This window comes from Temnothorax americanus, unplaced genomic scaffold (genome assembly GCF_048541705.1).
Source record: "Temnothorax americanus isolate GAGA-0224 unplaced genomic scaffold, ASM4854170v1 Scaffold120, whole genome shotgun sequence".
NCBI classification, from domain to species: Eukaryota; Metazoa; Arthropoda; class Insecta; order Hymenoptera; family Formicidae; genus Temnothorax; species Temnothorax americanus.
Window position 1 is genome coordinate 118,526 of NW_027509254.1, and position 72,089 is coordinate 190,614.

Here is a 72,089-nt window from a genome sequence, read left to right on the forward strand (position 1 = left end):
TTATCTATTCTGGGAATAGGATAAGAATCTTTTTCTGTAATAACATTGAGCTTCCTGAAATCGATACAGAATCTAATCGTTCCATCTTTCTTTTTTACTAAAACAGCTGGAAAAACCCAGGCGCTATGAGATTCTTTGATGACACCACGTTGTTTCATTTCGTTTAAAATTTTTTCCACCTTTTCTCGCATATGCAGTAGAATTCGCCTAGGAGCCTGTTTAATCGGAGAAGAATTTTTCACCCTAATAACATGCTCAACGACGGAGCAATTTCCTGCAACCACATCTTCCGAAAAGACATCTTGAAACTCGATCACCAATTCAGCAAACTGCTCCTTTTGAGAAGCGTTGAGAGTTTCAGAATTTTTCTCAAAAAATTCCTTAAGAAAAAAAGGAATCTTTCTATCAAAACTACAAATTCGGGAACACAAAAAGTTTTCTTGACTCTCTGACACCGTTTCCTAAAAAACCGAAGAGAAAACGCTTCCTACCCCTATTTTTGAAAGAAAGTCCGCTCCTAGAATACACTCGTCTTTTATGGCCGCTATGATTACCGGAAAATCCAAAGAAAATTTTCTTATTTCGATTCCAACCACCACTCTATGTTTTACAGAAACCGTTTCTCCCGTTGGATAGGTCAAGAAATATCTCTCTACAGGAGTGGGTGATTGCAAAGAACCTAACAAATCTTCCCTAAGTACCGACACATCGGAGCCTGTATCTATTCTAAAGACGCAAGTCCGGCCATTAACTCGGCCGCGAAAACAAAAATCACTTGACCCGCTACTTATCCTACTTAATTTCGCAGGGCATTTGCACCCCTGAGCCAAACATGCTACGCTGAGCTCGGCTATTCCGAGTTTTCCTTCTCTTCGGTAGTTAGAGAAGGGCACTCCGACCGAAAGTGCCCTTTGGCACCGCACTGCCAGCACTTCTTTTCCTCACGCCCGAATCTCGTCCTGAAACCCGAATTCTTCTTAAAATTTGCAGAACTCTTTCCATCTTTCTCATTCCCCGCCGATTTAATGTCGTTCCCAGTTCTGCCTTTTCCGAGATCTCTACCTTCAAATTTCCGCGAAAAACTATTTGCTTGGATGACTTTTATTGCCATGGCCCTCTCTATGGCGGCTCTCAAGGAAGTTAATCCCTCTAACTGAAGAGTTCGTTTTACGAAACCGTCAGAAAGCGCCGCAACGAACTGGGCGCACGCAATCTTATCCCGCACCTCGGCCAAGCATTCCTAATAGGCTAAACGCGCTAAACGTTCTAAATCCGCTCCCAAAACGGGCAGATTTTTTCCGGGTTTTTGTCTCCGATTAGTGAACTGGGTGTAAAACGTTTGAGACATATGCGCTTCGCCAAAACGCAATTCTAACCTAGCCTCTAATTCAGAATAGCGAAGGTTCTCTAATTCGGTTACCCCATCCAATACGGCACGCGCTTTCCCTCTTAAGCTCGAGGCTAAAGCAATTAAATTGAACTGTGCTAAATATTCGCGCAGAGGAACAGTCCCGTCGAACGTGTCGGGCTTTAATTTATAACCGAGCGCCATCTCAGTCGAACCTCCACACGCGGCGCGCCCTGCACACGCGCCCTCACCTGCGCCTATTTCACGCGTCGCCTCATTCGAAATTCCGCCGCAAAAAACATTATTGGAGGGACTTAGCTGATGTACGGCGAGTTGCTCCTGAAAACGTGTTTACCGCAGCATCGCGTTCCTTCAGGCGAGCCTCCAACTCGCTGCGGAAAAGCTGTTGCTCCTGCTGCTCCAGCCGCCGCTCCTGGCGCAGCTTTTGAAGCTCCAAGTAGACAGCTTCGAAAGCACCCGCCTCTGCCTCCGTCGCCCCCGCATCTTGCGGATGTGTCGCGCCCGCCTCCGTTGTTGCCGACGCCGCGGCCTGCGAAAGGGTCCTCGGCGGGGTGTGCGTGGTCGTTATCCTGTTCGGGATACTGCGTTCGTCGCCTCGTATCCCGGACGAGCCCCCAAAATGTTACGCTCGTCGAGTAAACTCGCTGCCGTAACACTATCGCGCACTCCACACTCGTGCACGTATTTTGCGAAACTCGCAAAAGGAAAGAGAACTCGAAAAAACTTAAGAAATGCGTTTATTCCAAGCTCGTAAAACAGAACGCATGCGGATTCCAAAAATCCGCCAGACAGAAAATCAATAAATCCATAAACAAACTCCCGTTGTCAAGGAGCGCGCTTCACAGCTTTCCCCGACTTCTCTACTCAGTGTCCAGCACGGGCGTAACAGTATAAACAAAATATGTCTAACGATAATTATACGAACGCATAGCATCCATTGTCGCCAGGATGATTATGGATCCACATCTTGTGGATCAGTCTTCGGCTAGTTTTCGCGACGCGAACGTTCATATTCGAGGGTGAAGTTTTTTGTGTCAACTATTCAATACAAAATAATATTTTTCACAATAAAGGAGATGGCAATAATTTCGATATGGATGTAGGCGAGGATCGCGCGTTATCGGACGACAGTGATTATTTCAGTGATGAAGACGACAATCATGAAGAAGTCATCAATAGAATAGTGCTAAATTTACGTACGAGACATTGCGCAATATATTTTTATTATTTAACGGAACTATGTGTTCCGTGCATGGTTGCTTTATCGGACCTTGATTTCGGCATGTACGCTCGCCTAAAACACTATGTTGAGATGAGACGCGGAATGACACATAGCCGATATTGTTCAAGATGTCGTGAAGCATTGTATATGATATTTCCGTGTAATATGTGCCCGATTTGCACACGATAAGAAAAAAACATTATCGTGGCTCTTAAAAGTTCATTCTCGGGGCTGAAGCTTTGTGTCAAATGGGCGTATAAAGAAAACATTTTTTTCAAAAACAGTGAACAAAAATAGAGATGGACAATAATTTCGAGGCAATAATGGATGCAGATTCATCCGACGAGGATCGTCCGTTGTCGCCAGACAGCACTTATAACAGCGATGAAGATGATAACCGTAGAGAAATTATGATAAAAATAGTGTCGCGTCCCGAATTTTTAGCATTAGATGGACGTACGAAGTGTTGCGCAATTTATTTTTATTTCAGATACGGTTCAGATAACCTGTGTTATTCGTGTATGATTGCTGCACCAGACACCGGTGAGCATATACGTGAATGTCGAAAACATGTAACCAAACCGTACGAGGTAATGAACGTTCAATTTTGCACTGATTGTCATAATACTCCATTGTTCCAAATATATCCATGCAACATGTGCCCGATTTGCATGAAGTGATAAAAAAAAAACATTATCGCGAGTGGGACATTATATAACGTGCGCAACATGGAACGGATAATTGAAAAAAATGAATTGAAAAGAAAAAGTGATTTTAACGAGTATATAACCTCTTTAGGCTATGATCACTATTTAATAAACGATATCGCCGATGCTTTGAAGAATAATGTGCGAGACAAAAGACTGAGGGATGTGCGACGAATATCGCCGGTACAGTTTCTTCGCGATCGCGAACTAGGTATACGCGGAACCAGTGAACGCTTCGCTAGACAAGGAATCGTTATCGAAACCGAGTCTCCTTATGACTGGAACGTGAGACAAAAAGTGTATCAACGGCTGCTGGACGAGTGCGTTAGCGAGGAAGAAAGATGTGCTGACGTGCCATATTACTTTAAACCGCGTTATTGGGACTATCACATTTGGGCGATTGAAATTTTTCGGAAAATCGAGGATGGTGGTTGTGAAGCACTGTACATTAAGATTCATACAGGTATTGGGAAGTACGTTGAATTATTGGTGATGAACAATTCGGCACATATGTATATGTACCATGACCTCAATAATTTTAATCATCTATTGATGCTTCAAAGAACCTTCGAACGTGACCGTGATGATATTGATAATTGGGAGCTTAATCATTTTAATACTCCCTACTTCTTTCCTTATCCGTTTATGTCTGCGCACTATGTCGTTCAATATTGCAAACGATATTGTTCAGCGTGCAATCGAGTCACGTGCAAGTGCTCCATCGAAAAATGTGACGTGATTTAAAAAAAAGACAGTATTAAAAAAAAAAACATGGAACATCTCGATAAAACGGAACGCGACCTGGTGGAAGGATCCAACCAAATCGCTACCTTGGACGAATATCTCGCATGGGAACAGCGATGCGAGAAGTTTATTGAGCAGCTCGAAGAAGACTGCCGTTCCAAACGTCCGCGGGTCTCAGACGGCTCTCAGACTGTCGGAAACAGGTCATTTTTAGTGGCAAGAATCGCGCGACTCGATGGTGCGAAGACTCTATTACAGAGACGGTTCGTACATATCGGTGGTGAGCACGCGGCGGGCAGTAGTAGCGGTAACGAAAACGCGGAAAGACTCGTTTGGCGAGAGATCGATGCCGCGTTCGAATGGCGTGTATTGACCGGTGCGGTGATAAATATCAATTACATCGAACCGCGTAAATTTCTCGAAGACGCCGAAGTCATCGTGCTCGATCGTGTGCGGAACGTCATGCAAAGACACGCAAGTGTAAAAATAAACACTGTGTTCAACGGCGAGTTTGTGACGGGTGAAAAACGTGCGAACAAAAGTGTCAGCACGGGAAGCCGTGAACTCTTTCATGCGTCCGATCTGCGCGAGTGGTACGAGCGACACGTTATCGAGCCTACTTTATCACGTCTCGAAGAGTTTCAGGAACGCGACAGCGGGTGGGCGTTGTCGCGTATACATAATTTGACTGTGAACGTGAACAAATACAATCCTTTGCACGCGGGATGTTACATCAATTTACCGCAAAAAATCAAATCGAAAAAAGCGGTGATCAACGTGCAATCGATGGACAATGCATGCTTCACGTGGTCAGTGGTAGCTGCTTTACATTCAACCAAAAGACATTCAGAACGGGAATCCTCGTACTGACATTACACAACAGTATTAAATTTACAAGGCATTGAGTTTCCAATGACTTTGAAACAGATTAAAAAGTTCGAACGACTTAACGATATATCCATCAATGTGTATTGCCATCGAGGGAGAGAAGACGCCGAACGTTCTCTCGATATGGCTCACCGACCTGAAGAGAGAAAAGCGGAGTTTCGATGGGTCGAAGACGTTTCGAATTTCGAGTTTAGCGCGATCGCTTCGCATTCGGTCACGGGTGATAATCTTGAGGTCAATCTAGAGTATCCACAGAATATACACGACGCGCACGCTGACCTACCGTTCTGTCCGACGCGCGATAAACCGCCCGGCAAATAGCAGGACAAACTTCTCGCCACGCTGTACGATAAGAAGCGTTACGTCATCCATTATCGCAATCTACAGCAGTGCACGCGACACGGCTATTCGCGTCTCAAAGATACATCGCGTATTGCAATTCGCTCAATCTACGTGGCTCCGCACTTACATCGAGCTCAATACGAAATTTAGAACACTGGCCCAAAACGATTTTGAGAAAAATGTATTTAAATTTATGAATAACGCGGTTTTTTAGAAAACAATGGAGAACGTTCGAAGTCACGTTGATGTAAAATTAGTGACAAAGTGGGAGGATAGATACGGCGCGGAGGCACTGATCTCGAAACCAAATTTTCACAGCAGGAGCGTTTTTTCAGAAAATCTGATAGCCGTCGAACTGCAAAAACTCGAGGTTAAATTTGACAAACCTATTTACGTCGGCATGTGCATTCTCGACGTATCGAAAGTCTGTTTGTACGAATTTCATCACGAGTACATGTCTCCCCTGTATGGCGACATGTGTAGAATTATGTATACCGATACGGACAGTCTGAGATATACCACATCGAGTGCGAGGATGTGTACAAGAACGTGAAACGCGATATCGCTAGATTCGACACGAGCGATTACGCGATCGACAACGCGTACGGTATAACGCTCAAGAACAAAAAAGTGCCGGGCTTGATGAAGATGAAGGACGAGAATAACCGTGCGATCATGACCGAATTCGTCGGACTCAGGGCGAAAATGTACGCGTTGAAGGTGGATGGTAAGAAAGATTGTAAAAAAGCGAAAGGTGTCAAGAGCAACGTCGTAGCGCGTACTATAACGTTCGACGATTACACGAGATGTCTGCGAGACGAAATTGAAATGACGCGACAGCAGTCCTGTATACGATCAAAGTTGCACGAGTTGTACACCGTGTCCGAAATAAAAATTGCTCTAAGTCCGTACGACGATAAGCGATACGTTATACCCGATTCGACCGATACGTTACCGTGGGGACATTACCGAATACCTTTGTAACGTATGCATGTATGTATGCATGTATGTAATAGTATAACGTATGCAGTATAGTATATGTATGTAACGTAATATATAATGTAGTAGTAGTAGTAGTAGTAGTAGTAGTAGTATAACGTATGTATGTCGTATAACGTATGAATGTACGAATGTATGAATGTAGTATAACGTAACGTATTGTGAGTATTATATTACAGTATTGGAAAAAATATTAATAAAGATATTACACATGTGTATTTCATATTTTTTTTTACGTACTTTATATGTGTTTCATATTTCAAACATTTTACATGTATTACATATTAGATATTGCATTTTTTTATGTTAAAAATAAAAATACAGTTTACACGAATTAAATAACATTGTCCTTGTGTATCCATGAATTGTGCGATCCATCGAATCCCAGCCATTTAACGTAAACTTCATCACCCCTTTTGCGCAGTACTTTCTCCACGAGATACATGTCCGGATAAGTCGCGCGATGCAACTCGTGCTCGTAGAACGCCCCAGCGACGGATTTTCCACGATAGTCCTCGAGTAGATAAGTTACGGGATTGGTACGCTGCACTTTAGCGATCTTAAACACCTCGGTGGTCCAATTCGGTGTGTAGCCCTTCTCGAAAATTGTTTTGTATTCGCTAACGCGCACCGAGTCACCCACTTTAAATTTTGCCGGACCCGCGATCTTTATCGCGCTGTACACCGTAGCCAAGAGTCTTGCGGCTTTCGCGGGGGTAACGTCGACGGGTCGCATGCCGATGGTTCGATGCTTGCGCGCGTTGTAATCCGACACGAGTCGCGGCAACGCGTCGACCCACTTGTAATTTCCAATGGGCGTAAACCGACGCATTCAATACCTAATACGTGGAATTATGATTAATGTCGAGTTTTCTCACGAGACGTTGCACGTCGGTGTTGTAAAATTCCTTCCCCATGTCGGTTTGTAGATTACTAGGGCACCTCCCGCTGCGTCGAATTATCTCAGCGATAGCGTCGGCTGTCTCGCTGCCGCCTTTACCCTTGAGCGGCACGGCCCACGCGTACTTGCTCAACACATCGATGACGGTGAGTATGTAGTGGTAGCCTCCGTTAAAACGCGAGTGCGGACGCATCTCGACGATGTCAGCCTGCCACAGGTCGTCGTACCTTCGCACTATGACGTGTCTGCGGGGAAAATTTCTTCTCGCCGGTGCGTGAAATTCGTCCACCAACCGTCGCTTTTCGATATTTTTATCCGCATTGGTCGATTTTAACGGTCTCATGTTTCGTTGTCGCCGTTTCTGCTTCTAGTGCATCGTTCGTGCAGTTTCCGAACAGTTCGTAACCGCTTCTGAACAGTTTGTAACCGCTTCTGACCCATTCGTAACCGCTTCTGAACCATTTGTGAATCGTTCGTTGTCGCTCGTCTTCGTCAGTTAACTGCTTCTTACCACTCATCGTCGTCGTCGTTGACGTTCTTTAGCCGTTTGTAGCCTTTCCTGTCTCCGCGTAGTTCGCAGCTGTTTTTAAACCGCTCGTAATCGTTTTTATGCTGTTTTTGAACCGCTTGACAACCGTCCGACAATCGTTCTCGAACCGCTAGACAGCCGTCCGACAACCGTTCTCGAATCGTTCGTTGCCGTTCCTCGCCGTCGTTAATAAACCGTTGCTTCTCTTCACTCGTCGCCTTTTGATAGTCGTTTCTGCTAAACCGTTTGTCCATTCTTGTTCGTTGTCGCGTCTGATTCAACGATATTTGCACGTCGAAGCGCGTTTATCGCAGTTCGTAACGCTTGCAGATCTTTCTCGAACGCAGTCAGCTTCTCGTCTAATTCTTTTCGTTGATTGTTCAATATTTTAAAGAATTGATCAACGTACAGTTTGTTAACCGCGTCACCGTCAGTCTCAGGTTGCGCTACGCGACGAATCTTGCCCGACTTTGCGTCAAAGTCCGTGGCATCGCGACACAGAGCGTTATTGCGCACAAAATTTCTCATTAATCCGCTCCATCGGCATTTTGACGCTGATTAAACGGATCGCCGTCGCACCGTTTAATTTATGATAAGCCCGGCTTCGCGAAGTTCCTCGATGATCGACATGATCTCGTTGTCGTGGGCATTGTTGCCAGTTTGACGCAAAGCGTCGAGCAATTGCAGACGATCCACCAGCTCGTTGGGGTCGTCCCAGTGCACGTAGTCGGTCTTATTGTCGGTTAGCGTCATCGCGCGAGGCATGGATAATCCCTTTCCGGATTTTTTCTTCTTGGATTCGGTAGACATCAACGGTGAGATTACAAATCGATACTTGAATCCCACGTTGCCCTTTAGTCGCCCGAAAGAATAATGCTTGTATTTATGAGCACTCGTTGCCAACAGTATGCTCCTGTACTTAATCTTATCGTCTTCCGTGTAGATCGTGTCATCGGGTATTTTCTTGAAGATCAACTCGTAAATACCGGGTGTGCCGGTGTATCGCACGCCGTCGATATAAATGTTATCCGCTTTGTCCATGTCAAAACTTTTATTACCGAGCATCAATTGATTATTGCCGAGATAAACGCCGTACGCTATGTCTATTGTTGGATAGGCGCCCAAAACATCTGCGATGTAAATTCGGCTCAATGGACCCAAGTGATCTTCCAACGATTCTATAAGCCATTTTCGACCTTCCGACGTTTGCAGCCGATTATGAACGGTCGTCCTGATCGAGTCGTCCGTGGTTTCGAAAACATTCGCGGTTTCAAGAAATTCGGGACTTGTACGTTGCACGGTTCGCGTCGGTGTAGAGGTTATCGGTGTAGAGGTTATCGGTTGTTTCGATTGATCAGATTTACACGGTGTCGATGACAGATCCGGCCAGGAGTCTAATCGTTTCTTCTTTCTCTTTGGTGTAGCATCCTCCTCCACCTCCCCGCGCTGTTGAACGGATAGCGGTTCGATTTTCGCGTCAGCGTCGCTCTCCGTAAATAGAAAACTGTTATTCGAGAACGTAAAGTAGCCAATCTCTTCTATCGGTGTTAGTATATTCTCCAAATATCGATATTTTGGTTGTTGCAGCGATTTCGAGTACTCGTACACGTTTTCGAAATGTACACCGTGCGGACTTTCCAGCAAGCTAATCAGAGCGTTGGTTTTACCGCAATTCAAAGGGCCGCAAATGATCGCGCGTATAGTAGTCGGTAACATCGTACCGTACTTGCGTTTCTCTACGTTGCCCCCCATCGACCGTGATCTCTCGTCGCAATTCGTCACGCAAATCGCCAACGGTTGTCGCACGAATCTCATTTCTTTCCACACTGCCGACTTTCTGGCTGACTCGAACGCCTATTTATAGGCGAGCGGAACCGCGAATCGCTCAGTAGCAAAAATGTTCGTCCTATTGTCGAGATCGTCCAATATTCGCGACTTAAGCGCCGAACAGCTGCAATTTGTGCCGAAAGCCATTCTGCTGCAAACGTGCGGCGATCACGTCCACTACGTGTGGGACAAGTTTCCAGAACATATAAAGGCGGATTTGGAGGTTCAGACATATTGTCGCTGTTACGAACATTATAATCGACCGTGGCAGCAAACGCACATCGACAGTCCCGCGCCAATAATAAAGGATTGCGGCGAATGTCAACGAAAAAAAATGGTGGAGGCCTGTTAAATCGCGCAAAAAACGCACTTCCGTTCAAATTACACATTCCCAGCTATCAATTTTGCGGTCCGGGAACTCGTTTACAAGAACGATTGGCGAGAGGCGATCAAGATATTAATCCATTGGACGCGGCGTGTCGCGAGCACGACGTAGCCTATTCGCGTAACCGCGATCTCACCGAAAGACACGCGGCGGACGAGATACTCGCTGCGAAAACGCATTACCGCGAGAGATTCGACTCTCGGAGAGAGAGCTGCCGCTACAGCCGTCTGGGCGACCATGAAGGCTAAGATGAAGCTCGGAAAGGGTTTGAAAACAAAAAAATCGAAAACGGTAAAGAAAAAAATCTAATGAAAAAACGGATACTTTCGACAGCGAAACGAAGCAACGTATTGCCGATTCTACCGTTGTTGGGAGTTCTCGGTTCTCTGGCCGGCGGAGCGGCGGGAGTCGTAAAAGCCGTGAACGATAACAAAACCACGCGGCGTCAGCTGGAAGAAATGCAACGTCACAATCGCGCCGCGGAAGGTCGCGGACTTTATCTCGCTCCGTACAAATATGGACGAGAGCTGTATCTTGGCCCGCACAAAAGCGGGCAAAGAATAACGTCAAAAATAAAAATAAAAAACGTCAAAAAAAACGATAAATATGCCCGCGGGTATTACGATTAACGTATACAATTGAATCGACTGGCAAGGCGTATGCGCGTACCGTTTTTCAGATGTGTCTTCATGCGTGATTTGTTACCGATTGGCGGTGTACGTCGAAACGAGAGTGGTATCGTGAATTTGGACGACGCAGCGGGTCCCGGTACTCATTGGGTAGCGTACGCGAAGAGGGAAGATCAAGTCGTATATTTCGACAGTTTCGGCAATTTTCGACCGCCGAAAGATTTTGTGCGATATTTCGGGCAGAGCGTGACGAAGATTGAGTACAATTGCACGTCTTATCAGTGATACAATCAGAACATCTGTCGACAATTGTGCCTGCGATTTTTCCGGACAATTGACGCTAATTTAAAGTCTGACGGTGCGCCGTGGTGACTCAGTATTCGTTAACGATTTCCGCCGACATGTCTATAACGTTCACGTTGACCGGGAAGAGCAGCATCCTCGCGGAGCACTATTTTCCCGCCGTGGATCTAAGCGACGGTGACTACGAGCTCGGCCTAACGTGCTTTGAGACTTATCACACGATTCAAACGTGAATTCTTCAAACAATAAATTTTATTTCGACGAGGATGACACGGAAATTACGATTCCCGAGGGATCGTACGAGATACGAGCCATACATGAGTTTTTAAAACGCGAAATTTCACAAAAACGCCCGCCACGCGTAAATCGTTCCAACGATGATCGTACGTCGGTCGCGAATATCGTGCGAGAGGCGACCGCTCGCGCGAACGGCTACGAAGACGAGGTCGCGGAATATCCGATAGTGCTCCGCGCAAATTACAATACGATGAAGAGTGAGATCAAGTGCGCTGTCAGAGTGAACTTTGACAAACCGAACAACGTTGGATCGCTGCTGGGATTCTCGTCGAAGCGTATATTGCAGCCGGGACAGTGGCACGAATCGGACGCGTCGATTAATATTATCAACGTAAACATTATCCGCGTGGAGTGTAACGTAACCGCGGGTGCGTACAGCAACGGCAAACGTGTTCACACGATACACGAATTTTCACCGAGCGTACCACCGGGATATAAGATATCGGAAACGCCGGCGCAGATCATTTATCTGCCGATCATCGCGCGAAGCGTTACGGATCTAACGATACGCGTCACGGATCAAGACGGACGATTGCTTGATTTTCGAGGAGAAGAGATCACCGTCAGATTGCACGTACGACGGCAACAGCGATAACGCACGACGTGCAACATGCTCGTGTTGAACGACTCGGAGCACGCGACAAATAATAATATCTTTACGACTGCGACGATCGACGATATCATCAAATCGACATTCGGTGCCGTTAAAACAGAGACGAGAAAGAAGTTCAACGCATCAAACGTTAAATTTTTACAATCTCTGGGATTCGCGGTACAAAACATCTGAACGATGACTGAAATTCTTAACATCGGAGGCGAGCCGGTCTTTGACGATCGCATCGTCAAGATCGAGACTCACACGTACAACCCGTACGCCAACACAACGTTCGAGTATAGCGACGAGATACTAATACCCATCCCAAGCAGCAAAATAGGGCGAAATTACGTTTATTCGACCTTCTGATAGGTTCAAAAGTCTGTTCGACCAAGCCCAACTTACGTCGAATCGACGTCGAAAGAAGGTAAGTGGGGAATAAAGTTGAAGTAATTTTACGGTTGAAATTAGGTAATGCAAGGCATTTCGCCTTATAAGTCATAGTCTGATTCGGTGAAATGGACCTATCAGAAGGTCGAATATCGGTAATATTTTGGTAATTTTGACCAATTTGTGCCCTCTCTTCGACCTAACTTTTGTCTTTGAGACATCTAGTAGATGGCAGCGCTGCACATCACGAAAAAATATATATTCCATATTAGTTCTACCAAGACGGGTCTATGCTACAGTCATAGCATATGGTTCAAACCAGCCATGGAAACTCGGAGTAAAATATTAATAGAGTCCACCACTACGTCGGTTTTGAAACTGAATATCGTGTGACATGTAACAGAAATATAAGTGCAAAAGAAAATTTTCTGTACAGAATTTTATTTTACTTCGTTAAAAGCAACGCGATGTCGAAAATAAATAATTTAAGCAATTATTAATTAATCGTTAATTATTTAGCAATAATATTTTTTGCATTTAGCACAATAAAAATATTTTAATCTTGCACCTAACGTGAAAAGTATCGCAAAATAGATTTTTTTTTCAATTCTTAGTTACTCTGAGAGATATAATATAATTTATTTTATAATGCCTATAATTTTAGAAAGCGTTTTGATGTATCATGGCAGACATACTGGTTCTCATAATAATGGCTGATTTAACGTTTTCGTCTGAATTTCGACCTGTAAGTCGAATTTCCCTACTGTGAAAACCAAATACTAAATTTTGAGGGCAGATTTCCTTAATTAGGGCATTTTTACTTCAAAGTCGTTGACTTTAAAATCGTCTTGTCGATCAATAAGGCATTTTGACTAATAAGTCTGATTTCCCTATTTATAAGTTAAATTGACTTCAAAGATCGACTTCGAGATACGGCGTGCTTCGAGATCTGTGGATCGATATATCGAGAAATGCCGGTCGGCTGTGCCGCGAACGTAAACATTGATCATGAGTTCACCGTGTGACGCGGTCGAGTGCGAACGTGTTTTGTTCTGTAACGACTCTTTCTCGCAAATTCGCTGTTGCTCGCGCGAATCGTCTCGATTATTCTATTTATTACAGTATAGAGAGTTTCTTCTGTACTTCGTAACTTCTTGAAAAATCTCATCCCCCCCGGGTGACGAGCGCCGAATTAATTCCCGTGTGTTTGTGTTTCCTAGCATAACGATCGCAAGCCTTGTACAATGAGAAAAATTCAGTAGGAAGATATTAGTGTGTGTCGGGCGTTAACCTCGATTTATTCATTTATCGATGAGGAACAATTTTATTTTCTTCGATAATGCGTCTTACAAAAGGTCTTACAAAATGGATAATTATTTATCAGCAAACAGGAATCGATACGTGCAATAATTATAGATAAGTTATGGTAACTTTATATAATTTAAAGTCCAAGACCAATAACTAACTCTCAAGGCAATTTTGCTGGGCATTTCGACCTAAACTCGGACCAATTTCCCTTATAGGTCATTTTCCGTGGTAATCTCAACTTTGTAGTTAACTCGTAGTACGGCCGCGAGGTTTATTTCGCGCCTAAAACATTCCCTATTAGTCAAGTCAAACACACAAGACTTATATATGGTAAAAATTAGGTAATCCTGACCAATTAAGTCATATCGCCTACGAAATTGAAATTAGGTAATACAACCAGGTCACATATCCTTCAAATGGGGGTCTAATTTTGACTTATAAGTGGAATCGACTTTGAAGGCATACCTTTGATCAAAATTTAGTCATTTACAACCTATTGTATAACTTTAAAATCATTAAACTTTGAAGGCATTTTGTAGGTTTGAACTACGTAATTTTCAACCTGTACTTAAGACTTCAAACGCTATTTGATTTTTAAGACATTTTTTATGTCGAAAGTTGGTAATCCTTCACTTAATTAGGGCAATCTGATTTTGGTTTGGTTAAGATGCCCTGCTTTGCTGCTTGGGATACAACAGCAGAATCTGTATACGTTGCCGTGCGAAAGTTTTCTCTACGTCGAAGGAACATTGACGGTGCCGGCCAAGCCGATAACGTGGTATTGGGGAATACTTGCGTCGCGTTCATGTTCGATGAAATTCGAAACGAGCTCGACGGTGTGGAGATTGATCATTGCAGAAACGTAGGAATAACCAGCACGCTCAAGAACTACGTAACGGTATCGTCCGACAGAAGCGTGATCCTGCGAAACGCGGGCTGGGAACCACATAATAACGCGAACGGATACTTCAATTTCTGCGTACCGCTCAACCTGTTACTCGGATTTTGCGAAGATTACAAACGCGTGGTGATCAACGCTCATCACGAATTAATCTTGATACGATCGCGCACCGACAACAATTGTCTGATGGGAAGTCTCGCGTTGGAGCCTACTGTCAAACTACTCAAGATACAGTGGCGAATGCCTCACGTGGTATTGAGCGAGGTCAACAAGCTGTCGATGCTGCGCACCTTGGAAAACGGACGATATCTAAGTATGGGTTTCCGTTCGTGAGATCTGTACGAGTATCCCCTGTTGCAGAACACGACCAATCACTCGTGGACCATTAAGACCGCGACTCAGCTCGAGAAACCGCGATACGTCGTCTTCGCTCTGCGAACGGGTCGGAAGAACATGTCCGCGGACACGAGCCGATTCGACAATTGCAAATTGACCAACGTGAAACTCTACCTAAACTCGGAAGTCTATCCGTACGACGATTTGAATTTGGACTTTGGTAAACACAGATGGGCGATTCTGTACGATATGTACGCTCGTTTCTGCAAGGGCTATTACGGACAAATCGTGCGCTTCCTGGTTGATTCGCAATCACCATGGATTACGATGGGAAGACGGAAACGTGTCGTACAGCAAGGTGAAGCGTTTAATTACATCGGCCGTGCTCGGTGAGGAAGAGGACGACAACGATGACGATGACGACGACGACGACAAGATTCCGACTCTCGTGTACGTCAAGGGATGCCAGAAACGAGAATGGCTGGTGGATCTGCTTGAGAATAAAGCAAGAAACCTAAACATCGAGAATCTGGATGCGGATTACGAAGATATCGAATCTTTAAATATTCTAGATGTTACCAATACTATGCGATGTGGAAAACACGTTAAGAATTGCGCGTTGCAAAATGTATTAAAAATATTTAATTGGTGGTCGAAACGCCAGAAAAATTGTCATCTTTTTAGAAAAATAAATTTTATATGTATGTGTAAATTTTACAATGTTTTATTTCCTTTCCCCCATTAGTCGATATAGTGTACAAAAATTAAAGAATAAGTAGGTATACGTGACGAATTCTAACTCGATAGCTTCGAGGGGGGGTATCAGGTTTCAATGAACATATCTGAACATGTTTCGCGGTTGATGTCATGCGGAAGGGAAAGGGGGGGAAGGGAGGGGATACGTCTTAATAAAAAAACATCTTACCTTAATCCCTTCTCTTAAATTTCAGAGCGCTAATTGGGCGTTTCAGAAACATTAATTTCCCCTCCTTCATCATAGTTTTGAAAGTTGCCGCGTATATTCGATTAATTTTATACGACTAGTCTCGTATCGACTGCTTGTGCGAACGGTGTTCACTTCTCATAACCGAGAGAAAGAATCTATTATGTATGTGAAGTTAGCCCCGCACTATTTGAATTTTTGGTTTTTTTTATTGTGCCGTGTTGTGCTACGTTTGTGTTGTATTGTGCCGCAAACCGCAACTCCGTAACTCAAAGCGTATTCAAGAAAATTAAAAAAAAAACAAAATTTTTGATAGCCCAGCACTTTTTAAATTTTCAGTTTTTTTTATTGTGCCGTATTGTGCTGGATTTGTGCTGACTTGTGCCGCAAACGAGAGATTGATAACTTCGATAACAATTAAAAAAAAAAAAAATAAAAAAAAATTATACTAGCCCCGTACTTTTATCGAAATAAACCCATTTTTTTTGGTTGATAGATAATAATTTGTGCCACGTTTTGCCGTTGGAACTAACTCGATATCTCTTTTCCTTGGGCAGATAAAAAATATTAAATTTTTAAACAAAATAACAATTAATTACTTCAAAAACACATTTATCAAACTTCTGTAAATTGTGCTGAGTTTTGCTAGATATGAGTACAACAAAGAAATGGCCAAAAATGCATAGAAAGTTGCAGGGGTTGAAAATAATGGGCTAAGGGAGAGGGAAAAATAAGGGTGAAAAAAAAATTTTACAATTTAAAATTTTTTAAAATTGTGCCGGGTTGTGCTCGAAGAGTACAATAACTTTTTTCAATGACAAAATGTCCGCAAGTCGTTAGTTTTCGCAGCACAACCATCTAGAGAAAGCAGCTTTTAGGAATTCCAATTTTTAAATTGCTATAACTTTTGAACCGTGACAGGAAATAAAATTTTGCGAATTGTGCTGAGTTGTGCTGGACAGGCACACATGAAAACGGCTAAAAAAAATCGAAAGTAGCAGGGGTTGAAAATAATGAGCCAAAAGGGATGGGGGTGAAAAAAAAGTTCGCATTTTTAAATTTTTTAAATTGTGCCGGATTGTGCTAGGCGAGTACAATGACTTTCGTTAATAACAAAATGTCCGCAAATCGTTAGTTTTCGCAGCACAACCATCTACAGAAAGCAGTTTTTAGGAATTCCCATTTTCAAATCGCTATAACTTTAGAACCGTGACAGGAAATGAAATTTTGCGGATTGTGCTTTATTGTGCCCGTCCAGTACAACTCAGCACAAGTCGCAAAATTTCATTTTCTGTCACGGTTCTAAAGTTATAGCGATTTGAAAATGGGAATTCCTAAAAACTGCTTTCTGTAGATGGTTGTGCTGCGAAAACTAACGACTTGCGGACATTTTGTTATTAACGAAAGTCATTGTGCTCGCCTAGCACAATCCGGCACAATTAAAAAAAATTTAAAAATGCGAATTTTTCTTTTCACCCCCATCCCCTTTGGCTCATTATTTTCAACCCCTGCTACTTTCAATTTTTTTTTAACCGTTTTCTTGTTGTGCCCGTCCAGCACAACTCAGCACAAGTCGCAAATTTTTATTCCGTGTCACGGTTCTAAAGTTATAGCGATTTGAAAATTGGAATTCCTAAGAACTGCTTTCTCTAGATGGTTGTGCTGCGAAAACTAACGACTTGCGGACATTTTGTCATTAACGAAAGTTATTGTACTCGCCTAGCACAATCTAGCACTCAAAGACCGGCTCGCCTCCAATGTTGAGAATTTCAATCATCGTTTCAGATGTTTCGCACCGCGTATCCCAGAGATTGTAAAAACTTAACGTTCGACGTGTTGAGCTTCTTTTTCGTCGCTTGTTTAAAACCGCCGAATGTCGACTTGACGATATCGTCGATCGACGCAGTCGTAAAGATATTATTGTTATCTGTCGCGTGCTTCGAGTCGTTCAACACTAGCATCTCATGTGTCGCGCGTACACTCACGCTCACGCACACACTGACGCGTACACTCACGCTCACGCACACACTGGCGCGTTATCGCTCTCGCTGTCGTACGTGCAATCTGACGGTAATCTCTTTTCCGCGAAAATCGAGCAATCGTCCGTCTTGATCAGCGACGCGTATCGTTAGATTCGTAACGCTCCGCGCAATGATCGGCAGGTAAATGATCTGCGCCGGCGTTTCCGATATATTATATCCCGGTGGTACGCTCAGTGAAAATTCGTGTATCGTATGAACGCGTTTGCCGTTGCTGTACGCACCCGCGGTCACGTTACACTCCACGCGGATAATGTTTACATTGATAATATTAATCGGTGCGTCCGATTTGTGCCACTGTCCTGGCTGCAATATACGCGTCGACGAGAATCCCAGCAGCGATCCGACGTTGTTCGGTTTGTTAAAGTTCACTCTGAAAGCGCACTTGATCTCGCTTTTCATCGTATTGTAATTTCCGCTGAGCACTATCGGGTATTCCGCTACCTCGTCTTCGTAGCCGTTCGCGCGAACGGTCTCCTCTCGCGCGATATCTGCGATCGACGTACGACGATCGTCGTTGGAACGAACCACGCGTCGCGGACGTTTACGCGAAATTTCACGTTTCAAAAACTTGTGTATGGCCCGTATCTCGTACGATCCCTCGGGAATCGTAATTTCCGTGTCATCCTCGTTGAAATAAAATTTATTATTCGAAGAATTCACATTCGGAATCGTGTTATAAGTCTCGAAACACGTTAGCCCGAGCTCGTAGTCACCGTCGCTCAGATCCACGGCGGGAAAATAATGCTCCGCGAGGATGCTGCTCTTCCCCGTCAGCGTGAACGTTATTGACATGTCGGCGGAAGCTGTTCGACGAACACTGAGTCTCCACACGGCGCGTCGTCAAGTTTTAAATTAACGCCGATCGTCGTCGATCGTTCGGAGAAATTGCAAACATAATTGTCCACAGATGCTCTGATCGTATCGCTGATGAGACGTGCGATTGTACTCAATTTTCATCACGCTTGGTCCGAAATATCGCACCAGTTCTTTCGGTGGTCGAAGATTGCCGAAACTGTCGAAATATACGACTCCATCTCCTCTCTTGGCGTACGCTACCCAATGAGTACCGGGGCCCGCTGCATCGTCCAAATTCACGATACCGCTCTCGTTTCGACGTATGCCATCGACAATCGGTAACGAATCACGCATGAAAACACCTCTGAAGAACGGTACGCGCATTCGCCTTGCCAGTCGACTCAATTGTATGTTAGTCGTAATACCCGTGGGCATATTTAACGTCTATCTTGACGTTTTTTTTTAATCCTCAACACTACTCCTCGCCCGCGTTTGTGCGGGCCGAGATACAGTCCTTGTACATATTTGTACGGAGCAAAATAAAGTCCGCGACCTTCCATGGCGCGATTGTGACGTTGCGTCTCTTCCAGCTGACGCCGCGCGGCTTTGCTAGCGTTCATCGCCGTTGTATTTCCGGCCGCTCCGCCGGCCAGAGAGCCGAGAACTCCCAACAACGGTAAAATTGGCAACACGCCGCCTCGTTTCGCTGTTGGAAGTATCCGTTTCTTCGTCGACCTTTTCTTTGTTTGTGTTTTCCGTGATTTCAAGCCCATTCCAAGCTTCGTCTTAGCCTTCATGTCAGCCCAGACGGCTGTAGCGGCTGCCCTCTCTCCGAGAGCCGAATCTTTCGCGATGACTCGTTCAAGCGCTCTCTTGGCGCGTATCTTGTCCGCCGCGTGTCTCTCGGTGAGGCCTTTGTTACGCGAATAGTTTATGTCGTGCTCGCGACACGCCACGTCCAATGGATTTACACCCGGATCACCTTTAGCCAATCGTTCTTGCAAACGAGTACCCGGACCGCAAAACTGATAGCCGGGAATGTGCAGTTCGAACGGAAGTGTAACTATCGCGCGATTAAACAGACCTCTACCTGTTTTTTTTATTTTCGTTGACATTTGCCACATTCGGCGCTAAAATCGCAAATGTCCAAAGGTCTCTGTGCGACTGAGCGATTCGCGGTTCCGCTCGCCTATAAATAGACGTTCGAACGATAAAGTTCGATTTAGTTGTACAAATTGTGAGGAAAAAATGATATTTGTGCGACAACCGTTAGCGATTCGCGTGACGAATTGCGACGACAGATCACGGTCGATGGAGGGCAACGCGGATAGACGCAGACACGGTACGATGCTGCCGACTACTATACGTGCGATCATTTGCGGTCCCTCGAATTGCGGTAAAACCAACGTTCTGATAAGTTTGCTGGAAAGTCCGCACGGTGTACGTTTCGAGAACGTGTACGTGTACTCGAAATCGCTGCAACAACCGAAATATCGATATCTGGAGAATTTATTGACATCGATCGATGAAATCGGCTACTACACCTTTTCTAATAACAGTGACGTCATTCCACCGAGCGGCGCGTGTCCAAACTCGATATTCGTCTTCGACGACGTGGCGTGCGATAAGCAAGATACTGTGAGAGAGTATTTCTCAATGGGCAGGCACTCGAGCGTCGACTGCTTTTATCTTTGTCAGACGTATGCAAGAATACCGAAACATCTGATACGCGACAACGCGAATCTGCTGATCCTGTTCAAACAGGATGGCACTAATTTGAAACACGTGTACAACGATCACGTAAATACCGACATGTCGTACGATGAATTTTGCTCATTGTGCCACGATTGTTGGCAATGCAAGTACGGATTCGTAGTGATAGACAAGGACAGCGCGCTTTCGAACGGCCGATACAGAAAAGGATTTAACGTGTTCGCGATACCGTAAAAGCGATCAGTCGTTGCCGATACCTCGTCGGAGGTGAAACATTAGCGTTATTACAGAGAGAGAGATCGACACTCCGCTTTCACTCCTGCTTTTTTTTTTCGCGATGGCTGCGATCGACGAAAGCGAGACGATTCGCGAACGCGAGAAGGTCATGAAAAGAGATTGCAAAGACGAGTAATTCGATTCGCAAAAACTTCGCGGCTTTGAAGACCGTTAAGATCCGAGAAGGACATTGAGTTGGGACACGCACTTTAAACCTCTCATTCGGGCCGTTGAAAAAGATCGTTGACAACTCCGAGCTTGATCGCGGTGTGAAAAAAGAGGAGCCGACGGAGAGCGACGCTGACGCGAAATCGAACCGCTGTCCGTTCAACAGCGCGGGGAGGAGGAGGAGGATGTACACCGAAAAGAAAGAAGAAACGATCAGCTCCTGGCCGGATCTGTCATCGACACCGTGTAAATCTGATCAATCGAAACGACCGATAACCTCTACACCGATAACCTCTACACCGACGCGAACCATGCAACGTAACAAGTCCCCCGAATTTCTGAACCCCAGCGAATGTTTTCGAAACACCCACGGACGACTCGATCAGGACGACCGTTCATAATCGGTTGCAAACGTCGGAGGGTCGACCAATGGGTTTATAGAATCGTTGGAAGATCACTTGGGTCCACTGAGCCGAATTTACATCGCAGATGTTTTGGGCGCCTGTCCATCGATGGACATAGCGTACGGCGTTTATCTCGGCAATAATAAATTGATGCTCGGTAATAAAAGTTTTGACGTGGACAAAGCGGATAACATTTATATCGACGGCGTACGATACGCCGGCACACCCGGTATTTACGAGTTGATCTTCAAAAAAATACCCGATGACGCGATCTACACGGAGGACGATAAGATCAAGTACAGGAGCATATTGTTGGCAACGAGTGCTCATAAATACAAGCACGATCCTCTCAGGGCGACTAAAGGGCAACGTGGGATTCAAGTATCGATTTGTAATCTCACCGTTGATGTCTACCGAAATCCAAGAAGAAAAAATCTGGAAAGGGATTATCCATGCCTCGCGCCGCGCGATGACGCTAAACCGACAATAAGATCGACTACGTGTGCACTGGGACGACCCCAACGAGCTGGTGGATTCGTCTGCGATTGCTCGACGCTTCGCGTCAAGCTGGCAACAAATGCCCACGACAACGAATCATGTCGATCATCGAGGAACTTCGCGAAGCCGGGCTTATTATAAATTAAACCATGCGACGGCGATCCGTTCAATCAGCGTCGAAATGCCGATCAACAAATTTGGATTGTTCGAGCACAGCGGAGACGCGACGAACGCCATTTCGTACCATCGGTGGAGCGGGGATTAATGGATAATTTCGTGCGCAATAACGCTCTGTGTCGCGCCGCCACGGACTTTGACGCAAAGTCGCGCAAGATTCGTCGCGTAGCGCATCCTGAGACTGACGTGACGCGGTTAACAAACTGTACGTGTGATCAATTCTTTAAAATATTGAACAATCAACGAAAGAATCAGACGAGAAGCTGACTGCGTTCGAGAAAGATCTATCTGCAAGCGTTACGGACTGCGATAGAACAAGCTTCGCCATTCGACTACCGTTGAATCGGACGCGACAACGAACAAGAATGGACAAACGGTTCAGCAGAAACGACTATCGAAAGGCGTCGAGTGAAGAGAAGCACGGTTCATCAACGACGACGAGGAACGGCAACGAACGACTCGAGAACGGTTGTCGGACCGGCTGTCCTAGCGTACGAGAACGGTTGTCGGACGGTTGTCGAACGGTTCAAAAACAGCTTAAAAACGATTACGAGCGGTTTAGAAACAGCTGCGAACTACGCGGAGACAGGAAAGGCTACAAACGGCTAGAGAACGTCGACGACGACGACGATGAGTGGTAAGAAGCAGTTAACTGACGACGACGACGACGACGACGACGACGAGCGACAACGAACGATTCACGAATGGTTCAGAAGCGGTTACGAATGGTTCAGAAGCGGTTACGAACTGTTCAGAAGCGGGTACAAACTGTTTGGAAACTGCTACGAACGATGCACTAGAAGCAGAACGGCCGACAACGAACAGGAGAACGAACAGAGACCGTTAAAAATCGACCGATGCGGATAAAATATCGAAAAGCGACGGTTGTTGGACTGAACTGCAACGCTCCGGCGAGAAGAAATTTTCCCCGCAGACACGTCATAGTGCGAGGGTACGACGACCTGTGGCAGGCTGACATCGTCGAGATGCGTTCCGGTACTCGCGTTTCAACGAAAGGTGCCCACTACATACTCACCGTCATCGCTTGTGTTGAGCAAGTACGCGGTGGGCCGTGACGCTCAAGGTAAAGGCGGCAGCGAGACAGCCGACGCTATCGTTGAGATAACTCGACGAAGCGGGAGGTGCCCTAGTAATCCTACAAACCGCACATGGGGGTACAGGAATTTTACACAACCGACGTGCACGTCTCGTGAGAAAACACGACATCAATCATTATTCCACGTATTCGGTGTTGAAGGCGTCGGTGTCAGTGTGCGATTCAATCGTACGTTAAAAACAAACATGTGGAACATGTTACGACTCAAAGGAAATTACAAGTGGCGTCGACGCTGTTGACGAGACTTCGTGTCGGATTACACGCGCCGCAAGATCGAACAATCGGCATGCGACCGTCGACGTTACACCCCGCGAAAAGCCGAAAGAATTCTTGGCTTAAGGGGTCAGCGCGATAAAGTCGCGGGGGGTACGGCAAAATTCAAAGTGGGGACTCGGGGCGCGTTAGCAACTACAAAACAATTTTCGAGAAGGGCTACACACCGGATTGGACCACCGAGGGTTTAAGAATGTTTTTAAAGTGCAGCGTACCATCCCGAAACATATCTACTCGAGGACTAAATTCCGTGGAAAATACGTCGCTGGAGGGTTCTACGAGCACGAGTTGATCGCGAGATTATCCAGACGGATCTCGTGGAGAAAAGTTACTGCGCAGAAGGGGGCAGACGAAGGGGTACGTTACATCGGCTGGGGGCTATGGATCGCACAACTCATGGATACACAAGAACAATGTTATTTAATTCGTGTAAACTGTATTTTTATTCTTAACATAAAAAAATGCAATATCTAATATGTAATACATGTAAAATGTTTGAAATATGAAATACATATAAAGTACGTAAAAAAATATATGAAATACACATGTGTAATATCTTTATTATAATATTCTTTCCAATACTGTAATATAATACTCACAATACGTTACGTTATACTACATTCACACACATTCGTACATACATACGTTATACTACTACTACTACATTATATATTACGTTACATACATATACTATACATACGTTATACTATACATACGTTATACAATACATATGTTATACAATACATATGTTACACAGGTATTCGATAATGTCCCCACGGTAACGTATCGGTCGAATTAGGTATAATGTATCGCTTGTCGTCGTACGGACTCAGAGCGATTTTTGTTTCGGATACGGTGTACACCTCGTGTTTTTCGGACCTTATGCAAGCCTGCTGTCGCTTCATTTCAATTTCGTCTCGCAGACATCTCGTGTAATCGTCGAACGTTATCGACCTGGCTACGACGTTGCTCTTGATACCTTTCGCTTTTTTACAGTCTTTCTTACCATCCACTCGCAAGGCATACATTTTCGCTCTGAGTCCGACGAATTCGGTCATGATCGCACCGTTATTCTCGTCCTTCATCAAGCCCGGCACTTTTTTGTTCTCGAGCGTTATACCGTACGCGTTGTCGATCGCGTAATCGCTCGTGTCGAATCTAGCGATATCGCGTTTCACGTTCTCGTACACATCCTCGCACTCGATATGATATATCAGACTGTCCGTATCGGTATACATAATTCTACACTTGTCGCGATACAGGGGAGACATGTACTCGTGATGAAATTCATACAAACAGACTTTCGATATGTCGAGAATACACATGCCGACGTAAATAGGTTTGTCAAATTTAACCTCGAGTTTTCGCAGTTCGACGGCTATCAGATTTTCTGAAAAAACGCTCCTGCTGTGAAAATTTGGTTTCGAGATCAGTGCCTCCGCGCCGTATCTACCGTTCCACTTTGTCACTAATTTTACATCGACGTGATTTCGAACGTTCTCCATCGTTTTCCCGAAAACCGCGTTGTTCATCAATTTATACAAATTTTTCTCGAAATCGTTTTTGGCCAGTGTTCTAAATTTTGTATTGAATTCGATGTAATTGCAAAGCCATGGAGATTGAGCGAATTGCAATACGCGATGAATTTTTGTGACGCGAAGACCGTGGCGCGTGCATTGCTGTAGGTTGCGGTAGTGTGTGACATAACGCTTCTTATCGTACAGCGTGGCGAGAAGTTTGTCCTGCCGTTTGCCGGGTGGTTTATCGCGCGTCGGACAGAACGGTAGGTCAGCGTGCGCGTCGTGTTTATTCTGCGGATACTCTAGAATGACTTCCAGAATCTAACCCCCGGACAAATCCAAAGCGATCGCGCTAAACTCGAAATTCGAGACGTCTTCGACCCATCGAAAGTCTGCATAAGGCAATGGTTGACACATTGCCCAGCCGTACAAGTTGTTTACGTCAAAATACATCAGGTATGACGATGGTTTCGATGTATCGTAAGATTGCATGTACCTGTTATTGGCCTGCGCGTATCTGCCGGAACATTGACTCAGACCACCGCGTATACCGCGTTCGATGAACATGACCATGTCAATGTCCGTGAGCAGTTCGAAATTGATACCCGTATGCTTCAACATAGCGTCCCACGTAAACCCCGGTAGAGTGTAATAATACGCCGGATCGAGTCCATAACTCGCGACGCAGCTATCGCGAAAATTTTCAAAAATATCGGCCAACAGCAAGACATCGATCTTTAGATACAGATCGCTGTAGTCACCGAGCGTTTGAATGGAGAACCGCTGCCAGACGTTGACGGCGTGCGCGTAATCGCTCTCGAATACGGTGTCGCCTGTCAATGAACTGTAAAACGAGTCGCGCGATGGTAAACACGCATCCTCCAACTTTTCGACGCAGTCAATGTACTCGTACGGAAAGACACCTTTTCGCGTCAATAATTCGAAATCTTGGTCGGATAACGCGGAAAATTTTGAACGTATAATTTTTAACTTATTCTTATCGAGGAAGGATGCTAATTTTTCGAGACTCGCGCTAAGAAACTTGTACGAGTCGATGAATCTTAATTTGATGCAATTTTGGTAGTTTTTATCCTCAGTGCTTTTGACGTTTTTCGTAAATGAAATGTATTTTTCCTTCGTGATTGGAAGTAAGTCTACGCGTCCTTCGTAGGCTGTAGCTATTTCCTTGATAATAAAATGCGCGTCGTAACCCGATAAATTATGAAAATACTATGGAATGTAATGAGAATCTTGTATAATTTAAATTACAATTAGAATGCGCGGGACCTCTATAACGACCGGTCAAGTGACAGTGATCGCGTACGCGCACGTCGTCTGGCTCGAACGGTTTTTCGCACACGTGACAGTGCGTTGCGCTGTTAAATTTTTTCCACTCGTCTCGCGTAAAATCCGCCATGGGTATATTATCGGACAAGATGTTCTTTACGTCGTGTGCTAAACGTCTTAGTTCCTCGGCGAACCACGCGACGCAATCCTTATCGCGACGAAATCGATACGCGGATAACGAGTCGTCGTACGAGCACCGCACGTAATATCCTATGCTAAATACCCGATGATGTTGAGACGTGTATGTGGACGTTGTCGGATCCGCATCCGTTTTCTCGAGGGCACATTCCAGGTCGGCGTATACGACATATGGAACTCGTTCCTTCCTGCTGTGATTCTTGAATCTCAGCCACTTGTCGTCCTCGCTCGGTAGTCGGATGGCACAGTTGTTTATCTCTCGGCAGTCTACTCCGTGGGCTTCCAATTTCTCGCTCGAATGAAAATAATGTAAACATCTGCAAAAAAAACACAATTTTGAAAATTATTAAATAAAAAATAAAATATTTTATAATTTTTTTAAAAGGAGTATAAGTACTCACCGATCGCAAATGTATTTCCGACCATTGTACCTGCTCAATTGCGAGCTCACGAGGCGGGATAGATTTTTTATCCACGCGAAATGTCCCACGTTGTCGTCTCGCGGGTCCTGCACGTACAGCAAATTGACGTGCTTTTCTTTCTTCCGGTCGGTGAACCGTATCGGGAGAACGGTTGGCGTCTTCTCTCCTTCGATGGCATACACATTGATGGATATATTGTTGTGATTTTCAAAATTTTTAATCTGTTTCAAAGTCATTGGAAACTCAATGCCTTGTAAATTTAATACTGTTGTGTAATCAGGGTACGAGGATTCCCGATATGTATGATCCTGGACAGGATACAGCGCGGCGACCACTGACCACGCGAAGCACGCATTGTCCATCGATTGCACGTTGATCACCGCTTTTTTTGATTTAATTTTTTGCGGTAAATTGATGTAACATCCCGCGCGCAAAGGATTGTACTTGTTCACGTTCACTGTCAAGTTGAGTATACGCGACAACGCCCATCCGCTATCGCGTTCCTGAAACTTTTCGAGACGCGATAAAGTAGGCTCGATAACGTGTAGCTCGTACCACTCGCGCAGATCGGACGCACGAAAGAGTTCACGGTTTCCCGTGCTGACACTTTTGTTCGCACGTTTGTCACCCGTCACAAACTCGCCGTTGAACACGGTGTTTATTTTTACACTTGCGTGTCTTTGCACGACGTTCCGCACACGATCGAGCACGATGACTTCGGCGTCTTCGAGAAATTTTCGCGGTTCGATGTAATTGATATTTATCACCGCACTGGTCAATACACGCCATTCGAACGCGGCATCGATCTCTCGCCAAACGAGTCTTTCCGCGTTTTCGTTACCGCTACTACTGCCCGCCGCGTGCTCACCACCGATATGTACGAACCGTCTCTGTAATAGAGTCTTCGCACCATCGAGTCGCGCGATTCTTGCCACTAAAGATGACCTGTTTCCGACAGTCTGAGAGCCGTCTGAGACCCGCGGACGTTTAGAACGACAGTCTTCTTCGAGCTGCTCAATAAACTTCTCGCATCGCTGTTCCCATGCGAGATATTCGTCCAAGGTAGCGATTTGGTTGGATCCTTCCACCAGGTCGCGTTCCGTTTTATCGAGATGTTCCATGTTTTTTGTTTTTTTAATACTGTCTCTTTTTTAAATCACGTCACATTCTTCGATGGAGCACTTGCACGTGATTCGATCGCACGCTGAACAATATCGTTTGCCACTTTGAATGCGATAGTGCGCAAACATAAAAGAATCAGAACTGAAGTAGGGTACATTAAATCCATGATTATGCTCCCAATTATCAACATCATCAAAGTCACGTTCAAAGGTTTTTTGAAACATCAATAGATGATTAGGATTATTGATACGGGCAGGGTACATATACATCGAATTGTTCATCACCACCAATTCGACGTATTTCCCAATACCTGTATGAATCTTAATGTATGTTGCTTCACAATCATAGAGCTGTTAACAAAATTTAGACGCCCAATAGCGATAGTCAACAATAGGTCTAATATGATACGGCACAACGTCAGCACGGCGAGCTGCACGTGATTCTTCCTCGCTAACGCACTCGTCCCGCAGCCGTCGATACACTTTTCGTCTAACGTTAGAATCCCACTTATAAGGAGAATCGGTATTGATAACGACTCTTTGTCTAGTGAAGCGTTGACCGGTTCCGCGTATACCGAGTTCGCGATCGCGAAGAAACTGCACCGGCGATATTCGTTGCACATCCGTCAATTTCACTCCTTGATTTTCTTCACGCAAACCATCGGTGATATCTGTTGTAATACATTCCATTATTAAATCATCGTCAGATTTTGGAGGCTCCACAGATTCCTCTTCAATTATCCACACCATGTTGTGCACGTTATGTATAATGTCCCACTCGCGATAATGTTTTTTTTATTACTTCATGCAAATCGGGCACATGTTGCATGGATATATTTGAAACAATGGAGTATTACGACAATCTGTGCAAAATTGAATGGTCATTACGTCGTACGATCCATATCGGAATTGTTGTCATCTTCTTCATCGTGAAAAATATTCTTCTGTATTGAATACTTGACACAAAAAACTTCACCCTCGAATATGAACGTTTGCGTCGCGAAAACTAGCCGAAGACTGATCCACAAGATGTGGATCCATAATCATCCTGGCGACAACGGATGCTATGCGTTCGTATAATTATCGTTAGACATATTTTGTTTATACATTCCAGCAGCCGGATATCGGCGCTCGCTTTTTGTAATATGCCGCGCCATAACCGAATACCGCCGCGACGGTTAAATCGTAATCGGCAGCGGCTCTTCCTAGAAAAAAAACATAAAGAGGACTCCGCAACGGTTAAATCGTCATCGGTGACACATTTTATCAATTGTTTACTTCAGTTATTTTATCTTCAAACCGTCGTCGGACCATCGACGCTCGCTTTTGTAGTGAGACGCCGTAACCGAATGGCGGCTCGCATGTTCTAGAAGGGTGAGATCATTGCGGAGTCAAGTGTCTAATTCGCTGTTTTGTTTATATTCGCCGATAAAATTCCAGCAGCCGAACGGCGCCGTTGTAATACCCCCGCGCCGATAAAGTGACGATCCCCCACCCCGGGGGACCACCCTCGGCGTAGAAGTGGACACCTACCCCCCCCTCTCGGCGGTACCCCTTGTCAATACGATATGTTTATATTAATATTTAATAAACATGTCCCGACACGCTTGCCGACCCCCCCTCCGCTTCCCCTCACCAACAAGTCGTCGTCCCCCTCCCCGCTCCCCCTCGCCACCAAGTCGTCCCCCCCGCCCCGCCACGGCTGACCCCTCGCCAGCAAGTCCCCCCCCCCGGCTGACCCCTCGCCTACGAGTCGTCCCCCCTCTCCCCGCTACCCCTCGCCACCAAGTCGTCCCCCCCCGGCTAGCCGTCGCGACGGGTTCCTACCTTGCCGAAGTCTCGGGGCGGCCCGTGTGAAGTTAGCCCCCCAACTTTAAAAAAAATTAATTTTTTTAGCTCATTTGATTGCTTATCGTTTGCACATGTATGCACATTTTGAATTTTCGTTTGCACACTTTTAGTAAAAAAGTTATTAACAAAACAATTTTGGGGGGGCCAACTTCACATTAGCCCCCCAACTACGAGCAAATTAGATCCAAATAGTCTTAATCAATAGATTTTCGTTTGCACATTTCGAAACAAGTCGATTTTTCGTTTGCACACCCTTGGTTTAAAAGTTATTAACAATTAAAATTTCAAAAACGGTCAATGTCAGTAGATAAGTTCGATACACGTATACTGTGTTTAAAATGGCATTAATCGATAAATTTTTGTTTGCACATTTCGAAACAGGTCGATTTTTCGTTTGCTCACTCTTGGTTAAAAAGTTATTAACAATTAAGGGGATCCTAAAGTGAAGGCTGAACTTCCTCGACGTCGGTAATGTCAACATTTCTAATTCTGTTTTCTATGTCATATATCTATATCTGTCCTTGTCTAACGAGAGGCATCTGTCCTTGTTTCGATTGCTGCGCCATCTCTCGCTACACGCAATGTCAACCTGAATGTGCTTTTGCACATATAAAAGTTTATTTAAACTAATCCTTTTTTCTAGGCTTTCAATCTTAGATCTAATTGCACGATATTGTTCTTAAATGTTGTCCCTAGGTCATGCCGGTCTAATTTTGTGGATATTTATTGTAGAATTTTTGTACAAAGCAAATATTGTCGTCACGTATACCAAAAATTAACAAAAATATTAATTTTTTCTCGTTTTCGATACAAATTCAACCACCATGACCTAGATTTTGATGCGTACTTTAATTCTAGACAAGAATTTCGCATTTCTATAAAGCCAATTAAAAGATTAGTGCTAAGAAAAAAAGCCGGTATAACAGACGGCTTTAGGATCCCCTTAAAGTTTCGAAAACGGTCAATGTCAGTAGATAATTTCGATACACGTATACTGTGTTTAAAATGGCATTAATCGATAGATTTTCGTTTGCACATTTCGAAACAGGTTGATTTTTGATCGTTTTCGAAACTTTAATTGTTAATAACTTTTAAACCAAGGGTGTGCAAACGAAAAATCGACCTGTTTCGAAATGTGCAAACGAAAATCTATCGATTAATGCCATTTTAAACACAGTATACGTGTATCGAACTTATCTACTGACATTGACCGTTTTCAAAATTTTAATTGTTAATAACTTTTAAACCAAGGGTGTGCAAACGAAAAATCGACCTGTTTCGAAATGTGCAAACGAAAATCTATCGATTAATGCCATTTTAAACACAGTTTACTTGTATCGAACTTATCTACTGACATTGACCGTTTTTGAAATTTTAATTGTTAATAACTTTTAAACCAAGGGTGTGCAAACGAAAAATCGATCTGTTTCGAAATGTGCAAACGAATAAAATCTATCGATTAATGCCATTTTAAACACAGTATACGTGTATCGAACTTATCTACTGACATTGACCGTTTTCGAAATTTTAATTGTTAATAACTTTTAAACCAAGGGTGTGCAAACAAAAAATCGATCTGTTTCGAAATGTGCAAACGAAAATCTATCGATTAATGCCATTTTAAACACAGTATACGTGTATCGAACTTATCTACTGACATTGACCGTTTTCGAAATTTTAGATGTTAATAACTTTTAAACCAAGGGTGTGCAAACGAAAAATCGACCTATTTCGAAATGTGCAAACGAAAATCTATCGATTAATGGCATTTTAAACACAGTATACGTGTATCGAACTTATCTACTGACATTGACCGTTTTCGAAATTTTAATTGTTAATAACTGTTTAATCAAGAGTGTGCAAATGAAAAATCGACCTGTTTCAAAATGTGCAAACAAAAATCTATCGATTAAGACTATTTGGATCTAATTTGCTCGTAGTTGGGGGGCTAATGTGAAGTTGGCCCCCCCAAAATTGTTTTGTTAATAACTTTTTTACTAGAAGTGTGCAAACGAAAATTCAAAATGTGCATACATGTGCAAACGATGAGCAATCAAATGAGCTAAAAAAAATTAATTTTTTTTAAAGTTGGGGGGCTAACTTCACACGGGTCTCGGGGCGGGCGTGCGTGGTTTGCGGGACGCGGGGGACGACGGGACCCCTCGGCGGACCCGGTGTTCTCGGGGGCTGCGGGTGGTCGCCCAGAGGCGGGTGGGGGGGCTTAAGGGCGCGCACGGGGATCACCTGCTCAGGGGTGTAGCCGGGCGCGCCCGACCAAAAGGAACCCCCCAAGCCAAGGTGTGAGCGACCGTGTTGAGGGCTGCGTGACGCAGGGGGTGCTGCGTCACAAACGGTGCCTCCCGGAAACCGGGCGACCTCCGGGAGTATTTAGCTAAGCCCCGGGCATTCGCGGCTCTGCCCGGGTGAGATCGCGCGACCGTGGTACTCGTGGAACAAAAATGCAAAAAAATAATATAAAAGAAAAAAACACGGAGTATGAGGAGGTCCTCCAGGGCGTAGCCACCTTAGGTGACGAACGACCTGTGTTCGAGATCCGTCGAACTTTCTTACGCAAAACATCGGCTCAAAAACATTATTATATTTAACATCGAGAAATACCGATGTTTATGTGGTTCGAGCTCTGTCGAACTTGTGCGAAACATACGTTCCCCGCGATCCCCGCGCCCTCGAAGCCCATCGATCGCGATCACGCGTTACGAGAGTGCTCCCTTATTTGTCGAAGCACGGAAACGGCTGTTGTGACGCGTGATGTGACCATACGGACGAATAGCGATTCAGCTCTCATCGCGCGTTCGTTCCTGAAAAACAACCCTCTTGAGTAAACGGCGAACTCGCTCGCCGGACAGTCAGTCGTTGCTGAGGATTCCTAGCCTCAAGTCGTGGGCCAGAACTCATAGCCGAAAGTCGTAGCGTATCAATCCTCGTCTAAAGACAGCACGGCTCTCTCCCTCTTAAATCGCTGCTTGAATCGCTACTCGTTCGTTTCGTCTTAAAGTGCGGATCAAAGTTACTTATATTTTTTCATTAGTGTGCTACTTCGCGAGGGGTCCGAAAACTTCCGGTCGTGCTCCGCTCGCGATCGTTCTTTTGCCGCGCGCTCAAGATTTCCGTTCGACGCGTACAAGATCTCCGCTCCGCGAGAGGCTTCGATGCGAGAAACTGAGACAAGATTTCCGTTCGCGATACCTGGCAGAAAAGTACGAACGACTCAGAAGATTTCCGAATCCGCGGCGCACGATCCGTTGTTCCCCCTCGCGTCTTTTCCGTTCTTGAAATAAAGACTATGTATTTCTTTGTGCAATCTGTGTTCCGAGTGCTTTAATCCTCATTCCTCCCGCGAATTTACGACTCGCGTTATCCACGCTTCTCGCTCAACTCTGAGCGGAATCCAGATTCAGGGCGACCATCGGAAAGCGACGCCCGAACATTTTGGTCCTTCGAGCCGGATAGAAGCGTGTGGAGGGTCGAGTGTGTGACAAGTGTGCATATTCGTCACCATGACCGAGCATCTCGGGAAACAGTTGCAGCTTCAACGTTCGATCAAGCGTTATCTCGATAATTTCAAGAAAATCGGAAAGGGGAACTTAACCCCGACGAAGGTGCGTTCCCGCATTCAATCTCTAAAGGAGCTCTGGGCTCCGTTCTTCGACGGCCACGCAGATCTCCTGCATCGGATTCCTGAATCGAGCCGAGCAGCCTTGAGCTACTTCCAGGACAACGCCTTCGACACGACTCTCGCAGCCTATCAACACGCCCTCGACTACATGACGGAGTGCCTGGAGGAATTGGAGCCGGTCGTGAGTCCGAACCCTATTTTTTCGAGTTCGCGATCGAACTTAACGGTACCGGCGTTCTCTCTCTCACATTTGCCTCCGATTAAATTGCCTCCGTTCGATGGCGACCACGACGACTGGGAGACGTTTTGCGATAGATTCACCGCGTTAATTAAGATTAACAAAGATCTCGATGATTTCGCGCGCATGCATTTTCTCGCTTCATGTTTGAAGTGTTGCGCGGCCGAGTGCATCGCAAATATCTTGATTACCGCGGATAATTTCGCCATTACGTGGCAAGCTCTCATCGCGCGGTACGAGCACAAACGAAGGTCTCTTAATTTGCATCTTTCTACTCTAATTGAGTTACCAAAAATCACGCGCGAGTCTCCTTCGGATTTACAGACATTGTACGATAAAGTCAGTACCGCGGTAGTTTCTTTTAAAAATCTAAAGCGCCGACCTGATGAATTGTGGAACGATGTTCTCGTTCACCTCATCGTACATAAATTAGATCCGATAACGCGTAAAGCGTGGAGTGTAAAATCGAGCGATACCGATGATCTGCAATCATACGAAGACCTTTGTCGGTTTCTCAAATCTCGTACCCGCGCGCTCGAAGACTATGCGATCGGTTCCTCAAGCAAAACCGCGTCGAAATCTGCAAACTCGTCGCGAGTGCACGCCGCGAACGCCTCCGCCAACGACTCGACTCCGTGTCCTTTATGTAAAGCGTCACACTTCATAAATCTGTGTTCATCGTTTATAAGCAAGAATGCGAGTCAGCGTCGAGAGATCATTAAACAACACAAAAGGTGTTTTAATTGCTTAAGTACCAAACACTCCGTGCAGGATTGCAAAAGTAAATATTCTTGTCGCGTATGTCATAAAATGCGCGCCCTTTCTTGCCCTTGCCGTTCTCGAGCAATTAACTATCGACGAGAGTAAACACTTTCCTCTCGCGATTCCGATTCTCAGAGAACATATTTACATCGACGATGCCGTATTCGGAGCTGACGACAAGCCTCATATTCGACAAATTCGAGATCAGTTAGTTGCCTTATTAAAACGCGGCGGGTTCGAGTTAAAGAAATGGGCAAGTAACTTCCCCTCTCTTCTAGACGATATTGACGTCGCGGATCATGGGCTAGCCGGTAAAAAGCCCTTCGCGCAAGACGAACAGCTCAAAATTCTCGGTATTGGGTGGAACCCCTCTAAAGTTTTTTTCGAATATCGCGTCGCGCTTTCGGATAAAGTTCCCGATACCAAACATACCATATTGTCCGCTGTCGCAAAACTTTACGATCCGTTGGGCTGGGCCACGCCTGTCACGATCGCTGCGAAAATCCTCATGCAAAGGCTCTGGCAACTTAATATCCAGTGGGATGAGCCTCTTTCCGAATCGGTTTTCGCGAGATGGAACGATATATATTCACGTTTATCAGCTCTCGGTCACGTGCAAATTCCTCGTTGGAACGGTCTCGGGCCTGATGCTGAACGTTCCGAAATACACGGTTTCGCGGACGCTTCGAATCATGCTTACGCCGCCGTTGTTTATATAAAGGTAGTTTTTTCGTCGGGCAAAGTCACGATATCACTGCTTATTGGTAAATCTAAGGTCGCTCCTTTGAAAACGATAAGCATACCTCGACTCGAATTATGTGCGGCCTTGCTTTTAGCTCGACTTATTGATTTTGTTTGAGCGTTAACTGGTTATAAAAATCTTCCGTATTATTGTTGGACAAATTCCAACATCGTGCTTGCTTGGATCGCTCAAGATCCTTCGCGATGGAAGACGTTCGTCGCCAATCGCGTTACTCAAATTCAAGCTCTCGTTCCGCGTGCCTCATGGCGACACGTCTCAACTAACGATAATCCCGCGGATTGCGCGTCGCGCGGCATTTTTGGCGATGAAATTCTAAATCATGAACTATGGTGGCACGGCCCTTCCTGGCTCACTCTCAATTCCGACGAATGGCCGATCGGCGACACGCGTCTTCCCGAAAGCGCTCCCCTCGAGGAGAAAACTATCGTTTTGCAATGTCACGCCCCCGGTCAATGGGATCTCGCCACGAAATACTCCTCATGGCCTCGGTTGATTCGCGTCACCGCGTATATAATTAAGTTTACCCGTTTTTGTCGTCGCGATCGACCTTCCGACTCGCTTAACCTCGCGCTGACGCCTCTCCTCCCTCGAAAAGTATCTCGCTCTCCGCGCCCGAATGTAATCAAGCTAAAACCTTTTGGTTTAAACAAATTCAAGCCGATCTGTTTGCGAGCGAAATCAAAACGTTGTCACGAAATCAAAACCTATCGACTAAAAGCTCGATTCTCTCTTTTCGACCGTTTTTAGATCAAGACGGAGTTCTACGCGTGGGTGGGCGCCTTGGCAACGCTCCCTTACCGTTTCCCGTACGCCATCCTATCTTATTATCTTCGCACCCCCTTGTCAAGCTCCTCGTAAATCAAGCTCATTTACGAGCCCTGCACGCGGGACCTCAGCTCACTTTGAATATTCTCCGTCGCGACTTCTGGATCATTCACGCGCGCAACATAGTCAAAGCGGTTATACGTAATTGCATTACATGCACGCGCGAGCGAGCGGCAGTTCCTACTCAAATCATGGGCAATCTGCCCGAGCCACGCGTAACTTCGACAATTTGCAGTTTTCTGCACTGCGGTGTGGATTATGCGGGACCAGTTCTTATTCGCGCTTCCTCCGGTCGCGGTATTACCTCCCGCAAGGCGTACATAACCTTATTTATTTGTCCCGCGACGAAAGCCATCCACCTAGAATTGGTTGGAGATTACTCCACTCCCGCGTTTCTAAACGCTTATTCCCGGTTCTGCGCTCGTCGCGGTCTTCCGCAATGTATGTATTCCGATAACGGAACTACCTTTGTCGGGGCAGACCGAGAAATGCATCAAGCGTACAAATCCGCCGTTCAAGACCCAAACTTTCTAAATTTAACCGCGTCAGATAATATTACGTGGAATTTCCTCCCCCCTTCAGCCCCGCATTTCGGCGGGCTATGGGAGGCGGGTGTGCGGAGTGTCAAAACTCATTTGCGTCGCGTCTTAGGGACTCACACTTTAACCTTCGAAGAATTCTCGACCGATCGCTCCTCTCGCCGACACCTTCGATGACTACGAATGTCTCAACCCCGGTCATTTTTTGGTCGGATCCGCTCTCACGCTCAACCCGGAACCATCTTTGCTCGATCTAAACAAGAATCGTTTGTTGCGATGGCAACTAGTCCGACACATTACCGAAAAAATTCTGGAAAATGTGGAGTAACGATTACGTGAACACTCTACAACAACGAGCAAAATGGCGAACGGTGAAGCCGCCGATCGGTCTCGGACAACTCGTCCTCTTGCGCAATCCCACGTTGCCCCCGTGCAAATGGGAGCTCGGCCGCATAACGCAATGCCATCCCGGGCCCGACGGTTTCACGCGCGTAGTGACCGTGAAAACGGTCACTTCCGAATACCAAAGGCCAATCGTAAAACTATGTGTTTTACCGGTCAACAGCGAGGCGACGAGCAATTAATCATACTTCTTGCGTCAATGCGAGACGCGCGTTAGATCTAAGTATTATATTCTAAGCTAGTTTAAGCAATTCGTCTATGTTATTCCACGGCGGGCGGCGTTGCCCCTTTAATTTTCTGTATGTCTCTGTAAACTTCTCGCGCTGATGTTTCATGTTTTTCTATTATCGCGCATTATTTCGAAACTATCGTTCAGAGGCGGGCGGTATGTTCGAGATCCGTCAAACTTTCCTACGCGAAACATCGGCTCGAATACATTATTATATTTAACATTGAGAAATACCGATGTTTATGTGGTTCGAGCTCTGTCGAACTTGTGCGAAACATACGTTCCCCGCGATCCCCGCGCCCTCGAAGCCCATCGATCGCGATCACGCGTTACGAGAGTGCTCCCTTATTTGTCGAAGCACGGAAACGGCTGTTGTGACGCGTGATGTGACCATACGAACGAATAGCGATTCAGCTCTCATCGCGCGTTCGTTCCTGAAAAACAACCCTCTTGAGTAAACGGCGAACTCGCTCGCCGGACAGTCAGTCGTTGCTGAGGATTCCTAGCCTCAAGTCGTGGGCCAGAACTCATAGCCGAAAGTCGTAGCGTATCAATCCTCGTCTAAAGACAGCACGGCTCTCTCCCTCTTAAATCGCTACTTGAATCGCTACTCGCTCGTTTCGTCTTAAAGTGCGGATCAAAATTACTTATATTTTTTCATTAAGTGTACTACTTTGCGAGGGGTCCGAAAACTTCCGGTCGTGCTCCGCTCGCGATCATTCTTCTGCCGCGCGCTCAAGATTTCCGTTCGACGCGTACAAGATCTCCGCTCCGCGAGAGGCTTCAATGCGAGAAGCTGAGACAAGATTTCCGTTCGCGATACCTGGCAGAAAAGTACGGACGACTTGTTCCCCCTCGCGTCTTTTCCGTTCTTGAAATAAAGACTATATATTTCTTTGTGCAATCTGTGTTTCGAGTGCTTTAATCTTCATTCCTCCCGCGAATTTACGACTCGCGTTATCCACGCTTCTCGCTCAACTCTGAGCGGAATCCAGATTCAGGGCGACCGTCGGAAAGCGACTCCCGAACAACCTGAGGAAGTTAGACCGGACAGCTTAGGGAAAGAGCCGGACAAGGCCTAGCCACAAGGTGGTAAAAACCGGATAAAGTATAGCGGGGCGGCACGTCGTCGTTATAAGAAGCAAAAGCAGATGGAGGGGAAGAGCAGCGCTGAAAAGCCTGCTCCTGAACCAAACTCTGCTTCTGCGACAATGTCAGGGACGGGAGAGCGAGCTTCCCCTGGGACGTGCAAGCGAACCAGATCGGAACAGAGCACACCCAGTCCCAGCACTACACAATTGGGCAAAAGGCCTATGATCGCTGCAGATCAGAGGACTTTTGCCCAAGCAACATCCGGTTTAGCAAGAGTGGCCATGGTTCCCATGGAATATCCCGAGCGAAAGCTGGACCAAAAAAAAGCTGTGCTGTTGAGGGATAAGGTGAGGGAGGGTATCCTTGGCATTGCAAAAAGTACCAAAGCCCCCACCTTCAGGGGCACAGCAGATAGGGACAGAAACCGAAGGGTGGCTGCGAAGCCTAACTTCGGTTTTGGAGATAAATGGAGTTCAGCTGCGTGCGGTGCGGCTCGATGAACTGCCTAGGCGTCATCGGGTTGTAGTGCACGTAGAGGACCCTAGAATGCCTGTCAAGGAAGCGATAGAGCTACTTGACAGGCAGAATGAGAGTCTCCAAGCCGCGGACTGGGTGATCGCAAGGGGCAGCGAAAGTAGGGATGCTACGAGCATCCATTTTGCTGCCCTTATTGGGGAGGGAACGTTGAGTGCTCTTAAAACACTCAACTTTAAACCCTTCTGTGGTCTCAGCCAGGCGACAGTTAGATTGCTTGGAGGGGACCGCAGGGGGGAGTTAGGAATAAAGGAAGATGGGTCGGGGACTGCCTAATCAATGGCGGGCTCCAACATCCTTTTCACTCAAATCAACTTGCATCACAGCAAATGCCCCTAGCGGTTTTAGCCAGGTGCGCAGCTGTGATGCACACAAAGCATTTATTCCTCATTTAAGAGCCGTGGCTCGTCAAGGGACATATTAAGGGCTTTGGAGGTTGTGGTAAATTGTTCAAAGCGGACAACGCAGAAAGACCAGAGCCTGTATTGTGGCCAAAGGTTTAGATGCCTGTCTATTACCACAATTCAGCGGCGACTTAGTGGCTGCAAGACTGAAACTTAAAACAGGCGATGGAGGGATTAGGGACCTGATAGTGGGGTCTGTTTACATGCCCTACGATTCAGAGGAACTACCCCTCCAAAGAAACATGATAGAACTAGTAGCATATGCGAAGGAAAGGAAACTAGAACTTCTCTTGGGCTGCGATGCGAACTCACATCATTTGGTGTGGGGAAGCTCCGATATAAACCCGAGAGGGGAAAGCCTACTTGACTTCATCATGAGCACTAACTTGCAAATCCTAAATAGAGGAACAGAACCCACTTTCCTGGACTCTAGAAGACAAGAAGTGATAGACATCACGTTGTGTACGAGGGGTGTGGTGGATCTGGTTGCGGGATGGAGGGTCTCAAATGAACCTTCAAAATCCGACCACAGACAGATCCGCTTCGACCTTGTGAATTTACAAAAAGATGAACAATGGGAGAGAAATCCCAGGAAAACAAACTGGAAGGGCTTTAAATCCGACTTAGTCAGTCGGCTAAAAAATACACCGATCAGATTCCACACAAAGAAGGACTTGGAGATCGCAGCGAGTTTCGTAAGCGATGCTATCAGGGAATCCTTTGAACTGAATTGCCCATTGAGACCGAGAATTGTTTCGGCCGGGGCCTCATGGTGGAACGAGGAGCTATCGAGGCTTAGGACCAGGGTAAGAAGGCTTTTCAATAGGGCTAAAAATATAAATACGTTGAAAGCCTGGGAAAAGCACAAGGCTGCTCAGCGAAACTACAAAAAGGCGATAATTAACTCCAAAAGAGCGGGGTGGAGGAACTATTGCGAGAGAATTGAGAGTGCTCCGGAAGCATCCAAACTCTGCAAAATTTTCTGCAAAGAGAGTGACTCACAGTGGAGCTGTCTCAAGCTCCCTAATGGAGAATTCACAGAAACAACTGAGGAAAATTTGAATCATCTCATGGAGACCCACTTCCCGGGATTTCAGAAATTCTCTTCAGACACAGAGAACCAACGACAACCTAGGGCTGTTCATAAGCCCAGGGCTTGGGCGTTGGCGGCAAAGGTGGTTTATCCACAAGCGGTGGAGTGGGCGGTCCGCTCCTTTGAGCCCTATAAGGCTCCGGGACCGGACGGCATACTTCCTCTGCTTCTACAAGAGGGACTCGAGGAGCTAATAGGCCCATTGACTAAAATCTTCAGGGCAAGCATAGCCCTAAGACATGTTCCGCAAACATGGAGAGCCACTAGAGTGGTCTTCATACCTAAGCCTGGCAGAAATGGACACATTAAAGCTAAAGATTATAGACCCATCAGTTTGACTTCTTTCTTGTTGAAGACCCTGGAGAGGCTAATAGATAGGTTTCTTAAGAACGGACCATTAGTGGACCACCCTCTAGCTGGTGCTCAGTATGCCTACAGGGAGGGCAGGTCTACAGAAATTGCCCTACACCACCTGATGGGCAGGATAGAGAGGCAGCTGGAGGCGAAAGGATACGCTATTGGAATATCAGCATCACTGGTAAACCGGGCAAGGGATGTCCGCAGGGTGGGGTCCTGTCCCCTCTGTTGTGGTGCCTCGTAGTCAATGACCTATTGGTGAAACTACAAAGGAAGGGGTTCCTGACCTATGGCTATGCGGACGATACAGCCATAGTGATCACAGGATCCTTCTTAGATATCCTAAGGGACCGCATGAACGTTGCCCTAAAAATCGTCCAAAAATGGTGTGAGGCCAAAGGATTGATGGTTAACCCATCAAAGACCAACATAATGATATTCACCAGGAAATACAAACCAGAACCCATTGAGCCTCTTAAGCTCTGGGGGAAAGATATCCCCTTTACAACCTCAGTTAAATACTTAGGACTATATATAGATACCAAACTTAACTGGAAAGTACATCTTGCAAAGAGCAGGAAAAAATTCTACTCATGCATGTGGATGTGTAGAAGAGCCATGGGAAAGTCTTGGGGCATCAAAGCTCCTATAGCACTATGGTTATACAAAGCGGTATTGTTACCGAGACTACTTTACGCATCTGTGATCTGGTGGCCCAGGACAGAGAAAGGGGAAGCGAAGAACTTTTTGAAAAGCCTACAAGGGAACTACTTAAGGGCTGCAGTGGAGGCTATGAGGACTACCCCCACAGAGGCGCTAGAAATTGCACTCTGTGTGCCTCCACTAGACCTGGCCGTAGTAAACGCAGCGAGGAACACAGCTTATAGACTAAAGTATCAGGGAGAATGGAGAAATACAAGAACAGGACATACAAGGCTCGACCTGTTCCAGAAACACCCTTTCACTTTAAAACAAGATAGAGTTCCTAAAAAATACCAGTTGGTAAAACACTTTAAGATACGAATACCAACTAGGAAAGAATGGTCTGACCCGAGGGGAGTCAGGGATTCCAATGTGGATCTATGGTTCACTGATGGGTCAGGCATTAATGACTGCTTTGGGGCAGGATTTTACGGGCCGAAGGAGAACCACAGGGAGAGTATTCCTGTGGGAAGCCACTCAACTATTTTTACAGCTGAGATACTGGCTATCCTAAAGTGCACAAAACACCTGCTAAACAAAGATACGAAGGGAAAGAAGATAGACATCTGCTCGGATAGTAGAGCAGCCATACATACGGAAGCGCCTATACGCCATAACGTTGGCACCTCGTGTTATAGGAAGTTTTTGTTCTAAGGAACGGCACTGTGTATTCCAGGAGGAACGGAACCCTGGGTGCCGTTCCTTTTCGAGATTAAGGTAAATATTGTTAAATTACATTTTGAGTAGATCTTTACATTTTTTGATGGATAAATTTGTTAATTCAACGAAGATCTTGAAATTTAAAAATTTTAGGGTAATTAATTGAATTAAATACAAAGTTTTTTAAAGTTAAGGTTAACTTTTTAGGTTAAAACGAAATTGTACACAATATATCCCAGGTAGAATAGAAAGTCATAAAATGTCAAAGTGACCTCAAATGATGTCAAAAAAATGATTAAATTATGATAAATGGTGAATTTTGTAGTCATATTCTCATCATTTTGACGTCACTTTGACATTATCATGACTTTCTGTTCTACTTAGGATAATCCTTTCTTTTTTGTATTTTAATGTATTAGAAATATTATAGTTGTACATATATATAAAATTATTCTGACTTATTGCTATTTTAAAATAATAAAATGTATACTGAAAATTACTGTAATTTAAATATCAATTAACTTAATTATAACGTGCTTATTATTATTTCTATAGATGGATTCTGTACAATCAAGGAAAATTAAAATTAAATACGATGTGAAACGTATGAATATGTATGTAACAAATAATACTTTGAAGAAAAGTGTCTTAAAAGATTATTTTCCTGACGGTGGGACTTTGACATATCAAATTGATGGGGAGACATATCTATTATAGACACGGATGCTTAATCCATCTACGTAAATGCAAATGTGGACATTTATGATTTCAATGTTCCAAAAGGTTTGTATAACATATTATCTTACATCATATACTTTATACTATACTCATAATTATTGTAAAGAAATGTTATTTTGAATAATATATAACTATATAACTTGGCTACAGTTTTCAAAAAATAATCAATATTTTTCTAGATGTACCTGTTTCATAGCTGAATGGAAAAAAACGTAAACGTTTTCACGATATTCTTGAAATGTTATATTTAGAAAAAAAATCAGATTGTGTTAAACAGAAGGTAAATTTTATGATGTGTGTTCTATTTAGTTGTATATTTGTACAAGGAAGCTAATTGTTTATTTTCTTTGACATTTTTACAGATGAATCAAATAAATCTTTTCCGTTTTGAAAAAATTAAAAAGTATTTTTATAAGAACTATTGTTATGAAGCAATTCTTCAGAAATTAAATAAAAAATATAATGTTAAAATTTCGATGCGTACTTTATCAAGAATCTTAACTCAAAATAGGTTTAAACGAAAAAATATAAATGAGAGTCCAATCGAGGAAATAGTTCTTGCTATTATATTGGAATTAGAAGAAAGTGGGTGTAATTTGGGATATAAGTCAATGTGTCAAAGGTTGAAAAAAGTTTATAAACTGAAAGTTAAACAAAAAACGATTATAAAATTGTTAAAAATAATTGATCCTGAAGGAGTTGAAGCTCGGAGCCAGTACAAATTGAAAAGAAGAATATATTCGGTTCCAGGTCCAAATTATATTTACCATGCAGATGAGTACGATAAACTTAAAAGGTTCATATATCTACAGATCAAGATATAAATTGTAATATTACTATTATAATTTGATTTTTATTAAACTCGTATCTAAAATTTAATTTGTTTTTATGTTTCCATCCAAGATGTAGAATTCTTTTAATAAAAGTCTTCTTGTTTTCTATTTCATCTACTTCCAATGATGAATTTTCAACTTCCAGTGATAAATTTCCTTGCTTTTTATTTACAATCTTTTGTTGAGATAACTGAAATTATTACATTTATTATCATTATTGTTATTATTTTTAAATATTAAAAAATAAAACACATAAAATTTACCTTCTTTTTAACACAATCTGATTTTTTTTATGAATATAACGTTTCAAAAATATCGTGAAAACGTTTACGTTTTTTTCCATTGAGCTATGAAACAGGTACATCTAAAAAAATTTTGATTATTTTTTGAAAACTGTAGCCAAGTTATATAGTTATATATTATTCAAAATAACATTTCTTTACAATAATTATGAGTATAGTATAAAGTATATGATGTAAGATATAATGTTATACAAATTTTTTGGAACGTTGAAATAATCATAAATGTCCACATTTGCATTTACGTAGATGGATTGAGCATCCGTGTCTAATAGATATGTCTCCCCATCAATCTGATATGTCAAAATCCCACCGTCAGGAAAATAATCTTTTAAGATACTTTTCTTCAAAGTATTATTTGTCACATATATATTCATACATTTCTCACCGTATCTAATTTTAATTTTCCTTGATTGTACAGAATCCATCTATAAAAATAATAATAAGCACGTTATAATTAAGTTAATTTATATTTAAATTACAGTATAATTTTCAGTATACATTTCATTATTTTAAAATAGCAATAAGTCAGAATAATTTTATGTACAACTATTTCTAATACATTAAAATACAAAAAAAAAGGATTATTCTAAGTAGAACAGAAAGTCATGATAATGTCAAAGTGACGTCAAAATGATGAGAATATGACTACAAAATTTACCTTTTATCATAATTTAATCATTTTTTGGACATCATTTGAGGTCACTTTGACATTTTATGACTTTCTATTCTACCTGTGATATATTGTGTACAATTTCGTTTTAACCTAAAAAGTTAACCTTAACTTTAAAAAACTTTGTATTTAATTCAATTAATTACCCTAAAATTTTTAAATTTTAAGATCTTCGTTGAATTAACAAATTTATCCATCAAAAAATGTAAAGATCTATTCAAAATGTAATTTAATAATATTTATCTTAATCTCGAAAAGGAACGGCACCCAGGGTTCCGTTCCTCCTGGAATACACAGTGCCGTTCCTTAGGACAAAAACTTCCTGTAACACGAGGTGCCAACGTTATGGCGTATAGGCGCTTCCGTACATACAAGCGCTGGCAAAAACAACTACCAAATCAGCATTGGTTTGGGATTGCATACTAGCATTAGAAAAACTAGACGGACTTAATAAGGTCACGCTAGTATGGGTGCCTGGGCATCAAGGAATACCAGGGAACGAAACCGCAGACATGCTGGCCAAGAAAGGGGCTAATGAAGCACCAATTGGCCAGGTGACGGGAATACTCTTTGCAGTAGGCAAAGAAATCATCAAAGGTCGCCAAAAAAAAGAACACCTGGCCAGGTGGGAGAAGTTAAAAACCTGCCGCCAGGCCAGGACTTTGATGAAAGACAGCAGACCAGGTAGGGCTAAAGAACTACTGGCGCTGAGTAAACAAAAACTGAGAATGGCGTTGGGATTGCTTACTGGTCACTCCACCATACTCACAGCACACCTTCGTAATCTCGGGCTCGCAGAGCAAAAGGAATGTCGCTTTTGCGGAGACGAGAAAGAAGACAACGTACATATAATATGCCAGTGCCCGGCATTTATATGCAAAAGATACAAAACTTGGGGGTGTATGTACCTAACTCCACAGGATCTAGAAAATGCTAGGGTTACAGATCTGATATACCTGGTACAAGGCTCAGGACTGTATCTCAAGACCTAGCAAAAAACAAGTGAGAAGGCACAAAGGATCAGCTAGATCTGGTGGCCGACAGGGACCCTGGTGGTACCTCCCACTAGCACTACTACTACTACTACTAAACCCAGTTTTTCCAACTTTGCCAAAAAGTTATAAGACATTACTGCGTACACCCAAACATCTTGATGTCTGTGAATTTCCTGATGGATCAATGTTATGGTATAAAGGAATTGTAAGAAATTTAGATGCAATGTTGTTGAATGATTATTTGGACATATATAGCAACATAACTATTGATGTTAACATGGATGGATTGCCTATAACAAAATGTACACGTTTAAAATTTTGGCCAGTATTGGGTCATCTAGTATATACAAACAACGATCCATTTTTGATTGGTTTGTACGTTGGTGAATGGGATCCGGTTGATGTGCATTCTTATTTGTATGATTTTGTCGCTGAAACAGAACACTTTTTAGAACATGGATATATGTACAATGGTATCAGATATCCATTTATTTTACGAAATTTTATCTTAGATGCGCCAGCACGTTCTTTTGTTAAGTGTTGTGTGGGCCATAATGGTTACGGTGCATGTGAGAAATGTACTGTTGTTGGAGAATATATTGATGATCGTATGGTTTTTTTGAATCTGGATGCTCCATTACGCACAGACAAATCTTTCAGAAATCAAGATGATCAACTGCATCACATTGGGGTGACTATTTTACTTAGAATTGCAAACATGGTATCACAATTCAGACTTGATTCTTTTCATTTAATATGGCATGGTGGCTTTAGACGATTGCTTTCCGCTTGGATGGAATGGAATGGACCCTGGAAGCTTTCACGGTAAATATGCATATTAGGTCAAACCTCACCGATGACCTTGACCTTGACATATGTTGTCAAGGTCACCCTCCTGAGTGACCTTCAGAAGGTTTTAGCCGGCGGTCATTGTTTATTAAAAAGTTATAAACAAAAAAAGTTTGAAAAATATAGCAGATATTTTGAGTATTGGAAGGCATAAATGATTAATATTACGTTTTTTTTTTAAACAGAGAATACTTTATTTCGCGAGAAAGTCGCTGCTTTACCAAAACACAACATTTAAAGCAGTAAATTGTTGATAAATTGAAATTTTTTTGTTAAAGCAGAGAATACTATATTTTGCGAAAAAATTGCTGCTTTACCAAAACACAACATTTAAAGCAGTAAATCGTACCTATGTAGGTTAGTGACGCGCTTTAAAAGGATTTAAGTATTTAAAGCGCGTCAACTAACCTATATATGCACCTATATATGCTATATTTTCCAAATTTTTTTTGTTAATAACTTTTTAACGAATAGCGAGCGACGGCTAAAACCTTCTGAAGGTCACTCGTGGTCATGACCTTGACAACATATATCAAGGTCATTGAAATCGGTGAGGTCGCCAAACTTTTTTTTGTTAATAACTTTTTAATAAACAATGACCGCCGGTTAAAACCTTCTGAAGGTCACTCAGGAGGGTGACCTTGACAACATATGTCAAGGTCAAAGTCATCGGTGAGGTTTGACCTAATATGCATATTTACCGCTTTCACGAAATGAAAAAACCGAAGCCTCTAATTTACTTATATTTCTTGCTGCTTTCTGTCCAAGTGATTTTAATCGACCACCCAGACCACTGGACTACTGGAAAATGTATAAAGGTACAGAGGAGCGACGTTTGTGTCTGTATGATGGACTTTTTGTGTTTAAACACGTTCTAAAAGAAGAGGTGTACAAACATTACCTGCTTTTTCAAGCTGCTATATACATTTTATGTAGTCCTGTGCTAGTAAAATTGATGTGTGATTATGCACATGATTTGCTGTTAATATTTATCCGGCATTCTGCAGTTTTGTATGGCAATAAGTTTGTTGTATATAACATTCATTCTTTATCTCATTTGTCAAAAAAGTGCAAAGATCACGGTCCACTAGATAATTTCAGTGCATTTGTGTTCGAGAATTTTATGAAATCTTTGAAAAGTTCTTTAAAATCATGTTACAAACCTCTGCATCAAGCTGCCTATCGTGATTTGGAGCGAAAAAAAAGTACCCTTCAAATTGTCAGATGGAAGGAAAATTCTATTTCTTTCACAGATGTACATAAACGCAGATGAACAAATCAATGGCTTTTATTTTCATTGTTTGTCGATTGGCAATGTAAAAATGAAAATTGGTCAAAAATATTCATGCTTTAGGACATCTGAAGGAAATATTTATGTTCTTATTAACATTATTGAAAGAGGCAATTCGGTGCTTCTAATTGGCAATAAATTTCAACAAATGGAAGATTATTATACTTATCCACTTCCTTCCTCAAAGTTAGGTATATTAAAAGTTTCAAATTTGGACGAAGTAAGACACGTTATTTTTGTGGAAAATGTGGAATTGTTATTCCACGCACCTCCCCACTTCGTTTTGCGTCTCGTTTAGGTTTTCGCAATTTCGTGGACGCGAAGTTACGCGTCTGGCGCCCAACATTCGGAACATTTCGTGGAGCATCGTAGGTGCGAGGAAATCACTGAAGAGGCCAACCATCCCACTCTCCTAAATCCTTTTGATCCGGCACACGTCCCGGAGCGGTTCGGGAGTGCAAAAAAGTCGTGACAAAATTTGGCAAAAGTCGTGACTATCAGGCAAGCCAAATGTTGGTTAATGCCTGATAGTCTTGAGTTTTTTGTATGTGTTCCATTGTTGCATACTATGCCATTACTGTGATGACCTGTCAATTGTCTGTGTGAGATTTCACTTTCTGACACATGTGCTACTTGTACGTTGTTTTTATATATGTATGCAATTTCATAAATAATGTCAGTTTTTTACGACTTTAAGATATATGTCCAATAGAGCACATCAGCTTATCCTTATATACTCATTAGTCAAACAGTTGCATTTAAGTCAGGAGTTTTTTTTGCTATTTTTCTACATTTGCGTATTTACAAATTCTGTCAAAATTGCGTTACAGACTGACAAGGATTCATAGAGTTACTCATATTATTTAACTTTATATATATTGCTTTCCATATATTTTGTATTGTATTGTATTGTATTGTATTGGTTTATTGTTTATCCCCGTAGGGTTTACAAGGCGTTTTTTTTTCTGAGGAACGTACCCAAACCTCTACAAACAGAAAAACAACCCCTTCATCCTGGCCATTTGCGACCTTACATTTTTCTTTTACCCTCCCTCTCCGTTTCTCCCCTCACCCCCTCTTGTCTTCTCTGCTTCCTCGAAGTCTTCGTCGCTCTGCCTCGATCCTTCCTGTCTCGCCTCGCCCCCTTCGTCCTACAGCCCCTTCCTCTTGTCCTCTTTCTCCTTGTCTAAAATCATCAGGAGTTTCTCCTCTATCCCTCTCGTTAGTTCGTCCTCCTCCGCTCGCTCCGCGTTTCTGTTTTCCTCCATCCTTCTTTCTAATCTCCCCTCCCTCTCCCTTCTCTCTCTGTTCCACGCCTCCACCGACCTGTTCTCGTCTTCTCCCAATTTGACTCCTTATCTCCTCATTTCTCCTTCTCAACCCTTATAATAACGTTCCTCCTTCTTAATTCCTCCCCTTCTTTCTCCTTTCCATCCTACCTCCCTCTTCTTTCTTCTTATGGCCCTCGTCCTCGTCCGTTTCCATACCCTCGCCTCCACCGCTTTATCCTCGTCCATCTTCACCCTTCCTACTCCCCTTCCTTCTTTTTGCCAACCAAAGTCCAGCTCACGCACGCTCGTCACTTCCTCCCCTTCCTCGTTCCACTTCTACGTCGCCTTCTCTCCTTCTCCTTCCATCACCTATCTATCTGTCCGGCCCCTTCAATCGTTTGATCCATCGATCTGTCGAGACGACTCCCTGCTCTGTTCCGCACCTGCCGCGCCACCATCGCCAAACCCTCTGTCTCGACAGGTCAATCGATCGCCCGATCGATACTCCCTGCTACCAACTCGCTCAGCTCCCTCGTCGTGTAACCTGGGCTGCTACCTCCGTTCCTTCTCTCGCCCTTCTCTCCCTCGCCCCTCTTGTTCCTCCTCTGCTTACAGTTCTCAGTCCGCTCCTCCACGGTTTTTCTCCTTCGCATTTCTCTTAAACCTTTTCCGTTCACCTTCTGTATACTTTCCTCCTTTACACTTCTGCCTCCTTTCAAACCTCTGCCAGTCCATATATTTTGTATTATAAAATGCTTTTATCATTTATTTATTTATGTTATACTTTCCTGTTTTATTTTGCAGTTTGCTGTTGTAAAATTTCTACAAACTGAAGAAGATGATAACATTTATTATGAGGTTGCTCTGGCCAAATGGTTAGTACAAGTTGATGAAAATATGATCGGAACAATTCTTTGGCCAGACAGTGATGCATTAGCAGGCAAATTAGTGCGCACCGGCGAGTGCAGATGAAACTTGGCAACAGTTGGAAGTAGAAGTTAAAAGATATTATGGTACGTATGTTACATATATTATAGTGTACAAATAGTAAAGTCGAGACTTAAAAGCGTTTGAACCAAAATACACTAAAAAATATATATAAATTTTTGAATATATATATTATATATATATAATTATATATATTTATATATGTTTTTATATAAAAAAAAATTTATTGGGTACTTAACCCCCTTGCACAATCCCAGGCAACAGACAATAGGAACAGGAAATAATTAAAAAATTGTTAATTACAACTTACCTGACCTCACTTGCGCGTTGCAAATCGAATGATTTCTAAATCACGAATGATTACTAAACATAAAATATCTATAGAGAAATATCCTCCCCCTTTCACGTGGAATCTATATAGAAGAGTTATTACAAACGATGACAAGGTCACTACAAAATAAAAATAAATCTAGGACTGTTTTTTACGGTACAGTGTGATATTAATTAATAATAAATTCGATTGGATGCATTTGTGCACATTGATGTAACTAAAAGAATTCGCTGTAGACTTCATTTTTTGTTGTGGTAATTTTCCTTTACGTAATACTTGGAAAAATGTCTGTTTTTTCTTCATTCGTCCATCGAACTTTTTTATACGTTTTATGGCCTGAAATGCAACAAATATAGTCATTCATAAAAAAGTGGTCGAAAAATCCTGATGTATATAATCTAATCATTATTTATTTACATGCTTGATTTTTCTGCTTTCTTTGTACGTTGACTACACTTTCATTAGAACTGCTTAAACTTGTATTCATTAAATAATCTGATATATCACTATCCGAATGTTTTCCTATTAGAAATAGAAAAAAGTACGAAAGTAATACAAGAAGTATGCAAATTAGAAACTTGCACATTGTTTCCTCATCATTACAGATCGTTACCATTGTTCCTATTTTATTTCGCTCACAAAGCTCCTCTATGAGGTAGCTTGCATTTTATTCAATGCATAATTAGTAGTATTTATTTGTTTAGACTTCCTCATAGAGGAAGCTTTATGAGCGAAATAAAATAGGATGGTAAAGATCTGTAATGATGAGGAAGCAATGTGCAAGTTTATAATTTGCATACTTCTTGTATTACTTTCGTACTTTTTTCTATTTCTAATAGGAAAACATTCGGATAGTGATATATCAGATTATTTAATGAATACAAGTTCAAACAGTTCAAATGAGAGTGTAGTCAACGTACAAAGAAAGCAGAAGAATCAAGCATGTAAATAAATAATGATTAGATTATATACATCAAGATTTTATTCGACCACTTTTTTATAAATGACTATATTTGTATTTCAGACCATAAATGTGTATAAAAAAAGTTCGATGGATGAATGAAGAAAAAACAGACGCAAAAACGTATTTTGCCAAGTATTTACGTAAAGGAAAATTACCACCTCTAGCAGTAATAGAAGAAGTAAAAAGAAAGTATAAGATCTTACAAGGCAGGACAGCAGAAGTTGTAAAAGCATGGTTAAATAATCTGTTGCAAAAGAACAAAAAAGAAAAAAAGAACAAAGAAGAACAAAAATGAAGTCTACAGCAAGTTCTTTTAGATACATCAATGTGTACAAATGCATCCAATCGAATTTATTATTAATTATTACCACACTGTACCGTAAAACAGTCATAGATTTATTTTTATTTCGTAGTGACCTCGTCATCGTTCGCAATAACCCTTCTATATAGATTCCACGTGAAAAGTGGAGGATATTTCTCTATAGATATTTTATTTTTAGTAATCATTTTCGTGATGATTTAGAAATTATTTAATTTGTAACGCGCATGTGAGGTCAGGTAGATTCGTGTTTAAATAAGAAGATCACTTCGTTTATTTTTATTTATTTTTGAGATATTGCTTAAATTTCAATTTTTTTTAGTCGCAGTCTTCTCTCAAAGTCACTTAATATATTTTTTTTATGGAATAAGTTGAGTAAAAAAAACAAATATACATGTTCATGATTTTAATTTTAAAGCAGCAAGCATGTTTAAAAGTTATATAATTAGACATCAGAATTTTTATATGCGGATTGGTGGAAAAAAGCAATTATTAACTAAAATTAGTAACTATTATTTATAAATATCAAACATATTTATACTTAACATATGTTGCAGTATGAATATGTTGGATATTATAAATAACACAATTTTAAAACAAAAAGTCGTGTTTGTTCGACCCGACTGGCCAAATAATAAATATATTCAAAATTCACAACGTTTCAACCGCATTTTCGGTCCTTCTCAAGTGATTCAGCTATGCATCTTCAAAAACCGCGTACAAAATATCGATTACGTCGCTGACATCGTGCCCTAACCACATCATGCACACGTAAAGCTAAAAAAGTGAAATAAACTCACGATAGTCAAAAAGATAAAAACGTTCAGAAGTCATAAAATAAAAAGTAAGAATACAATTGAATTGTTGAGTTAAAAATAGTTAAGTTATAAATAGTTAAGTTATAAATAATGTACAAAGTAAAATGTAAGGCTTACATATTCTGTGCCAGAGATTAGTGATGCCAACATCAACCTATGTTTTTTGCGGTCTACGATAACTGGAGTTGAGAACCAGCTTCGCGAGCGCTTACCGGAATATTTAATTAACAACTTTTTTATGTTCAACACTAATTATCTCCGTACCCACGACCGCAAAACACAATTAAAGTTAATTAATAAGTTCGATTCGGTTATGTCCACACAAAATCCAATAATTAATTCCCTTGTTAATATTGACTATAAAAAATGGATCATTAATTTGAGTAACAAGCAAATCTCTGATAGAGTTCTTAAGTTCCTTAGTCTCGGCGATAGGTTTGCTCTCCCTATCGATACAAAAAACAAAAAAGATCGTGTAAATTCTGTCGTTGACATAATCAAAAACTTCGAATTTAATATTTATCAAATTCCCGATGATATTGTTGATGAGGCACGTGACCGTATTTCTAACTCTCTGTTTAAATTTTTGCGCAAAAATAAACATACTAACTACATTGACAGGTTTATATTACAAGAATTTAAATTTTGCAAAAGATTTTTTCGTAATAATGATGATCTTCTTGTTACCAGGGCAGATGAGGGCCAAGTCACAGTAATTTTGGAGAGAAATACTTATGTCAATAAGATGATCGATTTGCTTAATGATAGTTTGACTTACAAAAAACTTAAGAATGATCCCACTAGACGGATAACATCTAAAATTAATAATTTGGCAAAGTCTTGGTTTAGCAAGGGTATTATCAGTGAACAATTATTTAGGCATTTAAATTGTACCAATGGGAACCTCCCACGTTGTTACGGACTTCCGAAGATTCACAAGGATGGCTCACCATTACGAATTATTGTTTCTACTTTAGGGAGTCCACTATATAACATGGCTTATTTTTTACACAACATCTTAGAAAAATCTGTCCCTAAACCAAAGTCATATATTAAAGACGGTTGGTCTTTTGTTGAATTGATTGGTGACGTAGGGATTGGGGAGGATGATGCTTTTCACTAACATCCCTAAAGACCTTGTTTTGAGAGCGATTGAACGGAGGTGGAATTACATCTCCAAAGAGACGAAACTCAGCCGTCCTCAATTCTTGTCAGCTGTGGACTTGATTCTGAGTTCCACTAGTTTTTCTTTTGATGGTCAAATATATGAGCAAATCTTCGGAAGTCCGATGGGTTCCCCTCTCTCTCCGATTTTGGCTGATATGGTCATGGAGGACCTTGAGACGCATTGTTTGCAACTGCTCAGTTTTCATATTTCTTTTCTTAAAAGATATGTTGATGACATTTTCGCGATTGTTCCTAGATCTGGCATTGACGAGTTACTTTTAAAGTTTTTAATAGTTATCACTCCAGATTAAAATTTACATTTGAAATAGAAAAGAATAGTTCTCTAAGTTTTCTCGACACAATAGTGATTCGAGAGGGGACTGTGTTGCTTACGAATTGGTATCGAAAACCGACCTTTTCGGGGCGATACATAAACTATTTTTCGAATCACCCTCTTAAATACAAAATTAATATCATACGTAATCTTGTTGACCGAGCTATTCTTTTATCTGACGTACGGTTTCATAAGTTTAATTTAATCGAAATAAAAAAGATCCTTTCAAATAATTGTTATCCAATAAAATTAATTAACAAGTACATTAACATCAGACTTAACGAGCTACAGACACGTCATAATAATAATAATAGTTCTAGCAGTAACAATGTAGCCCAGGATCCTCGAAAGTTTATCACTATACCGTATATTAAGGGTCTCAGTGACGGTGTTGGCCGTACAATGCGCGATGCAGATTTCAGGGTTCTCCTCACCATTCCGAAAAAGTTGGATTGTATTATCAAAAGGGGGAAGGATACGCTACCGAATCTTAAGCAAACGGAGTTGATATATGAGATTGATTGTGCTAATTGCAACGCTGCATATATTGGTCAAACAAAAAGGCACCTAAAGACACGTGTTAAGGAACATTTTTGTGATATTAGGAAGAACAGCGATAATCATTCTGTGGTTAGTAAGCACCGTCTCACGCATAACCACGATTTTAATTGGCAACAACCAAAAATTTTATATAAGGAGCGACACTTTAAGAAACGTGAAATCTCTGAGATGTTTTTTATTAAAAAATGCGATTGCGCAATCAATCTTCAAAAAGACACAGAAAGTCTGCCCGCGAATTACAACCGTTTGATTGGCGTCACTTAATTTACACTTTTGTTCTGCTCGTTTCCACCTGTGAACACATCTATTTATTGTATCGGTCATTTAGTATGACTTCGTCTGTCACGCTGTACGGATGTGTTCGCAGCTATGGCTTGCGACGTTTCTTCGTTCTGCGCTATCGTTCTCACTTTCCGTTTTGACGCACAGAATATGTAAGCCTTACATTTTACTTTGTACATTATTTATAACTTAACTATTTATAACTTAACTATTTTTAACTCAACAATTCAATTGTATTCTTACTTTTTATTTTATGACTTCTGAACGTTTTTATCTTTTTGACTATCGTGAGTTTATTTCACTTTTTTAGCTTTACGTGTGCATGATGTGGTTAGGGCACGATGTCAGCGACGTAATCGATATTTTGTACGCGGTTTTTGAAGATGCATAGCTGAATCACTTGAGAAGGACCGAAAATGCGGTTGAAACGTTGTGAATTTTGAATATATTTATTATTTGGCCAGTCGGGTTGAACAAACACGACTTTTTGTTTTGTATTTATTTACTGGCGAAGGAAGCTTCTTATTTTGTTTTTAACACAATTTTATTTATTAATTGATTTTTTCCATCAATCTGCATATAAAAAAATCTGATTTTTAGTTATAATATTGACTTTATTTGTATTTGAAAATATTTATGCGTTTGTATAATGCAATAAAGCAGCAGAACTATTTTGCAGACTACAATCATTTTTTATGTTCTTATTTTTTCCATTTATTTACTTATTTTTATTTTTAGTTATCATTAATTTTTACTATTTGAGCAAAAATCGAATCTTTTAAGAAAAATGTAAAAAACTTTATGTAAATAATTATTTATTTTACCATTAATCACTTTTAAGAATTAATTTTTGTTCAAATAATAACAATACACACTTCAAAAACATATATCATTAGAATGTCTAATTTTGCTAAAATTTATGAAATCAAATAAAATTAAGTAAAAATGTGTTATTATACCTATATTCAATATATTCAAATGTCTTCTATTAAACACAATCAAATTTATTTTTAATTATTACACTGTACCGTAAAACAGTCATAGATTTATTTCGTAGTGACCTCGTCATTGTTCGTAATGATCCTTCTGTATAGATTCCACGTGAAAGGGGGAGGATATTTCCCTATAGATATTTTATTTTTAGCCCTATTCACTCCAACGTTTTTTTTGCCCCAATAATTCTCCAACCATGCACTTTCGAGTCCCACGTGTTTTTTATAATGTTAATAGCTTTGAAAAATTCCCCAAAAATTATTATAATATCTTTGTACCTTCGACTAAAAATCAATGTAAAGAATATTTGGAAATCATTTATTTAAATATTTTTTTACAACAATTATATGTTGACAAACACACGTTACGACCCGTTTTACTTAAAAAATCATAACTCACGAACAAATTGACGAAGTTTAATGAACCAAAACGCAAATTAAAGCTAAAAGTAGTGCAAATGAGAAAAGAATATGAGATAATTATTAATTAAATAGGAATACTTAATTTCGTTGCCGCAAATTTGGTAATTTTTAAATGGTACAGAAGGACTTTAAGGACTTAAAGAATGCTAGGAAAAGAATTTCTGAATAAGAAAAGGCGAATTTGAAGTGTGACAGATATTTTTTACGTAAAAAATTAATTTTTTTTTATAAATGTAGCTCCTCCCCACCTCTTCCACTTGCCTCTGAGCCATAATAGACCTCTGTGAAATGTTAAATTTTTTTTTTAACGACAAAAATATTTTAAATACGGTTAAATTATACACAAAAATACATTTTTATCGAAAAAAAATGCTCATTTACCTTTCACACAACACTGACGTAATTCTCCAACCATGCACTTTCGTGTCTCACCGAGATTTTGATTGTTCCCCGTTTCGAGAGTAAATGAGCTAGGATTTTGAAATTTTTACCTGAGGTTCCCTGCCACAATAACTTTTTTCCGGCGTGGAGGGGATTCTCCCACGATCATTTGTTTTCCGGAACAAACGACTGTTAGAAATTCGTGGAACTCGAAAGGCATGGTTGGAGCGAATAGGGTTAGTAATCATTCGTGATTTAGAAATCATTTGATTTGCAACGCTCAAGTGAGGTCAGGTAAGTTGTAATTAACGATTTTTTAATTATTTCCTGTTCCTATTGTCTGTTGCCTGGGATTGTGCAAGGGGGTTAAGTACCCGATAAATTTTTTTTATATAAAAACATAAAAATATATATAATTATACGTAAGCCCGGAGGTATGTTCCGGGACTTTTATATGGTATATCGTTATATTCCAGGACATATGGCATTTTCCAGGACTGTCCTGGAAAAAAATTTAAGTCCTATGGCAGTTTCCAGGACAGTTTTCAAATCTGTTATACAAATGTGAGGGTATATTCCAGGACTGTACATTTTAGAAAATGTAAACAGTCCCGGAACATACTCTTCTCTGGGCATTCATATATAAATGAATATATATGTTAAGCAGTAGTAAAACAGAATAATTAAATTAAATTGTATTATTTAAATTATTATGTTTATATAATGTAATGTTTATATAATGTAATGTTTGTATGATGACGAGCGTGGTCTAGTAGACAGCGCACTGGTCTATTGAGCCAAAAAGGTCCCGGGTTCGATTCCCGGTAGAGCTAGAAAATTTTATTCGCTCGTTCTCCTCTCGGAAGGCAATGGCAAACCACGAGAGTATGTCTTGCCACGAGAACTTTTCTAAAAAATTGCCGTTCGAAATCGGCGTTAAACTGTAGGTTCCATATACAATGTGTATAATCCACGTGCGCAACACATGTATATGAAGAGAAGTCACCACGCTCGGACACGAGTAATAGGACTGAGATATATATATAATGTAATATTTATTTGTAAATGTTATTTGTATTATTATTCATATCTACTATTATATAATACATAGTAGATATTGAAAATATTTTTAAAATATCTTTTTTACTGTTTTCTATCTCTTATTTAAATGAAGCAAATGTATTCTTATTTGTTCCGGAAAAAAGCCTAATTTGGCAGTTCCCAGGACAATCACAGATTGGTAGATTCAGAGACAGCATATGTTTCCAGAACATTCGACTATAACAACAGGTTCCGGGATATTTTTCTATCCATATCTAATAATGGTTTCCAGTAAATAGACCACCTTATTGAATATATATAGTACTATTAATACATTTATAATATTATTAATCCTATATACACAGATATTCAATAAAGTAGTCTATGTACTGGAAATGTATCTAATGGTAGAAAAACCTAATTTGGCAGTTTCCAGGACCATCATCTATATGTATAGAAAAATGTCCTGGAACCTGCCGTTATAGTCGAATGTCCTGGAAACATATGCTGTCTCTGAATCTACCATCTGTGATTGTCCTGGAAACTGCCAAATTAGGTTTTTCTTCGAAATGGATAAGAATACATTTGTTTTATTTAAATAAGAGATAGAAAACAGTGTAAAAGATATAAAAAAATATTTTTAAGTGATGTCCTGGAAACTGCCCCTGGACCTACATATATATATATATATATATATATATATATATATATAATATATAACTGTCAATCTATAGAACATTATATTTTTAATTTATTTCTTGTAAATCTCTCTCTTCTAAAAAAAGTTTGATTTTACTTTTTCTTTAAAATATCGTACATATTTGAGTTTAGTTATTAATGAAATTAATAGATATAACAAGTGTAACATGACAGTTACCAAATAATTTTAAGAGATATTACATATATTTAATGATAAATAAATACACAGACATCCAGATAGCACAATGACATCCTCGGGAAATCTAAAGGACATCCAGGACGGACAACCAGGATATCCTGAGGATATCCCCATTAAATCCCGGGATATACTTTGGATGTCCTGAGGAATAGCAAATGATCCCCGAATTCTAGTCTTCATGACATCCTGAGGATATCCCGTCAGACGTCCTGAGGACTTCTATGGGATACGTTATGGACATTTTTTAGGCGTCTGAAGGGAAAGATTCTAAAAGTGAAATCAAGCTATTAACCCAATCAGCAATAATTGTTTTATGTTTAGAAAATTTTTTTAATATCTGAAAAATATACATCTCTTAATATTTCAAAAATATACACATCTTGCGAATGTCATGATTTTTCTTTGCCGGAGACCTGCTTATTAGCCCTCAACTGAAATCTTCTTACGAGTTAGTCTTACCATTATGCGCCGCCTAGTGGCGTCGTTCCAAACTAGCACAATGACATCCTCTGGAAATCCGAAGGACATCCAGGAAAAATGCGCTATCATGCATCTTTCTTAATTAAGATTATTTCATAATATTTTAAAAATATTTGAAAAAAGATTATAGAACCAATAATAAATTTAAAATATTTTTAAATATTTTGGAACGAGATTATAAAACAATAAATATGTATAAATTTAAATTAATATTTAAAAAATATATTTTAAATATTTAACAAAATATTGTCTGAGTGATAAAGAAGAACATAATATATATAATATTATATAATTTTCACCCTTTTTTTGCAAACAGTTAAAAAAATTTTTTAATTATGTCATTGTTGCAGGGCGAAAATTTCAATACACTGAATAAAGAGCTAATATATGTATAGCTCTAGATATTTTTGTTTCTCTACAATCAGTTATTGCTATTTTCACTCATTCTAAATATTGATAAGTATATTTATGCCCAAGCATAGCTACAGGGTAAAGATAGCAAAATATAGTAATATACAAGATAAAGATACAGTGACACGCAACTTAATTTAAACGCAACTTAATATTAGAAAAGCACATAATCTACAAGCAACTAAAAAATTAAAGAAACAGAATGCAACTAAATCGAACGCAGGTAATACTAGGTGAAGAGAATACTACGAGTACTCTATACACTATACACACTACATGCTAAAATATCTAAAAAACTTAGTCTGAGAATTCGGATGACAGCAGGTAGGATCGGAGAAGATTCTTAAAAGCTGCAATAGTAGTAGCTGATGTAATATTGTCCGGGAGAGAGTGCCAAAAATAGATGGCCGCTATCTGAAAGGAATTTCTATATATTTCCGATCGGAAAGCTGGGATATGGAAGGTTTGCGAAGAAGAATTTGCAATTCGAGTCGATCTTCTGAGCGAAGGGCTAAGTGGGGTAAAAAGTTCACTCAGATATGCTGGCGAGCCCATGTAGATGATACGATACATCAGACAGCCAAGAAAATACAATCTTCTATTTTCTACGGACAGCCACTCTAGGCGTCGTCGATATTGCGTTATATGCTCGTCTTTCCGCAAATCAAAGATAAATCTGATACAGCAGTTTACAAGTCTCTGTAACTTCAGATTAAGTTCCTTGCTCAAGCCATGATAGACAAGGCAGCAGTAGTCCAAGTGGGGTAGTACCAGAGATGTTACCAGCTTGATTCTAAGTTCGGTGGAAAGAGAACTCTTGCTGAATTTCAATTTATACAACGCATGATGAACTCTCTGCGAGACATGCGAGACATGCTTATTCCAAGAGAGATTCGATTCGAAACAGACTCTAAGGTTTCTCACCTCACTTACATATGGCAAAGGCGTGTGATTAACAATAATAGGTGATAATGCATTCAGATCAATATTGTTGATATTTATTCCACTGCCAAAAATAATGACTTTGGATTTTGCAGGGTTCAGTTTCAACCCATTGACATTTGCATAATCGAAAATAGCGTTTGCATTTTTGGAGATTAAGTTAAGGTTGTGGAGGAGATCGGAAGGAGCACATGAACGATAAATTTGAACATCGTCAGCAAATATCATGTAGTCGGAATATATCAAGATTGTACCAATGTCATTAATGTAAAGAGTGAACAAAGGTGGACCGAGGACAGAGCCCTGCGGAACACCACACAGAGTAGAAAGCCAAGAGAAATGGTTACCCTCATCGTCAGCGACAGCCTGAGAGCGACCAGTGAGGTATGAGTAAAGCCAGATAAGAGTGGGGTCAGAAAAACCCAGTTCTTTGAGTTTGATCAGAAGTCTGAGATGTGGTACTGTGTCAAACGCCTTGCTGAAATCGAAAAGGATCATGATTGTAATAAGTCCAGAGTTAATCGCTTTCTTTATATCGTCACACACACGCAAAAGCGCAGACTGAGTGTTATGATACGGACGAAAAGCTGACTGTCTCGTATTGATAAGATTATGCTTAGTTAAATAGTCAGCAATCTGTGAGGCAACAATACGTTCAAGTATTTTAGATAACTCAGGCAAGTTTGCAATCGGTCTCGTGTCAGATGGGGATGAGGGAATGCGAGTCTTCGAGAGAGGGCGAATGAGCGCCCTCTTTCACTGAGACGGAAAGGATGACTGTTCTAAGGAGTAATTAAAAAAAGCAGTTAAACAACGAAATTGCAGGCCACGCCAACCGCAATATGTAGAGAGGAATACCATCCACACCTGTCGCATAGGAATGAAATGGTCTCGCAGAAATAAGTTGAAAGATCGTGAGAGGCGTAATCGCAGAAAAAGCAAACTCAGGACGTTCGGATGGAGAAGTGACACGAGCAATAGCAGAAATAAAGTCCTCATATAAGCAAGGCGAATGAGCATCAGAAACAGAGACGTAGTGTGCATTCAATTGACTAGGTGTGAAATAATGTAGAGGAGATACTAAAGAAGACTTTACAAGACCCAGACGTGCCAGCTCTCTCCACAATTTTGCAGGGTCGATAATGGTTTTAAGAGAGTTAAATTGAAACTCACTTTTGGCACGTTTAATATCCATGTATAGCTGGTTACGATATTGCCTGTATACAGAATAGCCAAGTATGCTACCTGACCGCTTAGCGCGCTTGTAAATCTGATTTCGAGTGCGTATCCTAGACCTGAGATCGTCAGTAAGCCATCGCACAGGGGGCTTTTTGATAACAACAACACGCTCTGGTGCAAACACATTAAGTGTATTAAGTACAGATTCAGAGAGCACAGAACAGAATCTATCAACCTGAGATAACGACGACTGGTCAGGAGTGGCATTAACACAAGCCGTAACCTCAGGACTCTCAGTTAGGGACTGAAAATGAACCAGGAACTCATCTACATCAATAGCACGATAGCAACGTCTTACAACGAACTGTACGCGCTGCCACTGTTCTCCTGCCCAATGAGAGTGACAACTCAATGAGATCATGACCCGCAATGAACGGGCTCTCGGATTTAGAAAATCTTAGGACTTTCTCGCAATCGTCCACCACTAGGACATCAAGCCATGAGTCAGTGGTGGCCGTATGATACGTGGCGTCGGATTGAACAATGTACATAGATAGACTAGACATAAGATCACGCAGGTAATAAGATTCAAAGCTATTTGCCAGTAAATTACAGTTCAAGTCGCCACCTATAATGATATTTTTATAGAGATGGGAGACATTAGTAAGTGCTTGAGCAAAGTCATAAAATAGGAAGCCCTTAGGTCTCCTATATATTGACGCAAATAAGACTGTTTCATCGCATGGCAATCAAATTTCAATCAAAGGGAATTCCGGAGCATTAATATGAGTTGCAGCAGAGGACGCGACCAGCTTAGCCTTAAGTAAGCGATGAATGTAACAGGCTACGCCCCCTCCAATACGCCCAACCCGGTCATGGCGGATCATAAAATAGCCATCTAGGGCCACAAGCTCGTCTGAAATACCTTCGTGAATTTGAATCAAAGTGGAGCCTGACCAGCTCCATGTGACCACGAAGAGAGTTAGCATTGAAATGAGCAACTCGAAATTCGGATTTGTTATGACTAGAGCGCCTCGGTGGATGTATCTGATGCGGTCAATCAAGGCGAGCCAGATCAGCACTTGAACCGATGTAGATAACAGGCGAGCCATCAGATTGTCTCACGCAAATCCGCCCGTGCCTTACCCACACATATTTATATAACCGCTCCTTAGCCATACGCTTCGTCTGCTGCAACAGTTCGTAACTATCCTTAGAGAGTAGTTCGTTGATATAAACAATACTTCTGGAGTCATTTCCACAAACCTCTCCCTGCCTGAGAACGCTTTTAGCTCGTTTCTTCGAAATAATTAGGTCGCGGACGGAGTTAGAAGTCACAGTAATAAAAAGAGAATTACTGGCAGTAGTAGCATTTAAGTGGAAAAAAGCAGAATCAGGGAGAGACTTGCGGACGACTCTTACATTTAAAATATGAGGCAAAATATCCGGAGCACCAAGCGCTACCAGCACGTTACGAGCTACCGCAGAAGGAGCAACAGAAAGCGGTTCCGGCAACCCAGACACGATAATCTCGCGGCACTGTCATCTTGCCGATCCAAGCGAGTCGCTTTTAGCACTTGCAGTTCCCTCTTAAGGGCCGCGTTCTCGAGTTCCAAGGAAGAAATTCGCTGAGTGTTATTGGATACGGTCTCGGATAAGCTATTAATCTGATCGAGCTTACTGTTAATTACCTCATTAGTTCACTGCTGACTCTCAATAAACGCAGAGACCTTTGAGTCAGACAGCTTCATCTGCTCGAACAGACTTAACAAAAGTTCATCCGTCGCAGGCGGTGGGGTCGACTGAGTACGCGAGACAGCAGAAGAGGCCATATTATCAAACTCAAATACACGCGCAGTATTATCAGTTGTAGGTGTAAGAGGGGGTATATTTAATAGTGACGATAATAGAGATATACAGCATGAGTCAACGTATCTTGACACTGAATAAGACCTAATGCAACCAGGATGAAACGCTCTACCACACCCGCTGCACTCAATCGACCGATGAGCAATCGACTTTCTACACTTGAAACACGTAGGCTGCATGTGAATTTAGCTTTACACAATTCAGCCCGACACAAGAATCACGTAAAATTTAACATGCATAAGGTTCATACAGATATTAGCAAAGACAATCCAGGCAACCGAATGACTCACACGCTAACATTCCGCGTAACAAATCCGCCAAGCCAGCAATAGTTTTGTTCACCGATTTTCAACTGTCAATGTCGGTACACAAGATCGATCGCGCACAGGTCCGCCACACAGATCACACCAGTACCGCCAACCGCATCCGACGCAGGTCAGCCAACAGGATTGCAGAGCATCCCACGCAGGTCAGCCAACAGGAACAGGGCAACCGCAGATCGCAAAGTACCACACCAACGACACGCACACCTCAGAGAAACGGTGTAGAAAGGAGCAGATCAGATAATACATGCGCAGCAGGTGTTGGTGTCCCTCCAGAATGATTCTCGGAAATTAGGTTAGAACCAAGAGAAACATTCAACACGCAAATTCCAAGAATCAGGTGAAAGCACCTGAAGAAATATGAATAGCTCGTGACGAGCTACAATTGAACATGCTCTCACCTGCAACAGAAGAGCCCGAAGGCAGCTAACGGCAGAGATAGGACGAATAGAAGCGAGCGCAACACAACAGACATGCACGCTGTACTCACCAGAGATTGATTGATTGAGCTTTATTAGCCTTCTCGGCTATTTTTTACATAAAATATCTTTAAATTAATTCCTCTACATGAGGTACAATATATTCTTTTAACCTACGTTTGAAAGGTTCAATTCTTTCACATTGCTTAATTTTTATCGGCAGGGCGTTATACATGTTCAAACCTTCATAAAATATACTTTTCTGTGCACTTCTCGTCCTGCGATATTGAATTCTAATATTCTCAGCCTGCCTCGTTTGCCGTCCACTCACATCTCCTACTATTTCTATCCTATTACTTAAATGTTTTGGCATTATGCCTCTTACTATCTTAAAAATAAAAATACATACATTGTACATTAGCCTCTGTCTTACATTCATAAACTTAAGGGTTTGCAGCATCAATTCTACCTTTGTATATCGCGAGCATTGCAGTATGACTCTCATGGCACGGTTTTGTGCCACTTGCAGTCGATTCAGTTGCGTCTCACCCATGCCTATTAACATCGTTGCGCAATATTCAAAGTGAGGCGCTATGATAGACTTATACACAGTACATCGAGTGTACGCCGATATATCATTTCCTATTCTATTCAGAAAACTCACTTTTTTCCCTATTTTCTTTAACATATAATCACAGTGATTCTCCCAACGGAGTTTACTATCGATCATTACACCCAGATGTTTCGTTATCTCGACACGCTCAATTATAGTTCTATCCAAACTTTTTACTATTATGTCTGTTTTTATTTCTTTCCTTATACTTCTAACTATCATATATTTGGTCTTATCTGCATTCATTTTTAACATATTCACATTCATCCATTCTTCAAGTATACCGAGCACCATATTTAGTTTTATTTCTAATTCCTCACAACTTTCTCCTGTTACACTTGCGGTCGTGTCATCTGCAAATAATCTAAATATACTTCCCTCCGGACAGACTTTAACTATATCATTTATATATAAAATAAACAATAGAGGTCCTAATACTGATCCCTGTGGCACGCCATATACTGTCTCAATTATTTTAGAACATATATCATTGAATCTAACTTGTTGCTTTCTATTACTTAAATACGATATTATCCATTCCAGTACCACTCCTCTTATTCCATACTGATATAATTTTTCCACTAATCTTACCCTATCTATTGTCTCAAACGCTCTCCTAAGATCCAGGAATAACACCCCCACCATTTTTTCTCCTCAATTTTCAACTTCCATTCCTCGATAAAACTTTGAATTGCTGTCTCACACGACTGCTGTTTCCTAAATCCCGATTGGTATTCGGTTATTATTTCATTGTCTTCTAGAAATTTTTCCAATTGTTTTTTTACAACTAACTCTAATATTTTTTCATATATCGGTAACATATTGATCGGTCTATACTCGCTCGCTTTTTTTGGTTTGTTTACCTTTGGTATCGGTATTATCGTGGATGTTTTCCATCCTTCTGGAAATTTACCTGTCCTAAGCGAATCATTTATTACCCCTACAAACTCATCTTTTATCACAGGTAGCACCATTTTCAGTATATCACTATTTATCCCTTCCTCTGTTCCGTTCTTTCGTGGTAGTTCCCTAACAATTTGTTCCAGATCACTTGCACTAATTGGCTCAAAATTTTCCATAATTCCCTTATTCTCGATTACATAAATAGGTCTCCTACCTGTGCCTTTTATCCCCTTATTACTAATAGATTGCACAATGTTGCTAATACTTTTTACATAATATATATTAAATTTATCAGCTATATTGCATTCTTCTATGTCTTCTAATATTTCAAAATCTACATTATTGATGTTCTCTGAACCTCTTTGCTCACCTTTAATTAATTCTTTCAAAGTTTTCCACATTTTTGTAAGATCACTCCTATTATTATCTATCATATTCTCATAATATTCTTTCTTTTTTGCCCTAATAAGTTTAACTACTGCATTTCTTTCATTCTTGAAAAATCCCCAGTCCTGTTCTTTGCCTGAGCTTATTGCTCTACTGTGAGCCTCATCCCTTTTATCTGTTGCCATTCTAATTTCATCTGAATACCACATTTTCCCTTCCCATATTTTCGGAATCTTAAACTTTTTCTTAGGTGCTACAGTATCCATTACACTTACTATACTATTAACAAATCTCTCCGCCCTTATACTTATATCTAGCCCTTGACCTTGCTCAGTTCTTTCTTCCATTATTCTAAGAAATTCATCTACATTAAATTTACTATAGTCCCTGCCTCTAAATTCTTTATATTTATTTCTCTTTTTATTCATATTAGATTCTACTTTTAGCCATGCATGGTCCGTTATTTTCGGTTTCTCATTCACTTGTACCTTTATTTCTTTATTCGAAAAAATTAAATCTATCATTGTACGACTATCTTTTGTAACTCTCGTTGGACAATCAACGTATTGCCTCATCCCTAGGTTTTGCATTACCGTTAATAATTTCTTTGTGTAAAATGAATCTACCATTATATCTATATTCAAGTCCCCTATCACTATACAGTCATACTTTATTATTAGATCTTCAACCGTATCTTCCAAAAATCTCACAAAATTGCCATTTGACGCACTCGGCGAATGATACACTACTGCTATCATACCTTTATATAAATTCTCTCTTATTTCTATCACCACGCACCAACAATTTGACAATATCTTTTTCTTATCAACTATTTTAAATTTAATATCATCTCTAACATATATATATATATATATATATATATATATATATATATATAACAGTACTCCTCCTGTGTTTCTATTTTCAGCATCACATCTAACTGTACTATACCCCGGTACATTGACCTCACTATCCTCAATTTCTACAGTCAATCTAGTCTCCGATAACGCTAGAATCGCAGGATTCACCCTCTTCATAATCTGATGTTGAATTTCATCCTTATGCGCCAAGAAGCTTTGCGCATTTGTATACCAGAGTAATTCCGCTTCTCCCTGTAGTTGCTATTTTGCATCTTCCCAGCCGGCTCTTTTTTTCTCTTCCTCCAATACTTTCTTAAATGTCGGACATTCCGAATCCAGCGCCTCGTGTTCAACATTTATCTTCAAGTTGTACGTCTGATTCTTATAGGTACAGTTTACACACCTCTTCTTCGCCGTCGTACATTCATTCGCCTTATGATTTCCTGCACATTTATAGCATGTTTCCTGTCTCGTGCAATTCTTGGCAATATCCCAAGCAGCATTTTTCGGTTAACTTTCCGACTAAGGACTACTTTTCTACTAATCACAACGTTGTAAGCGGTTCAAAAAAGTTATAAAATGTTACTTATAATTACTAACGTTTTTTAGACGTTGTCTAAACGTTAAAATTACGACGTGCTTTTTTTATCACTTTCCCAACGTCAAATTCAAAACAGTTTAAGTCCTATTACCCGACGTTAAGATATTTAACGTTCGCCTGACGTTATACTCTGCACTACACTTTTCGAGCGACTTCAATACGTAATTCCCAACGTAAACCAACGTTTTGTTATCAAACGTTGTAAAACGCTAACGTTGTGAAACGTCGCCTGTGGACATTTCTGACTGACGTTAAGAAATCGCGAGAAATGGTAACAAATTCTGCCTAAAAAAATGTAGAGCAGATTACTGCTGCGTCAAGCGGGCATCGTCGACGGCAATTCGCGGCGTCGTGCGTGAGCTACGAGGACTATGCGACGAATATTGACGATCCACGGCCGAACCGGTCCATCTCATCTCACGCGGTTATCGTCGCGTCGTCGGGAAACAACGCGCGCGCGCCGCGCGGTTCACAGCTCGAGAGCGCGTTCGCTCGGCTGCACGGCTGCCATAACCATGCTCTAGATCACCATATAGATGGTATTGCATAGGTCGGATTTGGTTAAGATATACGACTCATTCGCAAATCTAGTATAGAATTTTCAACTAATTAATACTTTATCGACATGTTAAGTCAGTTTGGCGACCTTGTTAAGACTTTTAGTCAATATAGGTACAATTTTGCCTACAGTGGTATACTACTTAGTTTGGAAAAGTCGGAAAAAGTTAATTATTTTATACGAAAAGACAAATTTTAGTAGAATTTATCGCACCTTTTACTACGTAAAGTTTGATATAGTGTGGAACGCTGACTTCGTTCGCCATTTTCATTCCTCAAAGAGGAAGGCAAATAATCCGCCATTTTCCAGTATATTTAGATTTAAATTTTTTAACGCACTTTATTAACAATTTAAAGCATTTATATAATATCTGTTGTTAAAGTTTTGACAACATATTTATCTTAAAAGTAATTTTGATGAAAAAAAATTAAAATCTACACTTTGGAAAATTTTAGTTATTTATTAGAATATTTAGTAAATTGGAATATTTTAGAAAGGATTCGTCTAATTTTGACCTATCATTTCCACATTTATCAATAAAGTGGGTTTTGTTATACAATTTCAGTGCTGGGTTCGTGTATTTAAGGCAAAATTACAATAGTATCAAAGACTGCGCAAACTATATTTTTCCTATAAAGCCATTTTATTTGTGCCAAATTGATAAGTACGTATTATGATACATTTATTACACCAATGCCGTCATATGGTTTGAATGGAAGCACGAAAACTACACCTAAAATGTACGTTGTGAAAAAATAACCTCAGGTCTAGCAGAGTGTACAAAATCAAAGTTTACATACCAACGTTAAAACTGGTGGAAAAAATGTAACCTCAATTTAACTTATATAAGTCGGATTCCAACGTTGGTACAACCTAAGTTTGATTCCCCAAATTAGTGCAAAAGAGGGTTGAAACGACGTAGCGAAAACGTTGGATACCAACGTTAAGTGTGTTTATCTTAACGTCGGGCGGACGTCAAAATGCTGCTTGGGATGGTAATAGCCCCAGCATTTAAAACATCTTCTAACACTAATATAATTAAATATAGGACACTTTCGCCATCCTAAATTTATTTTTCCTCTGTTTATTAGTGAATTATGAGTGCTTTCATCCACTTCAATTATTACGGATCCTTGCTCAGTATCCTTATTTTTTCCTCTTAATATTTTCTTCACTAGGTGCATACAGGATTCTTCGCCAATTCTATTCTGCTTCTTGAATGTATCTATCAGTTTATCATCCTCCATTTTCATTTCTTCTCCACCAACATTAATTATTTTAATCTTTGGTTTCCTCTTCTGTGGCTCAGAGACCTTGACCTCCTCGCCCATTGCCGCTTGTACCGTCATCTTTAGCTTATCCTTCTCTTCTTCTGTCTCACATCCTAAGATCACTGTCCCTTTACTTCCCTTTCTTAATTTGGTAATTCCTATTTCCATCTTGGTTATATCAATTTTATCTTTAATTGTTTTCTTCGTAATTTCACTCTCTTGTTGTACTTTTGGTTTTATAATCAAGATATTTTCTTCCTTCCTTTCTTTAATCACATCGCTATATTTTCTTGTCGCTCCATTTGACGGTCCATATGCCCCTTGCGTCAACATTTTTCTCAATTCTTCTATTAATGCCTGTTTAATGCCTTCCATCTCCTCACGGACTATTTCTTTTATCATTGACTTGATGTCCTTTTTACATGCTGCCTTATCTTTTAATTCTTTCACTGTTTTTACAAGCCAATCTATTTTTCTATCAATATCTTCTGTTCCACTCGCGGCTGCTACTTTATTCCCGCTGCTTGGCGCCGGACTCATTTTTGCAGGTGCTGTTGCTCTTCCTGCTGCTGCCACTGCTTTATTTATATCAGCTACTTTATCACCATCACTAATAATTAACTTCTCGAATGGGCCAGGACACGACACCAAATCGCGGTTTCTATCATAAATTTTGTGCTTAGATACACAACCTGGATGGTAAAAAAGCTTAGTACAGGACTTGCATGCTATCACCTCCGTTTTTATCGCCTTCTTACATGCCGAGCATCGATACTCGGCGTATTCCTCGTTCATTCTGCTAATATCGGCAGAGACAGTTAATTGACTCGTCACTTTAACACGTCACTTTCACACGTCAGCGTTTTGTGTTCGTCGCCGATGTCTACCTGTCGTACGAGGCTTCGTGCAGTTCTCGTGTCTATGTATCAACATATTCCGGCTAGATAACACTCATGGCTACTCCCGGTCTATGAAGATATTCGTTACACAACTTTTTAACACTCTCCCTCACTTCTAAACCACCCAAAAATTAACACTTTTACGGAGCGATGTTTTACACGTCTGCTTCTGCTGAGAGAGAGAGAGAGAGAGAGAGAGAGAGAGAGAGAGAGAGAGAGAGAGATATGATATGATATGATATGATTTATTTATGCCCAAGCATAGGCTAAAGGGCAAATACAGAACAATACAAATAACAAAATTATACATGCTCTCTCTAGCACATGTGAGTTCACAAAGCATGATAAGTGAGACATAATCAAAAATAACAGCGCAAATTAAGTAAGCGCGCAACTTAAAATAAAAATATGTACATTATACTAAAACTAACTTACTACTAACGCAACTAAGAACTAGCGCAACTTAAATCTAACAGAATAACGCAACGTAAACAAGAATACTAGAAGAAAAAGAATACCAAAGAAATACAAAAATAGGAAGTACGCAAAAACCAAAGAAGGAAGGAACAAAGACACGTCACTCCGATTCAGTTGAAAGCAAAAACATGCGAAGTAAGCTCTTAAATGATGTGAGAGACGAAGCTGATGTAACTGAGTTAGGAAGAGAATGCCAGAAGTAAATGGAAGAAAGCTGAAAGAATTTCTGTAGGTGACGGTTCTATGAGCAGGAATGTGAAAAATTAGAGTAGATGATGAAGCGAGCCGGTCAGACTTCCTTAGAGTAGGATCAGGGGAGGTAAAAAGTTCACGCAGGTAAGATGGTGAGCTCATATGCAGGATACGATAAATCTGGCATCCAAGAAAGTAGTATCGTCTGTTTTCAACAGAAAGCCATTTCAACCTACGTCTATATGGGGTGATATGTTCATCACACTTAAGGTCATAGATAAACCAAATACAACAATTGACAAGTCTCTGTAATTTGGTATTTAGTTCCTTGGTCAAACCATGGTATACGAGGCAACAGTAATCGATATGCGGCAAAATCAAGGTTGTAACGAGCTTAATCCTGAGATTGGTGGAAAGAGAGTTTTTGTTATATTTCAAATTGTATAGTGCATGATGGACCTTCTGCGAAACCAACGAGATATGCTTCGTCCAGGATAAGTTGGACATGAAGATGACACCCAAATTCCGTACCTCACTTACAAATGGTAAAGGCGTATTGTTTACAACGATAGGTGGTATACTGCCAAGATCAATGTCATTCACATATGCTTGACTGCCAAATATGATGACCTTATATTTGGCAGGATTTAGCTTAAGTCCGTACATATTAGCATAATCAAAAATAGCATTAGCATCCTTAGTGATTAATTCTAGAGCCTGAAGAATATTAGCAGGTGAACACAAACGATAAATCTGAATATCATCAGCGAAAATCATATGAAACACATAACGTAAAATTTTATATATATCGTTAATATACAAAGAAAACAGCAGAGGACCGAACCCTGAGGGACACCAGAAGAAGTGAGTATCCAGTCGGAAAGATTGCCAGCGTCGTCTATGACCGCCTGAGAACGGCCAGTTAGATAAGAGAAAATCCAGTTTAGAACGGCATCTGAGAAACCGATCTCTTTAAGTTTGATAAGCAATAGTAAATGGGGAACGGTGTCGAATGCTTTGCTAAAATCAAAAAGTATCATAATAGTGATAAGCCCTTCATCAATCCCCTGTTTTATATCATTACAGATACGTAGAAGTGCTGACTGCGTGTTATACCCCGGGCGATATGCAGACTGTCTTGGATTTAAGATGTCATGTTTATTTAGATAGTCAACAATCTGTGAAGCAACTATCCTCTCTAATAGTTTAGACAGTTCCGGCAAATTTGCTATTGGTCTTGTATCCGACGGGGATAACGGTGTACGAATTTTAGAGAGTGGGCGAATATATGCTCTCTTCCACTCAGACGGAAACAGAGATGCATCTAACGATCGATTAAACAAAGAAGTGATGCATGTCGAGATAATGGGCCATGAGATACGCAGAACATAAAGCGGAATGCCATCGGAATCAAAGGCATAAGAGTGAATAGATTCAGCAGTAATAAGCTTAGCGCCAAGAAGCTTTGCGCATTTGTATACCAGAGTAATTCCGCTTCTTTCTGTATTTGCTATTTTGCATCTTCCCAGCCGGCTCTTTTTTTCTCTTCCTCCAATACTTTCTTAAATGCCGGACATTCCGA

At 41.3% G+C, this 72,089-nt stretch overlaps 2 protein-coding genes across 2 annotated transcripts; both read right to left on the reverse strand.

The window, feature by feature from the left end:
• Positions 1–23,584: 23,584 nt before the first annotated feature.
• LOC143893521 (uncharacterized) lies at positions 23,585–24,898 on the reverse strand. The gene has a single exon (XM_077399016.1). It carries the CDS (start codon positions 24,608–24,610, stop codon positions 23,828–23,830), a length of 783 nt encoding a protein of 260 aa, XP_077255142.1. The 5' UTR covers positions 24,611–24,898; the 3' UTR covers positions 23,585–23,827.
• A 919-nt stretch (positions 24,899–25,817) lies between these two features.
• Positions 25,818–27,860, reverse strand: LOC143893522 (uncharacterized). Its single transcript, XM_077399017.1, has 2 exons — positions 26,485–27,860; positions 25,818–26,400 (listed from the first exon to the last, which is right to left on the reverse strand). The coding sequence occupies exons 1-2, from the start codon at positions 27,624–27,626 to the stop codon at positions 25,818–25,820; spliced, it is 1,725 nt and encodes a 574-aa protein (XP_077255143.1). The 5' UTR covers positions 27,627–27,860.
• Between the last annotated feature and the right edge of the window lie 44,229 nt (positions 27,861–72,089).

Bases quoted from the DNA above. Each gene is read 5' to 3' on its own strand.
- LOC143893522 (XM_077399017.1), bottom strand. From the start codon at position 27,626: ATGGAACATCTCGATAAAACGGAACGCGACCTGGTGGAAGGATCCAAC. The intron at 26,401-26,484 runs GTGAGTACTTAT...TTTTTTTTGCAG, and splicing joins CGGAAATACATTTGCGATCG to ATGTTTACATTATTTTCATT.
- LOC143893521 (XM_077399016.1), bottom strand. From the start codon at position 24,610: ATGAACAACGCGGTTTTCGGGAAAACGATGGAGAACGTTCGAAATCAC.